Genomic DNA, 72,089 nt, shown 5'->3' with positions numbered 1-72,089 from the left:
CAAAACAAGCTGGGAGTAGGCTTTAAAAATATTTTACAAACATGTATTTTAGAAACATGCTCCTCATGCAACTAAAGAGATTGCAGTGCATGGCACATTTACAAACACAGCCCACCATCTTCACTGAAAAAAAAAAAAAAAAAAAATCTCAGGTGTTTGGATGCAAAGCATTATCCAAAAGACTTTTAATGGGGAAAGAAGAACATCAGCAACATTGTTAAAGATGAAAATAGACCACGCAAATGGATAAACAAATAAAGTACCTTGGGGTTTTTTTGTCATTTCTTTGTTTTTAGCTTATTTGGAATAACTGTGGAGTTTGATTTAGGTTTCAATTAATTATCATCTGCTCATAAAGAAATCTTTGATCTTAAAGGACTCTTTCTATTCCATGTTAAAGACGTGCACGATAGGAAAACAAAGTACATATAATCATGTTGTATCTTGTTAGTAACACATGAAAAGTGTAAAATCAACAAGTCGCTGCTTCTTTGTGTACCACATGACAGAGCCAAGATTAGACAGCTGGTAGGCCTAAGCACAGGGCTAAAATGAATCACGGTCACAATACTCACCAGAGACAGCCACAGTCCAGCTTTTGGACCACAGTTTTTAATCTCCTCATCTCATGCAAAGCTGAGCTGAATGCCAGCCTCGAGGCTGGAATGTAGGGCCCTGGTAACACATTATGCATTGTTATACATTAAATTCCTGTTGCTGTTTTGTTTTGAAGGCACCATCTAAACAGCACATTCCTTTATCTTTGATAATAATAGGATCAAACTAGCCGTGCACAGCTAAATGTGCAAAGAGTAGTTCCAGGTCAACTGTGTATGACCTGCTCCAGTCTTAAACAGGAGTTTATCTATAATCTAAATCCACGAAGTTGCAAATGTTCTTTTAATTGTCAGTATTTATCAGCTCTCTGGTCAAAAATTCACAAGGCAAAAACCTGCCTCCATTTCAGACTACCATCCCTTCCTTGCACGTATTTTTCTCTAAACTAGAAGAACAAATGACTGTGTGGGTTAAGAGATTAGCTCTCCAAGCAGTTACACTTCAGTGAAAAACAAAGACACAAAGCTAGAAAAATGTTAGGTCAAAGCAATATATTTAGTTCAGGCAATCACTTATAAACCATTTTACGTTTTAAAGTATTTTCTTTTGCTAAGAGACATCGTGTAAATGAAACAGCTTCAGCTCTAAGACTGGTTGTTATATTTCTGGTCTGAGATTTCCTGGGCACAGATATATGCAGAAGAGAGCACAGCTGCTGTGTACTGTGCAGTAAATCCAGTACTTTGGAGATGCATTGGATTTGCTGTATATGTACAAATTAACTGTAAGTCTCATGCTTTCCTGAACAGCCAGAACTGCTGTGGCTACGAGAGACAGTCTGCACAAGCGTGGCAGACACATCCAAGATTTCAAGGGCTGAACAGGCCACTTAGAGCTACTGCAGAGCAGCTATGAGAGATCAGATGGCACTTTGTCTAACACCCAGACAAACACAGAGTATCCTCAGAGTATCCATCTGAACAACAAGAATGATTCCTCCAGGCATTTCTGAACAACATTCAGAAGAAAAGAAAAGAATAAAACAAACAAACACACACACACACACCTTCTAAGGGTAGAACAAAACCAGGAACAGCAGTTACACAAATAATCCAGTTCAAGTGATGGATAGAAGCTGAATGCAAACCTAAGCTACAATAGCAAAGACGGATCAAATAAGAGCTGGAAGATTTCTTTTCAAAACAGGAAAGGTCATCTTTTGGTTTATTTCCCCTTACATTTACTTGGATGGCAACAGAGACAGGAAAAGATACCTACACTATCTTTAAAATTAGAAATAACAGTCAAAAAAGCCAGAAGGATTAATAGTTTGGCATCACTGCAGGATGGCAGCCCTTACTAATCTGATTCATCACAGCATTTTATATTGCAAGTGGAAAAAAATGTGCTAAGGGGAAGTTAAAATTGACAGTTCATATCACCAAAAAAATGCATTCATGGAATATTTCAAGAATTTTAATAAATAAATAAATATAGATCTCAAAAATCTCACCCATCAGAAAACTCTGATGCAAAATGAAACTCTGTTTTTAGCTGCCTTAACCATGTTCCTTCAAGGTCTTCAGGCCTCGGTCCTTTGTAGAACACATCACCTTGACTTCTTTGCTTGTAAAACCTAAGACAGTAGATCAAATAATGTGATTAGCACTGTTCCTTACTACACCCTTCTTTTTTCTTTCTCTAGAGATTTTCATATTCTGTACATGATAACTTGTCTACAGACTAGAATTTCACCCAGCTAACGCTAAATGGTGGTGTGATGCACTGCATTTTTTAATTGCAGACTGATTCATTATTTTGGGGAAAGCGACAAGTTTTCATTCCAATAGACTGCTGTTGGGACAGTTTATTTCAGGAAAACAAATAAAAAAACAAACAGCCATAACTCTGCATTCCCTAATTTCTTTAAATGCTAATTTGATTATATTCACTCTACCCTAAATTAGGGATGATAGCCTTAGGTAATTGACTTAGAATTGCAAGATGGAAAAGTACACACTTTTCCTTATGTCTCCCCATCCTGTAAAAGTCTTCCATACCGGAAGAATCACCACTGAGATTTCCAAAATTTGAAGGGAAAAAAAAGAAAAAGGTTAAAAAAGTTTTGTTTCAAGTTTTAATTTTTATGATGAAGACCTGACAATTATTAAGAAAGCATTTCTCTGAATAAACATGCCTCATGAAAATCCCCCATTTTTGAAAATTTAGATAGAAAACCTCGGGGATGGGCTTTAAGTTCCAAGATTTGCAGTCCTCTGAATCTTGGGGCTTTCTGAGATAGGAACAATCTATGCAAAGCTGCCACATCTCCCCACCATTCAGCTCTATGACAACACAGGTCTTGCAAAAGGTACACCTGGAGAAACTTAGTGCTGCCGTCAGAACTACACTCTAGGGGAGAAACAGAAGAGTGCAAAGGCACAAAGCACCACTGCCGTGGAAGGCTGATCTCTCAGCCTTCAAAGAAACTGCTACAGAGAACAACTACCTCAATACTCCCTCGTAGGTCTTCATACCGTCTACAGAAAGATCTCCTAGAAAGGAGCAGCATATAGCAAACCCGTGTTTCTTTCCCTACCCTTCCCAGATCATATATTCAAATCTGTTTGAAGTAGAAGAAAAACAAATCTGTCATTACTTTGCAATCGCTCACTTATCTGTCACTGGAAACGGAAGGAGTGAAGTCACTTCTTTAAATGGCAGTTTTAGTTACTCATGGTGATCGGTTCATGGAAATTTAAATAAAATGGTAAATATAATTGTAGTAAAAACTTTAATCTGAACTATCTTATTAACATTTTTCTCTTTCTAAAGTCTTAAATAGGGGAAAAAAAGTTTTCTTGTATTAGATTTTTAGAAGTTCATTTGCATGTGTTCTACTTTCTTCTTGAACAAGAAAAATCTTAAGTTTCCACAACTGTCGGGCCATTTTAATGAGGTGAAGCAAGTGTTTTCTTATAAATTATTCATTGCTTTCCTCTCTTATTTTTTAGTTCTTCTCTTCTTGCTATATTATATTAATAATCTATACCCTCTACAACAAAATCCTTACTTCAAATTTACGTTTGACTTTTCCACTAAAAAAGTATACTAAATTAAGTTCTTACAGAATGCTGCCTGCAATGTCATATGCATTGTATACAATTTCATCCTTTTTCATCTGTCTGCCTTTTTAATTTCTTTCTTTTTATCTGGTGGGAGGACAGAGTAAAAAGAAAGAGGGAGGGAGAAATCTGAGATTGATGAAGTAGCCCTGGGAGTGTGAAGGTTCAAGAAACGCCTAGTAGCTTCTACTTGTCTGCAGCACTGGCTAATATCACATGCTTCAAGTAGAATATCTAATAGTGTCAAAAAAACGTAAAGGATCTGGCTAGTATAGGAAGAAAAATCACTGAACCTATCTACTGATCTATTTATATCTTGACGCATGAGAACTAATAGTCTGGTAATTTTATCCCAGTGAAACTGCAGACTCTATTCTTATATTCATGATAAATGAATTTACCCCACCAGTGATTTAGAGTCTTACTGGGACAAACAGAGATGAAGTAGTCTTAGCCAACAATAAATGACTCCACTACTTTTGGTTAAGTAGCACAGACTCTCAAAAACGTGTTTTCTTTGTATACTAGTTATTACAGAGACAATTGCAGATAGTCAACCTTTAACACAAAATAAGCAGCTGAACAATTTCGGTAAATATTAATACTACCTATTAGTCCTCCAAAAACATTCACATCTATCAAATACATATTGTAAAGGTTATATTTTACAGAAGAGTGATCACATGACTCCCAGAAGGAAATGCCGAGCTGAATTACTCAGAAACATATCTTGGTTCATTGAAATTATCAGAAGGTGCCTAAAGCTAATAATTAGTACTTAGCTAAGATCCAAAAATGTCAAAAAGTCAGAGAGAAAAAAAAAAAAAAAACAGGGAATAAATCTTGGACAGGTTTCAGAAGTAAGGAAAAGAGATAATCAATAAAAGTGTCAAATCTTGTAAATCAGTTTATTATGATAGTGCTTGAGGCTCAAGGATGGGGCATGGGAAGGAAACATGGAGCTGAAGAGCCAAAGGGCGTACACACTATATATTAGACACATACAGGGCAGTGGAGTAATAAAACTTGTACAAAGAGTAAAAAAAGAAAAACAAAAGAACCCACCAGAACATCATGATAGCAAACGGCACATTAATCCAACACCCTAAAAGGAGTAGTTTCTTTTGGTGTTAGGCCACCACTGATACAGCCCCCACAGAGTACTAGTATCTGGAGCAAGGCACCATGTAAATTCCCTTAAAATAAAAAGTTCAGATTTATCACAGTATTACTACCTAGAGCAGCCTGAAGTAGTTAAAACACATGTCATACTCTCAGCTTACCACCCAGGAACACGGGAAACTGCAGAAAAGTTGTCTGTAGTTTTACAAACATGCCTTTATCGGGGTATCTGTGCGTCTAAGCCAAACGATTATAGAAGTGTTATTCTAATTCCATTTTCTTCAATAACAGTAGATCATTAAAGCTACGGAAAGGCTGGGAGAGAGCTTCTCTGAAGGTAGAGAGACATCTGTTCCCAAGAATGACTATGTCACATCATCTTCAGAAAATATTCCATTGCAAACTAATGTAAACCAGTAGACTCTATATCAATACATTTAGATTGTCCTATGCAGGTAAAAGCTCCACTTTTATGCCCAAACTGAGCTAGTAAATCTATTTCTAATATTAAACAGGTTACATTTCTTTTGATTGCTCACCAAACAGTGGGGTTTTTTACCCACTCCGTTCACCGAGCACTTTTTTCTCCCCAGAAGTGGACAAAGATTTTTCCTTAGATTTTGCACAGCATATACAATCCCTGGTTCTTAACATGTCATTTCCCAGTTTGCTAATAAGTGCCGAAATGCCTACTAGAGATGATCTCCTACAGTCAGACAATCAGAGCTGTTCCAGTTTCTTCTGAGCTTCTCAGAGCTTCTCTATTTAATTAACTTCAAGTGCTGTATTCTCCAAGGAAGCAGAGGGAGAGTTTATTAGGAGGTGTGGTATAAATTACATACTAATTTGAGCAGAGTGGAAATCCAAGACAGCTTGTGGGCAAGAAATCTTTCTTTAACACACCTACTGCTTGAGAGGCTAAAGGCCAGAACTTGGTTTCCAGCTCTTATTTAAGAGCACATGGCAGTGTGATACCTCAGCATCTCCAGCAATTTGATCCATTAGGTATCCACACAACGGCAGGCTCCCAAAGGCTTTGTACAGATTTTTAGAACTTAAATCAAAACTACCATCCGGAAAAACACGTTCTGACTCGTTGCCTAGGTGAGAAACTCACAAAATCTCCCCTTTTGCCTGAAAGCTTTTAAAGTTGCATCTGAAGGATCCAACCCTTAGGAGGTAGATAGATAAATCCTAAGTCTCTAATTAAGCAGAGGGCCTCTTCACACCCTTGAGACCCCAATCTATTAAGCATGTTCCAAGCACAGCTAATAGACAAGAGCAACTGTATTGGCTTTAAACGATTGCCAGAGTATCACTTCTACATTACTAGGTAATAGCTTAATAATTAGAACAGCCCTCCAGGGAAGTGAAAAATAGGTCAATACAGTCTCCTTCCAGTAAGGATTCAGGACCACATTGGTCACTGCTGATGGCGATACCCAAGTGAGCATCCTATAGGATAGGCGATGTAGAAGAACGAAGAGGAAGGCAAATCTTTTTGCAAAATCCTGTCAAATTAATGTGCCACAGGGAAAAAGCGTAAAATTCACAATGATGCTGTAAGCCTTGTGATTATGACACCCTGCCAGAAGGCAGAACCTCAGCTGTCCTCTCATTGTTTTACACATTTTATGCTGCACAAGCATTGCATTAAGTAGGAAATAACTCACATGTAGAATTCTTTTTGAAAATAAGGACTAAAACTACAACTTCTAACACACTCTCCACACACAGCTATGCCTTTACCACCAGACTACCAGCAATTCATTCCTTTAGAGATGTGAATTTATACTTAGGCTGAAGTATGTATTAATACTGGCTGTAAGGAGCAGGTTCAAGGCATCTCCTTCAACCAGACTTTAAAATAGTAAGCACTGTTCAACACTTCTTCAGGAAACTACGTAAGCGCATAGCCTAAGCAGAGAGAGCAAGTAATACACAAAGGGGAGCCAAGCAAAGTTTACATCTTGAATAGCTATGAAAAGCAACACCATCGAACCCAGATGTACTAAAAAATTATTCTTCTCTCAGCAATCAGTTAAGTAGAAATACAAAAAGTTTTGCAACATAAAAGGGCCACATTTTGGTGCAAGTGGACAACCTCCATGAATTCAATCAGCTTCAATTTTATTAACAAGACTCATTTTAACTGTCACAATGACAAAATGTAAATGTAAATGATCTGGGAAGCCTTTCTGAATTGCCATATAATTATAAAGGGGAAAAAATTATCTTGCATCACGTTCATTATCAGAAAGGATAAGTAAATAAATCTATAAAATAATTTATTCTTTTAGTTGCTGGGAAACCTCATTGTTGATATGACAACCATGGCACAGTAAACTAGATTACAGCTTGCTTCTGATGTGTGTGTATTCCACATTTTCATTAAGGGAAGTGTTTTCTATCTGCTATGCTATAGTGACACCTACAGAAAAAAAAATATTTAAAATGGGGGTCCTGGGAAGGAATTGGATTAGAAGTAATTTGGAACTGCTTCATAACCACACTTGTGTATGTATGCAATATGTATCACTTACAATCCAACAAGGAACTTTTGAATACCATATGTCAGTCTCTTAGGACCCAATTTATAAATGTTTTTATGATAAGTCATGTCAGAAAATCATGCTAATAGCAAGTTTTCCAAGCAAAGCTGGTTATTATAATTGCTGAATATATGTTGCTGACATTTCTTCAGAGGCAGTAATTTTTACAGTTTTCAAAGGATCAGCACTTTTTTTTTCCCTGTAGAGCTGCTGAATTTACAAAAAGGGGCATCTTCAAAATCTCCTATTGATTTTGTATTGTTGCATTGATGTTGTACAATGCGCTTTCTCTTGAAAATGTACTCAAGACTTTGCTTCTGCTTTTGCAAAAGGAAGGAATATTCATTTTCTAGGCCTCCTTTCCTTTAATAACTAAACAAAACGCTCTAGAAAGTTATGTCACATCTTTTGAGGTTGATCACGTGTTCAGTATCAGGAGCCATTTTCAGTGCTCTAATAATATAATATTTTTGAATACTCAGAGACTGACACTTTAAACACTATTTTCCTTTTCAACAAAAGTCTGGCAGTACTACCATCTCTTTCTTTTCTTTTCCCAGTGGGCCTTAACACTTTCAAATATAACAGTTAATGAAGAGTTAAATAGCAGTATGACATCAAAGACTTCTATGAAGAGGCTTCTTTCTTTGACGGATTTGATAGAAAATCTTGAATCAATTAAAAAAAAAGCCTTCATTACATTTCCCAATATAAAATTACAATTAGTGTATTTTAAAATTAGTATAATTTTCCTGGAAATTCAATACTGAGGGTAGTACTAAGCTTTCTGTGATAAAAATACAACATCCAGAATAATCCTGCCTTTTAAGAACTACAAGACACGCTTCCCTAAGTGGGTGAGATTTTAAGAAAGAGATGCACTGTGTTAAACAACACCCTTTTGGCACATCCATCAGACAAACAGATTCTACTAACTCAGAAATAAAAATACCTTTGTGATATGCAGCCTTAGCGGATAACTCGCAGATATTGCGACAGAAATCTTGCATGGGCTCAGAGATTCTCATGACAAGGGATTCCAGTGAATGACCACGCTCTGGAGTTATGACCGATAAAGGAATCTACTATTTCATTGATTTTTCCAGCATCCTCACTTACTAGAGGCATTTTGGCTGTAAGAAGGATAATTTGCTTTTTAGACAATAACAGTTGCAGAGCCAGAGGGGAGAGATTACATAAGGTTTCTTCTTCCCAGGGTTCAACATCTGGATATAATCAGAAGCAAAAACGTAAATACATGGACTTGGACCTAAACACAACAAAAAGCTCTTGCAGTTACCTTTATTCACTCCTATTCATTTAACCTATTCCTATTCCTTTAGGATAAAATGGGGTTTTCTGAGTTTTCTCAATTAACTTGACCTCAAATTGTGCCTGTCCTAGACATATGTATTTGCATCTGTACAGACAAATTTATTTGCACAAAGCAGCCCCTCTCATTAATCTGAGCAGATCATCAGGACTTTAAGCAATGCCTGATACCAGCCTTAGGACTCTGATCGTTCCAGACTGGCAGCAGAAGGCCTCTGTAGAGTTCTCCGTGAGTCTCTGAATAAATATAAATAGCCACAAAAAAAAGTTACCATCCATAAAACATTGTTTTATTACTCCCTGCAGTTCAGTGTTTATTCAAAGTCACAGATGGTCCTTTCTAAATCAAATGATAAATGAAAAGAAGCAATAAGGAAGAAATGATGTGGCTACCCCTGTAAGAGATAAGGATTACTTTCTACCTCACTCCCTACCCAAACTGAAAGGGGAGAAATTGGAATAATCAAGCACGATGCACAGACATTTCTGACAGAAACAGACACGCCCTGTGAAAGACAGGCAAGAATTTTTTGCTGCGTACAGCAAGAGTTAAAACCAACTCCATTATCTCCTTCCTTAGAAAGCTCCTCACATTCCCCCTACCTTAAATTGCTCCCTGACTTAAGTAATCATCTCTTTCAAGCCCTTAAGCAATAACAACTGACTGGAGCTAGGGTGAGTGAAAACCAAATAACATCAGTATCAGTGGAGGTAGCGCAGCAGAAGCAGAGGTATTTCTGATATCAGCAAGTGTATAAAACATTTGTAGCTTAGAAAGGAAGGAGTCCTTTTACATATTACAGACACACTGTAGCTAAAATATTAAAAACCTGAGTGCTGCCCTAGGCATCCCAAAGTTTGTTGTACGACATAATTCATTTTAACAATTCTCTCAGACATGGAAAGGAAAAATAAAATAAATAAAAAATATCAAGCCAGACAAACTTGTGTTTTTGTGGAATCTGAAACCACAATTCACCCAGAGCGATGGCTCTCATCTAGACCCCCGTTTTGATTATCTCTGCTTTTCCTCTGGCAGCAAAGGCAGCTTTTGGAGTCGGTGATGTGACATGGCAGGCGTCTGCCCGAGCGCAGGAAATGAAATGGCTCCTCCCTCTACAGCTATCTGCTGGGGCTGCCCGCTATCTCCCCCAGATTTGAAAGCCCTACACCATCCGTCTGGCTGTACGTCTCAGTGCAGCTGTATCACAGCATTCACCAAGAACTGTACGGCTGTAGTTAATGCAGTCAAGTGTCCGAGTGGATGCCTGTATAAAGGCATGGGTGTGGATGTGTTCAAGGTTTTAAAGCACTGACAGCACTGGATGTCCATCACGTATCAGACAGCATTGTCTCCACCAGTGGATCTTTCATTTAATTCAATATCTGAAGAGCTGTGACTGATTTTGGATCAAATAGCAGGGCTGCCTCGAGGCCCCTACTCTGTGGCTCAACTCCCATAGTTGCTGCTTTAGCTTCCATTGCTGTTTTAGCTTCCATTATCTTTGCTGACTGCTTTAATTTTGTTCCATGCATCTCGTGCTGGTGAAGGGTCAGTTATTAGGTTTCCTTCTCTCCTAATCCTTCCCTGTAGTCAGAAGAAAGAGATTGTGTAGTATTTTCAAGCAATATCCTGCAGCAATGGTAAAATAAAAAAGGGAAAATCTGTTCCCAGAACTTCCAGCTACCTCTTACATAGCACCCTTTAAACTGATCACATCTGAGTCTGTTTATGGCAGCTTACCGTGTTATGCAACGAGAAAGGAGAACTTACACAGCATCCCTCTCAGGCCTCTGTCTTTGCTATAAAATCAGTTTCACACTTATTTTGATATGCTTCCTTTTGCTCTTCATTTTAATGCTTTGGCCTGTGGATACCTGGAAAGGGCTGATCACACCTGCGGCAACCAAAACATTAGCACCTCTGGACATCAGCCTTATTTCGCCTTCTCTCAAAGCAAATCATCTTGGTGGATTTGTTCAGTAACAGGGCTTTCAGGTTTCACTTTCTGACTGTGGTGAATTTTTGTTTCAGAGCAGTATTTCAGCCAGTACCTGTTCTTTTCATCATTCAAGATAGGAATAGGCTTATTTAATTCAGCTCATGTTCCTTCCTTTATTTCATTTCCTTTTCACAAATCAGAGTCTCTCGTCCCATCTCAATATTCAAAATACACTACAAAAATATGCAGCACTGATCTAAAGAAAATACACATAAAATTCCCCCCTCTATATGAAATTAAGCACTCCTAAACAGTAATTTAATTCCAGGAAGGTCCAAGCATAGCTTTTAACCTCTGCTTTATCTGCTACCTGTACATAAACACAACATCAGCCACATCACAGACAGGACAACAGTGCATGGGGTAAGAGCGTGGAATTTAGACTTCTGCTATAATACCACCTTCAAAGTTTATCAATACTTCTGTTTGCTCAGATACCTCACTATCACTTATCATATCTGAATATGTGGATTGAGACACTCTCACAAAGTGTTAGACCAAGACAACTACTGAGCGGCATCTGTTTCACTTCTGAAAATCTCACTCTAAACGCCCTCCGAAATCCACCATTTATATTATACGTGGAAGCAGATGCACAGCCACACAGTGAGAAGAGAATTTGTGATGTATGATCATGTTAGACACATAGAACATATTGCACAGATTTTAATATTACATATCGGACATAAATCTTTTCAGCTTTCAGAAGGCAAATGTCACACACACCATATGCCTCGACGGGTCAGACTAGAAGCCTTAAAAGTCATCTACAGACAGATATGTTTGGTCCTGAAAGAAGTCTAAAAATGTACACGCAAATGAAGAATATTTTTGGCTACCAGTGCAACACGTAATTTCAGAAGGGTTCTGAGTCCAGTAAGGACCAGATAAAGCAAGATAATCAAGTGAATAATAATCCATCCTAGCAAGAGAGGAAGGAGAAATGTCTGTAGCATCTCAGATAACCTCCCTCTATCCACTGCCCTTAAACAGTTTCAGCCAACCTTAGCCAAGCACTGAGCAAGCAAAAGTAGCTGAATAGTTTGAATCTGATGAAAAAGCAAGACAGAGCAGCGCATCACAGGCATACTGATGGCATTATTACTCCAGGGACTTGGATAGTCACTGAACAAAGGAAAAAAAAAGAACTTGAACATTTGAGCTGAAGATCTGGGGACCTGTACCACATTACAGGATAGAACCACCTGACCTCCCAACCCTGCCAAAAGAAATTGAAACCAGTAACTCAAGAAAATAATATTAATACCCTTATCAGAAGTTAAAGACTCATTGGTTTTAGTGTCTAGAAGACTAGTCAGCCAGTTAGGTTACTTTACTTTTCACTTTACCCGCAGTGGGACATAACTTCACCTTCTCAGGAGATGACAGTAGCAAACACCACAGCATGAAAGCCAATTGCCTTCTAAATCAGAGTGCAGCAGTCATTCCACAAGCCTACTGAAACCCCTACCAAAAATCAAGATTCAGTAACTCCAAATGTCTGAATTAAGCACCCAGCTGTCGTGGCAGGCCCAAGATCCTGAGCCAGACGAAGGGAATCATCCTTCACAGACAAACGAGTGCTCTCAGGATTATACAAAAAAATTGTTCGCAGGTGGCCAGCAGTAAACTGGATATAAATCAGATTACAGAATTGTCAAATGCAAGATTAACTGTTCTCTATTCAGTGGATGAAGAAGGTTCTCTCTATTGTTATGTTTGTTTAGGAGATTACAGAAGCCACATCCCTGAAAAATACACAAATTCTTTATTATTTATTGAATAGCCTTAGATTTCCAACATAATACAGCCCTCAAAAAGCAATGCAATCTAAACCACTTCTTTAGCCTGGACATGGAGTGCTTCCAGTTACTGACCTACTGGTAAAAGAAATTATCTATTCTTGCATAAAGTTGAACACTAGATAATGAGAAAATTATTTAGCTTCCACTTAGTGACTTACAAAAATCATGGTCACATGTTCCAGAGACCATTTTTCTGTAGCTAGTTTTATTAATTTTAGATAAATTTGGGCTTTAGTGCTTGTCTTAAAACCCCATTATTTAAAGCATCTTATCTGAACGTTATATGTAAGCATCAAGGTTTATTGGAGGAACAAGAAACTAAGAAACTCTACAGCAAATTTCTCCCAAAATTTACCAACTCCTGTGGAGGAGAGCTTAATTTTTCCTTAAACTGTGCCATTATATATTCTTATCACTTGATGCTTTGCAGTGTAATTTTCCATAAGCACCTTTGATCAAAAGCATCCAAATGTTTTCCTCTAGCTCTGCCAAATGCCAGATTTCGCATCTATGTAATAAATAAGTATTTTTATGAGCATTATACAGTCAGCCTTCATGGAACCTCAAAAGTCATTCGCTTCATCATGTGGATGGCTGCATTAAACCTCTTCTAAAGCATTTAATTACATTACTAAACAATATATCTAGCATACCTTTTATGCCAAACACAGCTGTATTCATAAAAAGGTGAATTAGTCATATGCTGTTATGAGAAGCAAGGGGAATCTCCTGAAAAAGCGTGTTATCTTTGATCAGTTGAGCAAAGTACCCTTTTTGGGGGGTTTAATTGCGGCCTCTCATTAGATACAGTGAATTCAAAGTGCTAATGAAGAGAGAAGATCTATTTAAACTAAAAATGCTATTTAAAAATAAATACATTTCTGATCGACAAATAAATAAATCAAAAATTAATCTGAAAGTGAGATAAAGGTTCTAACTTGACTAAGAGCAGCGAGGTTCTGGAAGCACCTCTCAAACGCAGTATCAACAGCAAAAAACAACCAATCAAATTACGTGCTGCCTGCAAAATAAGAATCAGACTTGCTGATACAGGACTGCTTCTTCTAGGGCCTCTAAAGGAGAAATTTTTTCCTAGAGTAGGCAGGGAATTTGAATCCTCCTTCCAACATTACATCAACAGTGCCACTGTATACTGAACAATGTCGCATAACTAGCATCTACATAAAGAATTACATATGTGGCAGCTTGATTGCCATTCAGCTAACATTTTCAAGGAACTATAGACAATGATTATTTCCCAACTAGCAAATTCAAAACTCATCCATGACTTTGACTAAGGCTCCTTCCCACCCACAGACTGTAATTCATTTATCAATATTCAATTTCCTCTGTCATCCAATCATTTCTGTAAGCTTCCACAGTCAATTTAAATTAGAATATTCTGAGTCATTTTGTATCAACGGCAAATTATCACCTATTTACCTCTTTTTCCAGACCACATTTGTTACATAGTTCAGGCCTTGTAATTGTCCCCCACATGAAAACATACAATACTGTCCTCCAGCTTCTCTTTTTTTTTTAAAAAAAAAATAAATTACAAATGCATGAAAGGCTTCCTCTTTAATCCAATGCTTGTTCAAATTCCTAAAAGCTTTCTATAATTTTTAAGAGGCTTTTTGGAAAAATCTACACACAATATGTGAACTGTCACCCATATCAACACACTTGTTAACTTCTCCACAGAACTACGGTCTTCCACGTACTGTTTATCTTCATAAAAGTTACAGTGATAACTCTCTAAGGTGTGTTTATGCATTCCTCTGACTACCTTACTTTTTTCTTATGCTGTACTAATAAGTCAGACTTATTTGTCTTTGAATTCAGCTACACACCGAAACACTAAAAAAAATGGTGTAATAGTTACTCCTTGCTATTCCTTCTGCACCCAGGCAGATTTAAGTGGTATACCACAGCAGCAGTCTGGTAATTTCACATTTTAATTCCCTTTGAAGTATTGGGTGAAGACCATCTGGTCTTTGTGAAGTGTTACTGCTCAATTTATTGATTTGTTTCAAAACCTGAGGATTGCTAAAGAGAATAAAGCTGTGTTACAAAGGCCAATCCAGTTCAACAAACCCTACAGAAAACTCACATTTTGCAATATCATTTACCTAGAAAAACTCAACTACAGATGTGACACCTGTTTTTCTACAAGACATGGCTTGTTTGCCATCTTTCTGGCTGGGTTAAGTGAGGTAGGTATCATAAGGGAATCTGACCAAAGTCATAATACTAAAGTTCCAATATATTCCACAATCTTGCTACAAATCATTTGCCTTTATTAGGCCATTTACACCGTCTTTATACACACACACACTCTGAAAACATCCAAACATAAAGTTAAGCACCTATAAGTACACTGATGCTCTTGCAATATTTTAAATTTAGTTCCCATATGAAAAAATGAAAGTTTTTTAGTTGCACAGTCATATACATATAATATATGCATCCATACAATTAAACCTACTCTGTCTTTCTCATTCTTTTCCCTACTCCCCTCAACTTCTAAAAAATAACCTGGAACCCAAGCTGATGTTAACATGGCTTTGTCTACTGGATGTTACATTCCTAATGCTCCAAAATAAGTAGATCATTCTCATTTGATAGAAATGTACACACGTTCCGAAGCTAGAATTGGTAAAGAAGAATCGTGCTGTGTGCATCTTGTGGCAGTTTTTAGTTCCTGACTGTCATACACACAAAAGAACAGCGATTGATTATTTTAGTTTCCTGACCTGAGATGTACAGGAAGTGTTTGGTTCCAGCAACATCCCTGCTGAGGGCTGTTGCTCTCCCAAAGAGGAACACTGATGAACAAAACAAGGCTGAAGGCAGAGAGCCTGCTGAGGAGCAGAGGTAAAGGCACTGCCTAGCAGTAGGGAATCAAGAAGAAAAAAAAAAAAAAAAGAAAAAAAAAAAAAATCAAGAGAATCATCCCTTGGTGGCTGGAGATAGGGGTCGGATGGGGAAAGAAGCCTGGATTTGTCAGGCCTGGAGACCAGAAATTTCTGTAACAAGTGCCCGAAACAGCAAACTTACCATTAAAGACCAAACCCTGCTGTGCAATCAGCTGCATCTTTTTCTTGTCTCTTCTCCTCTCCCCTCCATTTGTTCATTACCAGCTACAATAGGAAGAAAAATGAGAGATTAAGGACAAGAAGCAAAGTTTGAGGAACAAGTAGTAGATGCCTCCTGTAACAGGAGATAAAGGAGAAGGAATTGCAAAAGTTTCCATGATAATGGTTTATTCTCTTTACCTTGCAATATATCGCATCTTTATTAGCACTACTGGAACAAAAGGGGGCAAGGACGGTTGGAGAACATGAAAAGAAAGCACAGAAGAACGTGGGAGGAAACTGGGCTAGATCTCTGATGGTGTTCAACACCCACAGTGCTTTGCACAGAAGATTTTGGAAACAGGGAGTTTATTCAGAAACCTAGATAAAAGTTTGGCTGTTTACTGTCAAAGAGCATTACTGAAAAAGTAATTTCTAATAAAAAAGTACTTTCACTAAACAAAACAAATAAAACCAGCTACAACATTCCTCAGTTATCTTTTATATAACATGAACCTAAGAATGGAACAGCTGCCACATTTGGCTGACAATTTGGTTGACATTTTGACATATAATTCACATTCAGAGCATTCTTCTTCTCTCTGAAGAAAACAGATTTTGCTTTAAATAGCCCATTTCATGCAGTGATACTTGCAGGCACAAATCCTTGGTTGTCATTCATGAAAAAAATGTTTAGCTGATTTGTAAATTATGAGTGACTTTTAAAAGCACAGAGAGATTTTCACATTATAAGACAACAGAACTGGAATCAAAAGGAAGAGTCAAATATAGAATAGATATCACCAAAAAAAATAAATAAAAAAAGGACATTATGCTCCTTTTTTAAATTCAGGAAAAATAGAAATAGCACACATATTTAGCACTTTTCAGCAGGCTTTTCTTCAAGCACCTGTTGAATTCCGGGAGGCAGTCACTGACACGTAGCACTCCACGAGTGGAGCGGGCACCAACCACACAACTCGTGCTCTGCAACATGAGCTACGGTGCTGTAGCAAGAGCCTGCAGAAAATGTGAAAACATGAAAGCTCTGTCAGGAGAGCATTCACTCACCTCTAATTTAGCCTCACCGTACAGAAAACAAATGCTGCCAGTAACATGTATACTGCTCTCCGTTCGGCTATTTCTTTCAGAAAAAATTCTAAGTGTTTCAGTTTATTCCATTTGGTTTCTTAAGTTCGTGCCTATATCAATATTTAACTTTCCATTTTCACTCAAATCTTGTTGTCCAGTGTGAAAATCTTGCTGTGCTCTGAAAAGCCTATCCAAATTAACAAATCAACCATCTTCACAGGGAACAAAGCTCATGCCTAGCCTCACTCCCTTCCTTTTCTTATTCAGATTCCTACAAAGGCATTTTAAGAGATTATAAAACACTTTAAAAAGGCGTTGTTAACTTAAGGCCTATTAACCTTTAAGGACAGAGTCACAGCTCAGAGTAGCATGGGCAACGATAGCAGTAATAGAACTGGGGGCTCCCAAGAGAAGAGCAACAAATCTGCTCATTCTTCTGGCCTTTCAGAGATCGTTAGGATATCTCTTTTTGAGGAAGAATGCAAAGGAGGTGCTATTCAGGCTCCAGAGGTTTGTCAGTGGAGCTCTTCCTCTTCCCAGTAGATTTTTTCCTGGACAAGACATCAGGCCCTAGTCATCTCCCTTCACTAGATGAACCATTATTAAACATTACTGTACGCACTTAGTTGTCTTCTTCCTTTCCAGAATACACAGCAGAAAGCAGTAACAGAGCTTAACGCCAAGCAGGAAGAACTCTATGACTCTGACAGTGATTTTCCTGTGACTTGGCAGAGTACTTAACACTGTTAATACCTTGCAGTGGCCCATAAGCTTTTGCTACGTGCTTTAACTTGATTAGTGTCCTAGGCTGCTTCGGCTTCTGAGACAAGTTCTGTTTTGACAACGTGCTGGGAGTACAGCTGTCTGGGCAAGTTATCTGCAACTAATAAAACGCCACAGTTATTTCTTTTTCTCATATTTGACTAAATGAAAGAAAGCTTTTCTTGAGCAGTAAGCTTTCTACTTTGTTTAAAAAATTGTCAGGAATGAAACTTCATCATTCTTCAGCCGCCTTGTTAAATGTAGTTGCCATACAAAGAAGACACGATAAACACTCTGCAGACAGCTCAAAGGCCTGTCGGTGAAAAACAAACCCCACTGTTGTGAAACAGTTTGTGCAGTGTGATTTTCTAAGCGTACACAACACTCCCTACATGCCGTGCCCTAAGCCATGGTCCCAGTACTGCTACACAATCCTCGTGTCTGTAGCTTTACACTGTAGGAACAATAGAAATGCAGGAGAAATTAATGCAGAAGTTGAGCATCCCAACTTTTAAAGTTTCACTATAAAATATTTCAGGGAAGTGGAAGAAAATGGTTTACTTCAAGATTATTGGTATCTTCAAGTGTCATACACATAAGTTATGTAAGCAAACTCATAAACTTTCCTGGAATTACATTGCCAAATATATTCAGGTAAAAAAATTAACATGCAAAATATTCTCTAGAAAGCTATTTTGCCTTTCAGAACAGAGTCATCTCATGCAGCATAAGAAATGTTACTTGGCGATGCTTATCTAAGAAAGTTAAGGAAGTTTTAATTTGTACTGCAGAATGGAATTGCATATAACCATAAAACACCGTCTTTTGAAGTGTTGTAAGTTATAAATGTCTGTTAAATTATGAAAAGATACTTCATGTTCCCAGTGCAGTACAGAAAAAAAATAAAGGGTAATCATCACATTTCTGTATTGGGTTTTGATGAAGTGAACAGCATTTTAAACTGTAAACTCCTCAGAACAGTAACCTCCTTATTCTTTCAGGCAGTTTGTAAAACACCAGGATGATTTCCAGTACCCTTTAAAACCAAATTATATTGTTACTTTCAAAAATTTTCTGTGAAAATAGGATCTTGCCAACAAGGCCTAAAAAGTTCCTAGTAAAATCAAAACTGACTCAGCAACAATAATATTAATAACTATGAATGTTATTTACCATTATTGCTAGTTCCTCTATCTTAACTTTGGCCTGGTTAATAATGTCACGGTTAAACCAGCTCTTAAACTTTCAGTCTACTCACAGATTTCATGATCTGACCAGTTCTTAAACAGACAGCAGAAAATGCCTGCAGTTGCTTCAATATCTCTGTTAAAAATGTAAACCAGCAAAAATATTCCACACAAAGCAGGTTATTGTCTCTGGACACACTGCATTTCCTACAAACAGAGCAAATTCTAATCTATTTAATTTAGCAATGTCTTTCTATATTGATTGTGAAGCTTTCCGGCTTGAAAAAATGAAAAATCTAATTAGCTTGCTTAATATCTACATTGAAATTGAAGTTCGGTGCTGTACTCCATCAAAAAGGAATTTTTTTTTTTTTTCTCCTCATTCCCATCTCAAACCCATACAAGGCACTGAAACTTCAAAGCATTCCGCAGCAAGCAGTTTGAAAAGGGAGAGAGAGCCATATGAACTGCTTGTGTCCAGTTTTATATTTCCTACTTTTGGTTACATCACAAGGAGTAAAGACTAATTTATAAGCAAGCTCTTATTAAATACTGCAGGTTCCTGCATGGGAAATATTAGTCTACCTACAAGCAAGCTGAATATTTTATTACCTTCCACATTAATCTTGCAAACACTGCAAATGAACATAAGAAATTTAGACAGCAGACTCTGAGAACTTTTGGACTGTCACTCTTAGCATCTATGACAATACCTTCCCACCGATGGAATTTTGCACGCCTGGGGAATCATTTTAGAAGTAGTATCATAGCTTTAAATAAAAACAGATGGACAGGGGGTTGTAAAACTGGGTAATCTAAAAAGGCTTTAATAGTTAGCTTAGAGCAGAAGTCAAGCCAAGCACCCGATCACACTGGGCACAGAATACATTCTCTGTACTAGAACATTTTTGGAAAATTATTTCCTTAGCTCTATATTTCTCAGGCAGTTTATTAGCCTGAACCCTGTCTCCTACACTTGAGAAAGTTCATAGCAGTCGAAAGACACTGGAAGTTATTTCCAGGAGCTCCTCTCTTAACAAAGAGTACATGGGGGTACTGCTCTTGACAATCCAAGCCCCTCTTTCTGAGCACTCCTGTCCATTAGGTTGCCTGCCCATGGTGAAAGCAGATGAAGTCCAGTATGTGGTAGCTAAGGCAGGCAGTGGAGTCCATTACAGTGATGCAGGGAGATACTGCATTATGTAGTACATTTTATAAAATGGATTCCAAAGTCATTTGAACAGTGAAAGCAAAAATGTGACTAAGAACATTATGTGCTTTTTCACTGGCAAGACTCCTGCAGACTTTATTAAGAACAGATAGGCTGTCCCTGGGTGTTCTTAAGATTTCATCATTCAAAATTAAGCCATTTGCATAATCTGTGCTGAAAGGGAGGCTAGGATACTTTCTTCTTTTTACCAGTAGTAGTAAAAAGTAATCAGAGTCCTTATCTCTGCTCCTGTTTTGACCTCCTCCAAAATACACACAACAAAACCAACTTATCTATTAAGTGGACACAAGCTCTCAAAGACACCTTTTAAAACACAAAAATCAGAAGGTAAGAAAAAACAGGCAGGAGCAGGGAGAGAAAAGTTTTTTTCCTGGAACTGTAGTTACTTCTATTCTACAAACTGGTTATAATTCTGTCCCCTCACTCCTTTCTAGCCTGCTTCTGAGGTCCAGCTTTGCTGAAGCACAGGCCATCTCACCTACAAAGAACACTGTGCAGCAGAATGAGGATTTAACCTTGATTAGCATGTTTTAGTGCTGTTCTCACAGAAATACTAACAAGAAAAAAGCCAACAACAGGTATAAAACCAGCTTAGCCAAGAGAGAAATAATCTGTGAAAGCTTAATGATTGGAATTAAAGAGGACAGATGATATGGTACCTCTTTGTCTCAAAAGTTTCTGGGATTTAAAAAAAACCCACTCTGTTCTTTCTTTTGCATAGCTGGTGTTCTAATTGTGATCATAAAAGCTATTTTTACAGCACTTTAACAGCTAAGTGCAAATAATGCCAAGAACAGTAGCTGTATTTTAAGCAACACATGATGACTCTAATTGATAATTTAATAGTAATTCTAATGTAATATAGTAAATAGGAAAATGAAATATAGAAGTTCTGAAAGTGTATATGTATTTGGCAAGCTACAGTAGCCAGACGGGAACGATGCAACTGAGCATTACATTTTCAGGACTATATATTCACAGTACGTTAAGAAAAGCGTGCACATTTTTCAAACAGAGCCACATTCAATTAACTTTTCTCCAGGTTTCCCTGTAGAAATGATTCAAACTTACAATAAAAAAAAAAAATTAAATCCTTTGTCAGGGCTCTGGGGAGGAAACTGCATTGGTAGACATAGTTTGTGTGCATCACATCATGGGCCACTACACTTATAAAAGGATCAGGCGCTGTCACAGATGAGCTGAGCCCAAACTGTGGATCTGTACCATCTCCAGGTCACAGTGACAGGGGCAGACAGGTTCAGGGACCGTTTCCTACCAGGCCCTGTGCTCTCGGCCTCCTCCACAATGGAAGGAGTCTCTCATGTCTCCGAGACACATCTGCCCAGACAAGTTCCCTTATAATTTCACCTTGCTGTGGGAAGTGTCAGCACAGGACACACAGGCACAAAGCAAAGAAATACAGTTTCTGCAGAGAAATACATCAGTATGTGGAACAGAGGTTTAGCCCCAAGAACCATTGAAGGGCTACAAATAACTTTCCCCCAACAGATACTTGGACTGATTTTGTTCAAAACCTCTAGCAAGGTTGTCCTACACTTTCTCCAGCTCCTATTTCTCATTCATGTGGGTTTCCAAACTAGATAGACACCCTCCTTTAAAATAGAGCTGTTGGTAGTCTTCTAGGCAGCTGAGAAATCAAAGCTGTCCCAGCAACACAACTGAAGAAATACTTTGCCCTCTTCTTTCTTCCCTCAAAACGGTTTTCTAGGAAGAAAAACAGAGCAAAGTTGAAAGCCATGCTGGCATATATTCCATGGTTCAGTGGAGGAATATAGTTTTTCATTCCTCTCAGTCATTTATCACATCAAGTTCCTCCTACAGAATGCATTCCTCTGTTTTTCTAAAATCAAAGATAAGCTTTTTTTAGAGGGTCTTTACATCCCCCAATATACAGAAAATTAATTTTGTTTTTTTGAGGCTTCCATTTCTTGTGCTTGTTAACTGCTCTGTAATATTAACATAGATTATCATGTTTTCCTCCCTTACAAAAATTTACTGCCATATATGGTTATAAACAGAATCCAAACGTAATTCCCAATTCACAAGGATCACCTCTACATTTGTATGCATCTGCCTATTTAAGAGTTCCAACATCCACTTCCATCATTTTATGGTACAGAAAACCTTACTACAGGACAAAATCATGGAAGGTCTCTCCAAGGGAGTAAGGAGTTCCTTTAGCCAGGAATTTTCAACCTCGTATAGACAAATCTATAGTAAATGAAACACGTGGAAGACTCACACCAAAGGAAAAGAAAATGATGGAGTTTTACTATTTCTTCATGCAAAATAATTTTTAGAAAAAAGGTAGAAGTACCGAACTGAAACACTGCCAAAAAAAAAAAAAAAGAACCAAATCAAACTCTAAAAATTATGTTTGCTTCCTTCAAAATATTAATACTAGGTAATTTGTGTTGTATTAGGTTCAGAGAAATGTTTTATGCAAACATTGAGCCAAATCCTGAAGGATTTAATGAGGGATTTTGTTGGGTTGTTTTTCTTTTTTCTAGACTTTTAACTTAAACTAGTATACAGAACTAACCTACCAAGAGTTCACACTTGCCACTGCAAACTTTGCCTTCCTAAGTACCTACTACTCAGAAGTGAACTTGAAACAACCTGTTGACACAGACTCCAAAACCTGACCTCTGCTTCTTGAAAAGCCTGTGCAAGAGCCATTTTTGACTGAAGTAGAACAAACCCACTGGAAAACCTATTCTGCTGAAGATTTGCTCCTTATCTCTGTTCTGACTCCATTGGAATTTAGTATTTGAAATCCCTCTGTTTTTCTTAAATCAAAGATAAGCTTTTTTTAGAGGGTCTTTACACCCCCCAATATACGGAAAATTAGTTTTGTTTTTTTGAGGCTTCCATTTCTTGTGCTTGTTAACTGCTCTGTAATATTAATATAAAGTAGATTATCATGTTTCCTTCCCTTAAAAAAAAGCATAAGCATATTCAACAACCTAATTAATCCTAATTAAATAAAAAGTCACGGAACACTTCTCCCAACCAAAATAATTTAGAAATGCCCTTGTGTTGATGGTTTGCAATTTGCAGAATTCATTTTTCAAATGAAAGACAGATGTATTTTTCCCTGAACTAAAGGGTCTGGATAAATTAAAACTAATTGATTTTATGTGCTTCTGATAATTGAATGAGATGCACATAAGCTATATTATGATGGAGGAAAGAACAACCCTTGATTTTTATAAATGAGATGCAGCAAATGACAGCATCTTAAAGTCTATTAAAGGTTAGAATCAAGCAGTAAAAGAGCTCTGCTCTGTTAGAGGAAGAGTCTTAGAGACCTTTACAGTACCAGCACAAGCAGAGTCACGAAGGGTGTTTTCAATGTAATTCATTCATTGGCAGAACTGGTTGAAGTGAAACATGGACAGGAAAACCTCAGTTCTCACTTTCCAATCTTAACAATGTCTTGTGCGTACAGCCAACTACATTATCAGACACAGATAGCACTTCACGTGGCTTCTGTAACGTTACTTGGATGTGTGCCCCTTCTATATAAAAAAATAAAATAAAATAACAAAGTTAGACATTATCAGGCAGGCAGCCAAATGGCAGCCAATTAAAATATTCCAAGGACTCCCAGGTAAGTATTTTAGAAATAAGCATTTAACAGAATTTAACAGTTGTTAAGTTTGTCTGTAGTTTGAGAACAAGGCACATTCATTTTACACTGCAAATCTGCTCATTAATGGTCACAGAAACATGGCTGTTACATATGAAGCAACTACGTGGACGCACATCAGCATCTGGGGCAGCAGCACAGCATCCTGGATGGATAAAGCCAGTCTGATGTTACTTCAACAGCAATTCTGTGACATTAACAGAAATGCACTAAAATACCTAAAGGAAGACAAGAGGAATAGAAGTCTTAGCATTATAGCACTTAGGAATAACACAAATTTCACATGATTCCTTTATCATTATGCTGGATATTTCTCTTCTGGCAAGCTGGAAGAAGAACTGATATTTAAAGTACCAAGATACAGAAACTGACTGAAAAATATTTGGCAAGTTGCTACCAGATAGATTTACCTGTAAAAGCCACCCCCTGGTGCCAGGCAATCTGGTAGGTACCCAGGGAAAGGTAATTTCAAGAGAAGAGTATGAGCTCCACTCGATGCTCCATCAGTTTGGGATATAAGAGAAGAAGAAATACTGGCTGGTAGAAAAGAGTTCTGAAATGAAACAGGGCTAGTAAAGCTCAAAATCTTAATACATGGGTCGAAATTCCCCATCAGAGATGAAAAGATCTCTGTGAAGCACCAGGGTTCCTCAGAGCATGCAGAAACATCTGGTTACTGCCATATGCTAGCCCTCATGGCTTAGATCAGCACCACTCTGACACGTAAAGTGAACAAGTACGTTGGTCTTGGTACAGGTCATAAAGCTTGACAACGGACAGAAGATACTTGCTAGGTTTTCATCCTCCCCAACTTATTCCATTCTCTGGTTCTAAATATGTTTGCAACATCTCCAAACAAGAAGAGTGGTGGAGTCAGATTTTTCCTGGATATAACATCAAGCTCTTAAAAAAAATAATCACGAGGGAAAAAAAGCTGAGAGTGTTGGAATATTAATATTTAAACATCACACACAAAAATCATGCTGCATGTATTTTCTTTAGTTGAAAGAAAAGAAAGGAAACATTTGCTCCCAAGATAACAAAGGAATCCTCAAAAATCTCTCCAGTAATCCAATCCTTGAGAGGTTCACCTATTCTTGTACTGTATCACCACCAAAAAGAGTAATGCACCACCTGCCCACCAAGCAGTCTTTTACACCAAGGTACGTAATACTGAGAGCTACTGGAAAGCAGAAAACAGCCACATTCAAAAAGGCAAGAGACAGAACTGTAGAGTCTGCCAGACTACTGAAAAGTAGGTGTGCCCACATGAATCCTAGAATACTTGACTATGTAATCAATGTGATATCCTCTTTCAAAATCCAGACTGATCGCCAAGTTAATTCACAGGATTTGTGTTTTGTAAAATCAGGTTACCAAAAGTGAACGTACACAAAAAGACATGCAGACCTACTCTAGAAGTGCAAAAAAATAAGCTGGTCCTTCACCTTTTCTTTAAAAGGACAGAAAATATTATTTTTCTGTGCAAATCCCTTGATACTTGGGTTTAGCTCTAGCCATCCCTACAACAGGCACAGGAAGAAGTGGAAAAAAAAGAAAAAAAAACCCCAACAAACAAAACCAAACGTAACCATTTGCACATTGTATTTTTATCAAGGCAGAAATGCAGAGAGGTACATTAAACCACATCCATAATCATAAGCAGCAAGCTTTCAACACTAGATTTGTTCTATATGCAACAGAAAAACAAGCAATAAATGTCACGGAACTGCATCAGTTCAGATGCTCTTTTTGGTCTTCTAGTCAGCATATATCAGTTCCAGCACTGTATCTTGATGAGTGAAAAAAAAAATTCAACACAAGACAGACATCTTAAAGTGCGTTAAACCTCGGAATACAAAACTGAGATGGATTTAAATCATCACTGACCAACCAGAGTTTACTAATACATTGAAGGAAGCTTATTTGGGGTCAAAAGTTTGTTAGAGGCATTATCAGAAGCATTTTTTTCTTTCAAGAAAAAGGGATGGGAAAGGAAAAATATTAAAACCTGATGATGAAAACAGGCAGTGACTTTTTAGTTCTCTCCACCAAGCAAACACAAAGCATTAACTGGACGGGTTGAGGGCTCTAGGCCCACGCTACAGCAGCACCTGCTTCATTGGTCTAGTTAAAAGGGCTGAGAACAGCATGGAAGCAGTCAGCCTATCTGTGCAAGGGAAAGGAGTGTAATAGGAATATCTGGAAAAGTAACTAAAAAAGAAAGAAAATGTTATATTCATGAGAGAAAAAGCACTGGCCTTAATCCACAAAGTAGAACACCTGCCTTCCGATTTTGTTCTTAGAATTTCTGGTAAAGAACTACTGTAATAAAACATCAATATATGGTAAACTTTATAAAGAAAACTGAAGTGGAAAATATGCCCTCACCTTAAAAGACAAGAAATGAGGCAGGAAATCAAATCAATGGTCTGTTCAGCCTGACGGCTCTAGTTTTTATGAATTAGGGTAACTGAAGTAGTTTTTCCTGTAAAAGAAATTGTTGAACAGATTACTGTCTAGCTTTTCTAATATTAGTGCATAATTGATGGGGGGGACAGACGACAAATGCATACTACATTAGTGTCCCATGGCGTGGGGAGAATACAAACAAGTACGTGCTTAATTGTCAGAACCTAAATAATATCTTGGAATGTTTCCACTGATACATTAGTGAAGGTCACTTGCCACCTCAGAACCCTGAATCACAAGGTTTAAGGCAAGCACTCAAAGAGGTCTTTATAAACATTTAAGGCTACAAACAAAATTAATTTCTTAAAGCTATCTACATTTCCTAAGTACTCAGTTCTGTGATGGAAGTCATGACCTTTAATAAAATGTATCTGACATGAAGTTTTGTAACTTACTGATCATTATTGCTGTGGTGAAAAATGACCAAAGTAGACACATAATTTCATTCAGTATAAACCCGTTAACAACATGGTCAAAAGTACCTACAGCGTTGCACTCTGAATTTCATCTTCTATAAACTCCTCATTTCAAGCAGTTATGAGAGAACTGTGAAGCATAGATGGAAGATGTAAAGCAGGATATAAAACTTCCCTTTCTATATGAATGTTCCTGTGAATTACAATTACCATTAATTTTAGAGTCCCGTCAGGTGATTTACCCATAAACAGGTAAGAACAACTGTCAGACAAAGGCTTTTAATTAATCACACATTCAAAATTTCCCAACACAATGAGACAGAAATCTTTGTGACTGCAATTTGATACACCTTTTGATCGAAACCTGGAGCGGGGAGGGAGCTTTTTGGGTGCTTTGAAAAACATCTTAAAAACCACCGTGGAGGGAACTAATAAAAGAAGGAAAAAAGTGTCCACCACATTCAAATAGAACATGATAAAGGAAAAAAAAAACTTTAAAAAAATGTTGAAGCATGTTGCTGTGTCTGAGAACCCTAATGATGTTACCAAAAGAAACCACTTAGATAATTTCAAAACTGTAACTTCCTGCCACCTCCACAGAAAACTACTCAACTACTGAGTACACTTAAGCATCTCTTCAAAGAGAGCAGACAGCCACCAAACCCTCTTTACATTAAAGTACCATGTCGACATGTAAGAGCTAAGTGACCTTTTACTGAAGTTACATTAATTACATTTAACCTCACATTAACTGGGAAGAGGAGAAAAGGAAGAAGAAACCTTTTTATACAACACGGATGCAGCAAGTTCAAAAGAACAGCTGAGGCCTCATCAGGATCAGATAAGAGAAATTACAATGGTTTGGTGAAATGAAACCCACCCAACATCATCTTTTAACTGTTTTTCCCTCTTTGTCCTCTTGATCTTAAAATGCCTGTAAGATAGCAACCTCCAGTACAGGTGAACTTGGTATGCTGAACATAGATCACTCCAAACTGGCATACTGGGAACAGTGAAAGTACTGCAGCACAGAAAGCAAACTGCCCTCCCAGCGATGCCGAGCGGAGGAGCCAACTTCACTGCTAGCATAGGCCACCTGCTGAAACTATGAAGAAAGGAGTGTAGCAGAAGTAAAATATACTGTGTAAAACTTAATTTCTACTCTGTCCCTTCGTGGTAAAATATATGATAAGAAATAAAGCACCCTAGACCTATAACACTTTCTACTGTGCATCTCACCATATAAACTTGGGCATATTGAGGCCCCCAATTTAAAAACAGCCCATTAAGACCTCTTGCACACTACCTCTCAGCTTGGCAGTGTGAAAGTGTATTTGGAGACAAAAATTCAAATCTGCAGGCAAGAAACCTTATCTTGAATAAAAATTAAATAAAAAATAAATTTAAAAAATAATAGCGCAAGACCAGTTTTCTTATGTTCTGTTACTTCTTACTAATAAAAAAGCCAAAATCAAGGGATTTTTAAGACTTTTTATTGACAGTTTTACAAAACAATCCTTAATAACTAATATCTTGAGCAGCACTCAAAACACCTCTGCATCTGCTTCTTGGTTTTGAACGATACACAAAGATAGAAATTGCGCTAAGTTCTTTGCGTGTTCATTGTAATGCAAGAACCTGTTGCTTATCCTCCAGAATTTCTTCTGCATCATCCATTTGGCTTTCATCCCAGCCCCTTAAAAGAAACATACCACAGTGATTTTCAACAGCTCAAATTCCTTAAGCTACTCTGCTTTAAGCCTTAGTGACATATGTTCACATATGTAGAAGTAAAAGGCATGAAAATAGCTTTTGCTGTATATTTTGCAAGTATATATACATTACAAGCTATGTTCATTTTTTTTTTTCCCCTCAGTTTGTCACATACATTTTCACCTCTTAAGCAAGTAGGAAGTAAATAATATTGTGATTATTGTGCCTTAATAGAGAGAGATCTCACACCCTAGAACAGGCAAATGAGGAAAATGGGTCTCATTTATATTATCCACATGATTCGTAAATATTGTTTTCTATTGACCTGCAACTTCAATATTATGTATATTAAAAAAAAAAAACCAAAACAACAACAACAAAAAAAACAAACAAACAAAAAAAAAACACCAAACAACCACAAATCTCTGAATCAGTTATATTCACACAGCACTTAGTTAACCTCAGTGTCTCACTGACCCCTACTAGTTACAAGATCATAGTAAGAACCCAGGGACAGACAGAACTTTGGGGAACTTCCCTGTTTTCCAGCCTTCTCCTCAGTCTCCAAGGCAATGTAACAGATTTATCATGGATCGTGGTGAGTTCAATGCTATTGGCTCACCTGCTCACAACTGCTCTTTTTACAGGTACTTTACAACCAAAGAACTTGGATGATTTGCAATAGACCTACTTTATAAATTTCAGTGCTGTATATTAACAAAAGCTAATGCATTAAAAAAAACATAACCCCAAAATTTATCGTTTGGAGTCTCAACACCAAATATATCACTTAATTCTTAATCTGAGCTGCCTGAGAGTACTGGCTTAGAACACCAAGGTACAAAATAGACCATGTTGACATCTGTAATCAGCATGTGAAGTACAATCAGAAAGTGTAGACTATTTTTATTTCAGTCCTGGCAAGATGTTTGGCATACTGAGCATTTTACACTATCATAAAAACATCCCCAACAAGTTTAACTTACCTGGGAGTATCAACTCTGCTGTGGTCTTTTAACTCCAGGTTCTTAAGTAGATCCGTAGTATTTATATTTATCTTCCTTGAGTGTCTGCTGGAGGAGGTTACATCTACAGAAGTTAAGCTGTAATGTTTTTCGACACCTGAAATATTTTAGGTCATTTCAGAAACAGATATGAACAAAAAAATGTAGTATCTACACTACCAATTTTAAAGAATTTCACAATATCAACAAAAACTTGCCATTAAAAGTCTCAAAACATCTCTAGCTGCTGAAGGATGTCACTACAAGCCCTCTAATAAATTATGACTTTTTATTAAAGAAGTAATGGAAGGGGTTTGTTTCTAAGATGTTTATGCCAGTACAATACGAAACCTTGTATATAGGGCCCACTAATACCTCTGTGACCTCAAAATACAGTACCAAATGGAGAACTCAGGTAGTTCGTATTTAAAACGGAGCATTCTTCTCTGAGCATATTTAGCACAGATGTTCATTCCTGAAGCATTAATAAGACAAACTCTTCCAAAAACACATGGATTCTGCTGAGTATGTATCAAAAAAGAAAGGACAGCTCTCCTGAAATGTGGTATTTGGAAGCCTCAGAAGAGATGTGTGAAAAAAATACAGCAAAACCTAAGGTAAAAACACTGTAAAACATAGAGCACTCTGGAATGCAGATTACTTTTGTTTATTGAAGATGCATCGTAGCCTGGACCTGCCAGGAGAAAAGCACCACAGCAGCTCAGAGGGGAGGGACTATGCTACAGCCTAAGAGACACAGTTATCAAGGCTGCTTATGGCACAAAGTGTCTTCTTGGGCACTTGACCCTCTCCTCACTGAGGTGGAACAGAAGCATCCCAATAATTTTTTTTTTTTTCCCTGTATTCAAAGAAAAAAAAAACCTAGAACTCACTCATTCTGTTCAACCATAACCAACTGACCTTGCCTGCCTGCCATCTCCCACACCCTCAGAAAACAAGGAGATGGGTTTAAAAAGACAGAGGAAAGGGGGTTGAGTCGAACCTAAACTGAGAGGCAATACCAATGTCTGTTGTGCCCTATTAGCCACAGTTGTCACCGGGAGAGATTTAGAACATTTCCTGTTCATCTCTTCCCCTGCTTGTTACCCTTACAACAAATCACATCCAGCTCCTAACAACACCGGGGGTGTTCATTATTCTATATCCACAGAAAGGAAACCTATTTGAAATAAATTTATGATGTGAAGTAAGACCTAGCAAATCCTGCAAATTTTTTGCAACAAAATGGAAAGGATAAAAAACTTGAGGAAGTTGCATGAAAGAGTTTGCTTCTACTAAATTAAGGGTAGGTTAAAGATCAAATGGATCAACTACAAGAGAGTCTTGCATCATCAAATATGATGCATTTTTGCATCAAAATCAGTGAGATCCAAGAAGGCAAATGAAATAACTACTTGTTTTCACTATGTTATTTGTAAACACAAGGGGAGGAAAAAATAAAAGCAGTATTGCCACTTACCTGTATAATTTTGTAATTCTTTTTCCAAAGTAAGTAGGGCTTCTTGCTCAGCCTCATATTCCCAGCAATACTCATCTTGTTTAGTTACAGAAAGGTACTTGCGTTTTGCTATCTCAGTATCAACTCTAAACGTACACACAGGTGAACTCTTTGGTCTTGGCTGAGTGTTTGTTGGAAAATTTCCAGTCAGTTTACAGTCCAGCATATTTGTTGACCAAGGTCTTCTAAAATCATTCCCTAAAATAACAGAAGAGGTGACAAGTTCTAATAATTAAAGATTTCACACATAAAGAGAATTTTATCTCAGCTTATTATTGACATTCATTGTAGTTAAAATTATGATTAGATCTGAACAGACGAATAATGTTGTTTAAGACTGTGAATTAATAAGAAGCTTACAATTATACTGGGAAATAGCACCTCATACTTCAGAAAAAAAAAATCTAGATATTATATTCAGTGGTAAAAATTTTTAGGTAGGGGAAAGACAGGATGTGTGCAGAAAGCTTACAACTTTGGTTCTGGGGTTTTTTGTGGGTTTTTTGTGGTTTTTTTGTTTTTTAATTTAAGGCATCATGAATAAGATACAGACACTTTCAAATATTTTTGTGGGATTCAAAACTGACAGTTTCAATTTTCTCACATCGCATTTTTAAAATTAAAATGCCAAGCTGGCTGCTTAAGATGAGAGAAATAATGTAAGCTACATTCCTTGAGATGAAGACAGTTGAAATATAGGAAAGTAACTAGAAACTGCAGACGCAGTTATGCGTTACTTGATTCCTTGTTTCCTATAGTTTGTGTAATAAGACTTATTTCAGTAGTATGAAGAAGTCTTCTAGTATCTCAAAACCATTTTGTACTAGATGCTGCAAAACACACAGTAATACTTAACCTCGTTGTAGACAGTTTATCATCTAAATATTCAAGCTAAGAGAAGAGCAGTGGGGTAGAGGCAGGAGTGGAAACTAAGCACAATAAAAAGAATTATTAGGGACAGATGCTAAGAGATCATTTTTAACCTTATGAAAACAATGCCATATATATAAGCCATTATACCCAAAATACAAATAAATAGAAGCAGATATAAAAACAACCTAAATTCAACAGAATCACCACAGACAACCTTTCTACTTTTCACATAAGAAAAGTTAACCTGTTAAAGGACTTCAAAGCTGTTGCTGTCCTACCTGAGTGCGACCGCCACGCTACCATCAGGGGAGAAATTCTATTTTGAGTCTCCAAACCACTTGAAGCTCTGTTCAATTGACTTTCTAAGACACCTTGAACTAGAGAGTCATCAGCGTATTCACTTAAGCTCCTTTCAGTAACCCACTTCCCAGCTCCTGAAATTAAAATGTACTAGAGGATATTACTTGCAGGTTTTGTGTTAACATGCATTTGCTGTTACTGTATTTGCTGCATTTAATATGTGATTTAAAGAAGTCATGCAACAAATTTTCTACACATTAAAAAAAAAAAATCAAATATAACACACTAAGAAGATTAAATTCAAATTATATACTGGACAGAATTAATATTCATGTTCACTAATTATTTCACACATTGTTTCATATACACCATTAAAAGCACTTTTTGGGGAAGCATATTATGCACAAAGAAAATCAGAAATTCCTACTGGAACCAAACTCTCAGGGAATACAAAGAAGCATATAAATCTATGGCATTATACTGACGTAATTTACGTCAAGGTAGTAAGTCTATTTTACCTTTCCACACCACCAGGTGTGTGTGTTGGCATGACTGTTACTCCAAAGTGACTTCTAAAAGTAAGCTAGATCCAAGTTCCATGAAGAGAAAGATGTGTAAACAGCAACAGTGACAAGTATGTGTGTTGTTTGAGGATTGCATTCGCACGCCATTACCTGAAAAGGAGATACTACTGTCCACAGGGTCAGAGCCAGCACACAGTGAAGAACGTGCTTCAAGCGTCACTTGTTCAGGGTTTGCACCTACAACAAAGAAACCTTCGAGTCCCCAATACCGTGTAGAAGCAGACTTCTGTCTTTTGGCTAAATCCTGTAACTTGAGTAAAACACAAAGATATTAGAAACAAGAAAAGAAACAGGAAACTTCGTAAGTTGTCCTTGCAAGTTTATAATAATAAAACACTCATTTCATAAAATTTTGAATGATTCTGACAGCCTCGTGTAATAAATATTCATAAGGCTGATGGTTTTGCAGGATTTATGCTTTAAAATCCTATAAACTTCAATTACTAATGTTCTCAGAGTTTAAGTCTATTCTTCCACTGTGGACACGAAAAGCTGTTTTCACTTATCTTTGTGTACACCAGGTAAAGTAATACTGTTTAACAATGACACCAAATCTAATGTCTCAACCTCCTCCATGATTTTTTTGCTTTCATTCTCCACAAAAGAACACTTGAATATCTGAAGGTTAGATAAGAGTATCTACAATTTTTGGCATACAATCAAGAGGTGAAATGACCTTGATACTAACATGGGAAGAGCTCTCTTCTCCCCCAACATGCCCTTTTTTTTGTCTGAGACTAGTCTGTTGGTTTGCTTTTTTTTGAACATCAACAGAAGACTGACAATACACAGTGGAAAGCACAGAGGCCTTCATTCCCTACATATGAACTATGGTAGGCAGAGACAATCCTCTGATTAAAACCGTACTCCTGATTGCTTTGGGGTGGGGTTTCTGGAGGAGAGTAGGGAAAAGTGGTATAGTATTTCATGGTAACCATACAGCTGTAACTCTCTCAACTCATTCAGAAACATGGTATGTTGCCCTATGCTAAACTGGGAAAGTAGATTAAGCAACATAGTTTATCTATATAGCAATCAAAGATAGACTATTTTACCACTGAAGACTTTGCAATGACAGGCAAAACCCAACTCTGACTACTGCAGACCCTGTCCAGTTCTTGTGAATCTTCGTTGGTTTTCTGCAGCTGTGTCTCGAGGAGATATCTGCTGCTCCTTAGTTCAGCAGGGTTACAGATCTTCTCAGGTAGTTGCCAGGACCTAAGTGATCTTCTCAATGCCTTTAGGTTAATACTCTCCTTTTGCACTGCATTTCTTCCAAGACTGCAGACAGCCATTTTTTCTACAAGAGTACAACAATATCAGGAAAATATTATTTTTGTTTTAATGGAAGCAAGTATGAATTATAACCTGCAAGTCTACTATATTTTCTTCATGAACTTAAAATATGAAACCTCCACTGCAGGTACCCCTAAGGCATAAAATTACAAGTACAGTTAACTTCCATTAGCTTCCTGCCAACATGGACTAGTCTTACCAGGTACCAGTTCTGTATCCAAAGCATATGTTCCTGTACATCTTTGTCTATGAAAACACTAGATCTTAGTAGTAATCTTAACACGTTTCCAAACACTACTTTATGCTAATGTAACTTTTTACATTTAGAATGCTATAATCTAACCAGAACCAGCGTAAGAACTGCAATAGTAGCAATTTCATAAAATTTCTTTTAAATTATAATGGTTTGAAATACATACTATCAGGCTGCGAATGATTCTGCAAGCTGTTTTTCTTTGTTTGCGGAAGACACAGCCATTTTATTTTTTTATCCTGTGCCCAAAGAAGCACATAAATCACATCTCATTACTCAGCTCTTGTTTGCTTTTTCACATTTGAAGACTTAAATAAGCAGTTTCTTGAACTAAACACAAAAAGAACAAGTGCTAGGTCCTGTAAGTGCTGGAGCAATTGTTCAGTACTTCTAAGAATAAGAAATGAATTGCCCTTATATTCTAACTTTTTTTTTTAACATTAAAAAAGTGACAATGTATTTTACATAGTCTCGTGACACAGAGTAGGATCTTCAGGACCCCTTAAGAGTTCCACAAAATAAAGCTGCCAAAACTTTCATGGTGATTTCCCTGACATGCAACAGGCACTGGAAGACTTATACACAAATTATGATCTTTTGTGCAGAACAGGTAATCATTTATAATTTCTCAACCTATCCATATAAAAGCATTTTTCTATATAAAAAGGACACATGCCATACGTTAAATCTAATACAGTACAGATAAGAGATTTGTCAGATCACTTCATCTGCTTTATAACGGGTTTGTTATATGCTTATTAAACAGGTTTGTTATACTCAAATATGAGCTCAGAGCTGTGAGATGACTATCACAGTGGATGCATATCACTTCAAAATAGCTTTCACAGCCCAAAAATATGTGGGCAAAGGACCTGAATAGTTCAGGGTATAGTACAATTTAACCATCTTTAATTTTTTTTTTTTTTTTTTTTTTGGATAACCATCACAGTTGACTACCATATCCTATGAGGGAACAATAAAATTATAGACACTTATTTATACCATACAAATAACTTTCAAAATTTACCTTGAGAAATTTCTTGCGAAGAAACAGGACTTCCATTAAGAGGTAAAGGTGAAAAATATTGTGTGTCAGCTGCAGAAGTTAAAAGAGAGGACGACTTTCTCATTACATCTCCAGTTTCTCTTGGCCAAAAGTCTGGTACTGTGTTGCTCTGTTCTACAACTGCTGAACCACTTTGAAACAGAGGAAGGAGAAAAAACCAGGAGAATATAATATAAAAAAACAGGTCACATCTAATCATAAATACATTTGGGTAGATCAGAAGAATTGCACATGTATCATTAATTATTAGGACTCTTAGTTTTGCCTGGAATTCCAAGATCAGTTGAGTGAGAGTATCTTAAAAGTACATAACAGTAACCAATTACAAACAAGACATTTTACCTGTAATTCACAACATACACATACAAAAAAAATGTATTTTACATGGTTTAACAGTGGAGTGATCAAGCAAACAAAACAAAGACATTTCAAAGTGATGCCTCTAGTTACAGGCAATTATTATACCTTGGTGGCTCACTGACAGAGACACAAACTTACTATTCACTAACTTTAACACTAAACATGTTGTATGCCTGTTAACTACCAAATTGTCCTTAGACTGTCTTGCACACTAGTCATGAAATCATTAGGCCATTCAAATTCAAACTTTCAAGGGCAAAAACCAGCAGTAGCAGACAGGATCCTGAAAGAAATGTGAAGGAAGGGAAAGCAGTAACTAAGTGTCATGATACTGGCACGGTCTGTCTTGCGCCAAGGATGAGAAAATGGATGTGTAGCTTAATCTTGCCTTAAAACAACTTACAATTCTCAATCAAGGATTCTCTCCTTTTATATGAAGTATGACTGTCTGCAAATAAAAACATCTGTTTCTTAGGAATGTAACTAAATCAGAAAATAGGGTTATTTCCTTTTCTCTCCCAGATAATCTCGTCTGGTACCTTCCACACTGCTTGAGTGGTTCAGTCTTTCCTTGCTTCTTCATTCCCATAGGCCCAGCTTCCATCACCAAGAAGTTAGATGGCCCTTCCAAGTCCTTGCCATAAGACTAATTGAAAAACAAAACAAAAAACCATATTCAGCAATAGATTAAAATGCAAAAAAAATTAAGTGATTAAAAGCCTACAGATTTTACTTTTGTATGATTTCTATATAGTAAAGGTCCCTGGACACAACAGGAAACACTTACAGGGAACCTTTGGAAAAATTTTTCACATTTGAAGGGGAAGATAAACAATGTGCCAACATTTTTGTTTTTTTAATTAGATACTATTTTACTGTTGCTACTTTAAATATTTAACAGATCAATATTTAAACAGATCACTTCAGATCAGTGTGAAGAGTCAATGAAGTTCTTTATTACGTACTTACATCATCAAGGAACTCAATTTTCAAAGTGGACTCCAAACTTTCAGAAATAGTGTCGGGTACTTCCTCTCTAAAAACAGATGTCCAATATCTCCTCACCTCTTCAACTATGAAATATAATTAATTTGATGCATTTCATTTGTTTCCTTATACATTAGAAATATATTTATTGTCTATTATAAATATAGAAAAATATAAAAATATATTTATAATATGAATAGCATAAAAAGGCAAACTTTTTCTTTATTATGAAGTACCATAAATTTCTCACTTTATTATTGTGACTTCAAGCAGAAACTGCTTAAGTATGCAACTGTTCAGTAATCATAACAAAAAAGAAACAATCCTTGATAAAGTATTTGTTAGATACGATCAACAGAAATCTGTTACACCTGTTAAGTCATCAACATCATCATCATCATCTCCCCCTTCTCCAAGCACAGCCTGATGTACACTCGGTGTTTGCACAGGTCTTAAATCTTTAATGCAACTACCAGAAATTTGATCAACAGGAGTTCTAAAAAGGGAAAAGAAATCGATGTTAAAAAGTCATCATTTTTTATCACATATAATATCACAGTCTTTAAAAAGAAAACCAAAACACACCACGCTACTTACTGCCACAGTACTAACTGCTGCTGAAAAGCAGCAACTCTTCCTAATTTCATTGAGATGACCTTGCACCTCAGGGACTAACAAAACAACACTCTCACGTTTATAAAAATATCCTGAAGATTGTATTATCTCTAGAAATCTCCTGTAGGAAGTGCCCCAAAATCAAGCAACCATGTATCATTACCAGTCTTCAAATCCTACAAGAAACTGATAACAAAGAGAATCCCTCCAAATATTACCTTTGCAGTTAATTCTGAAATATGAAGTCATCAAGTTTGGTTGTTAGTTATTTAACTAAAATAAAGCACCCTGTGTACAGCCACCTTAACTCTTGATAATATATCTAATATTTTTAAAGTTTCACTGGAATTTTGTTAACGCTATTAAGTATTTCTGTCTTCTTTCATTAGTACCAGCAACTTCAACAATACCTTCTGTATTTCTTAAGCAAGAGTTTCTCCATGTAGCTCAGGCCATCCTTCTTGAATTCAATGTGGATAGGTTCCTTCATAACAATGAGATTGGTCTGTACCTCAGAAATTCCCACCGATTCTATTAGAATTATTTAAAAAAGAAAAAGCAAACTTATACAGCTATTCAGATTTATAAGCTTGCTATTTAACTACATTATTTGAATGAATGTCCCATTAGTAGTCTATGCCTAGCTAAGTCTTTGCATAATTCTAAAGTTTAAATGGCCAGCAGTATTAGAAAAAATAAAAATAAAAAAAGGAAATCAGTATAATATTTTTTGTCCATAAATACACAAAGAACAAACACCAGCCATGGACTAGAGGAGACAGAGTAGCTTGCGCAAATGCAATCAGACAAGAGGGTTTTTTTCATATTTTTCCATGCATACTTCAACTGATTGCATCTTTTCACTGGGACAAAGAAATATTAAAAGCCTGTGGAAGGCAAGGAGAAAATGTACTTCGATACAACATGTGAAATCCTGAGCCATGCACATTCCTTGTCTCAGTTAAAAAGCTGTGACTTTATGCTTAAGCATTAGTTGATATTATGAATATGATGAAACAATACCATAGAGAAATACAGGGCCACAAGCTAAACAATCTGGCCAACACCACAGCTCATGACAAGAACTGGGATAAACATTAATCTGCACATTATTATAAAAACTTCAGAGGTTGTTAATTTATAAAGGAACACAGAGAGAAAACTTAGGAAGAAACATTTATTACTCTAGCAGCACATGTACCTTCATTAATCAAAAAAGCTGCTAACTCACCAAAATGGCTCCTAATGTTTTTAAAAACGTAATTAAAACAGAAAAAAAATCATACCTGTTAGGACCTCACTGGCATGCAGTTGTTCTCTGTGATCACAATTACCTTTTCTCCACTGAAGCAAAGCTTCCTGAAAAGACTTTGCAGATTCCTCCTCATTAAATACATCATTTAGTAATAATCCTTTGTCCTGGTTTTCAGGGCCTGTACAGGTTGATTCTGAGGATGGTTCCTAAATCAGTGCCACAACATAATTAATACAGCACTTCTGATGATAATCCTCTCCCCGGTTACATGCAATAGCAACAATGGTTTTAGTACCAGCTATGGAAATGTAGGACTCTCTTTTCCAGGCTTAATCTAGCTACACTGATAATCAAGATCAAACAGTTTTTAGGTGGTCTTGCTCACAACTAAATTGCAATGTTCTATCAAGAGCAAAAACCAAGTTTGTATAAGCACAGCAAGAGAACAGTGAACTTAAATGCTTTTAGCAGGCAGAAAGCAGTAGCCATGACTAGCCCACACCCCCTTGTGAACAGGGGTTAGTGGGCTGTGCAAGTCCAACAGCCTGACCCCTCACTTGGCAGGCTGCAGGAAAACCCCAGGCCACCCTACCTAAGGTCTCCTAAACAAAAAGAATTTCCTTTTTTCTCTAAACTGTACACTACCCCAGCACTGCCTACTGATGTTAGGACAGGTGAAAACTTGTCTGATGTGACCTGATGCTTGCTGTTTACTTCCTTCTGCTCATGATTCATTTTTGATTCCTTCAAATTTACCTCCTTGACGAAGTGATCAATGACTTCCAGTTTTCCAACACGTATATCAGCTTCTCTCTGTTAATGAAACATTACAAAACCATTATTTTGTTATAAACACACTCAAGCACTCCACAAACAGCACATGAAAAGCAAGTAGGTAACCATATATTGAAGAGACACGGTGACATAAGCACATAATAATTTCAATAATCAATAGCGTGCAAATGTGTGAGGCAAAAATTCAATGTTCCGAATATTTCATTAGGTACTACACGAGACAGAGTACATGAGGTGCTTTACGCAGCACGTATCATTTCAACAAATTTATGAGCTATGTACTTTATTCATGAGGTTCTGCTTCCAGCAGCTTTTCAGCAGACAGAAGCACATCTCTATAGAGGTCAACACGAAGAAAACGTTCATTTAAAGAACTAACTGGAATCCTCGTTCACACACAAAAATTAGTCGAGGAAAACCCAAACTATAAGGATGAGCTTGACTGAAAATAGCTAGAGAAGGAGAAAACCAGTCTTACTCACTTTAGGACTTTACTGACTTGCAACCTTAATCAGAACAAAGAAAAGTACTGCAGAAATGTGATACGAATGTTTTTGATTAGCAACTCTCAAATGATTATCAAGAAAAACAAAAAAATATTTTACGTTCATCATTTCCATACGCTGCCTCCCTACACACAGAGAAAGACCAGAAGGAAAGATCTTTTGTCTCTAAAATCCTCAGGTAAGGCACATATTCTTACCACGAAAGCACAAGAGCAGTCCAAGTACAGGCAGAAAGTGTAATCAGAAGGAGTCAAAGATGTCAAGCAGCCATTGCAAAACTATAAAGTACTCGCATCTCCTCCTTTCCACCTACTCTACGCTATAATCGACCCAGTGACTTTCCAGTTGCTGGTTGCACATTAAATAGTGGGAATGCAGGGAGACTTCAAACAGCAGTTACATTTTCCTTTTGCAGACTTCCTCTGATTCTTATGCTGCAATGCTGGATGAATAAGGTTCAAAGTTTACTCTATGAACATGTGTGCTTTGTCTTCTTCCTCAATCCTAATAGTCCATAACCATCCATAACTGACAGCAATTGTCTCCACAACACCACCAACAGGTTGCTAACACATATGGAGAACACAGAAACATATCCTTAAACTGGAAAATAAAGAGGGAATTTCTCCCTGTAACTGCCCTTCTCCTTGGCTCATTCTTTTTTCTATGGCACATACATTCAAAATACATACACAGCTAAAGACTGTGTTGATTTCTTTTTTGCCACATGAAGAAAATAATCTTAAAATTACAGCAGAAGTCACATTCCTCTGAAAGAGATAATTTTATTGATGTAGCTCGATACATCTACTCTCTTTAAGCAGGCACAGTTGTGTTACACATGGTTCTTTTTGTTACTCGGGCACACACTATATAATAGCAGATCAATATCTGAAAGGTTCACCCTGCTGTGTTATTTGTATAAACAGCATGAAGATCTTCACTGAGATTTTGCTCAATGGCTTCCAAATACTTAAGCAAGAATTGCAAAACTGATTTGAGAGAACACTTGCAAAGCTTATTTGTTCTGGCCTCACGGTGAACTTCCCAGCAGTTGAACTCAGACACTCATTTTCTCCTACTTCATCATTCGTCAGAAACATCTACTCCCAAAGCAGCAGTCAGGAAGGGGGCAAGGAAGAGTCCAAGGCAGGAGCAACGTGACCCATGAAAGAAGTTAGAAAGCACTTATCTGGATTGTCACAACTGGAGTGAGTGCCCTGAAATTTTCTATTGCATAATTTGTCTAAAACCAGCTTTTCCTCCTCACGCAGACAGCTAAAACTCTAGATCAAGAATCACATAGCCTCACTTGGACTGTAATATCCTTTCCTCCCTTTGAAAAAATGGAATTACAGCTATTTTCTATTCCAAATGCTGAAGACACTTCGATTCTTCTTCCTGCACCCTCTTGTTAGCTCCCTTTATTAACAGAGTCAGTTTCTAATTAGTAGCAGAGTAGGACTGGAGAAAAAAGGGGAGAAAATTGGGGGAGCAGGCAGGAAGAATCACAACAACTAAGGTGGAATTCAGCCGATGGAGCTGGAGGGATCACAGCACTCCATGATTCTCTGTTTAAATCCTTGTATTCTTCTACTGAACCACTCTATGACCTTTAATCCCTACAAATAAACTTCTAACATCTCAATCCAGTTTGTTTACCACCAAAAATGGAATAACTGGTTTATCCCTTTAAAAAAAGAAAAAAAAAAAGTCTAAAAGAGAATGCATTACAAATGTCAGGATTTATCACTGATATCTTACTACTGCTACCACCCAGGTTTCAGTTCTAAGTTTAAAAGATCTGCTACAGTCTTTCAAAAAAAACCAAAAAAAACCCCAACACACAAAAAAAAAGCCTGCATTTAGATGTGTGTGGTGAAATATTTTTATACCCATGCAAAAAAGCTCCTGGAAAAACTTTTATATCTACTGCATAATTCAGAATAGCACCTGATCCCAAAAAGATTATTTATCACTGGTTCTTTGTTACTCGCAGGATGGTGCATCCTTCTGTAACTGCTTTAAATTTTCACCTGAAGCTTTTTCATCAAATGTAATCTTTCTGCTAACATACTATAAGCAAGGATCATTTCAACAAGGATGTATTTATCAGACCAAAGGCTTTAACAATTTACTGCACTGCTAAAAGGATTGTATTTCTGGGAAGAAAGAATGAGATCATCAGATAAATTTTAGCTGGATAACTGAACGACATATCCATTGACATCATCGAAAAGTAAAATTTGCCTTTGTGAAAGTCTCATACGGTAGAATGGAAATAGTTAAATCAACTTACACTCAGTCAAGACCCTATCTACATTTTCTATGTTTATATTAGCTTGCATTGTCAGGGTAAAGTAACCTTTATTCTTTGTAATCTTAACAATGAAATATGAATCCAAACATTTTTTCATTCAAAGTTCCTGACATGGCTGCTCTTTGATCCATTAAGTCCAGCTCTACAACAGTCACCACTAACACAGGAATGAAAGAAAATTAAAGTAAGCATAATAATACGTATTCTTAAAGTTATTAAAAAAAAAAAAAGTGAACCATGGCATTTATCAAAACCAAATTTGGAATAATGTTAAGAGAACAAATATAGTGATTTTGTCCAAAAGATTAAAATCCAAAATGCATGTATAATTTGGTCCAAAAAGGAGTTGTCACAACCCAAATGCAAACAAATATTATGCATGAAATTGAAGTTTGTTACAATTAAGTGTTATACAATAATTCTAGAAGGAAACTTTACTACCAGAATTATAAAAATGTTATTGTTCCAGAACAGACACACAATGAAGTTGTACGCCGAATATTACTGTGCTGAATAATAAAGTTACACACAACTTAAGTCTCCACTGCACCGTATAACATTTTACTTTCATCACACTTTATTCCTTTGAGAGCAAAAACCAAGCACGAAAGAATCAGGAATGCTGACAGCAGCACCAGATAGAACAGACGTAAGTAGGAATTCTGAGTTTCAAGCTTCCTTATAGGTAAATTACAAGTAACACAGATTGTTAAGCACACTCACAAGGGTATGTAATAATCTTTGACTGATGAACAAACACTTCAGACCATTTTTAGTTGTTACAATTTTTTTTTTTTTCTAAACCGCTTGACATCCAGCAATTTGGAAAAGCGTCAAATACAGCAGTAACAGTATTTCAGAGAGGCTGTGTAAAACCCTCCTGACGCAGCACTTCGTTACCTATTTCCAACCACATAACACTACCCTCGGTTCCATTGAACTCCGTTTGTGCATAACTACAAAATCCATCCAGCCTCAAGAAAAGAGCAGGATTTTTTAATTTTTTTTTTGTTTTTTTCCCCAGTAAGTACTGCAATAGAACAGCTACGCTGTTTGCTTCTATGAAAACTTTTGAACTGAAAAACTTTCTCCCGCAGAAGCAAGGGCGATGTGCCGGTGTGGCATTAACCCCTTCGCGACCCCAGCAGTGGTCACACAGGGCGCTGTCGCGGCCCGCCAGCCTTCCTGCGAGGCACTCGGCAGCACCTGAGGTGCCGGGGGGAGGCGGGGGGGCACTAAGGGCAAAGCAAACCGCGGTCCATCCCATCCCACCCCACCCCAAACCGCCCACTTCCAGCATCGCCCGCGCCCGCGGCGTCCGGCGGGGGCGCAGCGCCCTCTGGCGGCACCGCCAGGCCGGTACCGGGGGGCTCCCGGCGCGGGAAGGGCCGCGGCCGGCGGAGGGGCCGCTCCTTCAAAACCCGTAAGGGAAAGGAAAAAAAAAAAAAAAAAAACCAACCCGCAGAGTTTGCACTGTTGGGGATGATCAGCTGGGGTACACAGGCAGGGCGTCGGTTTTGGGGTGAGCGTGAATGAAGCCGCGGGGGGAGGCCGAGAAAAGAGAATCGAAGCAGCAAAATCCTGGTGGTTCTGGTGCCAGAGAATTCTAACAGAAATTTAAAATCCACAGGTATTTTTTCCTAAGGAAAACTATTAAAAAGCCCCCCCCCAAAAAAAAAAAAACAAAAAAAAAAAAAAAGAAAATAAAAAAAAAACAACCAACCCTGTTCCCTCTGGTTTGAGTGTAAGCAGCCCCAGCTGCTCTAATTTGCCATAAAAGTAGCATAAATATGTCCTGGCATGTATTACAGGGAGATGATCCTTCTAAGAGATGCTATTTTTTTTAAGAATAAAAATGTTCTTTTTTTATTCAACAATGAAACTACTCTATTTGCACAAGTTACTTCAAAAAGTGTCAACAGCATGGGGCCGTATAGTATTTTGGAGGCTACGTTTCCTATTTACATTTGCTAAAAGGCAAAATCTCTCTATTAAATATAAATCACCTCATTCTCAATAACACTAATTCCCACTCTAACACAGCCAGCAAAGTGCCAGCTCCAAAAGCAGTCAGAATTAAAAATGTGCCCTGGTGCTTATCAAAGCATTTAAAATTACAAAATATTCACAGACCACTCAATTTTCTCCTATTTGCCTGAAACCATACATCTTATTTTAATCACATGGTAGTGTTCTTTACTTAGGTAAGAGATCAGTCTTCCTCAGCCACATTCGCATGCTGGGCAAATTAATAAAAATACAGTTTAAAGAAACTCCCTGTTAAAGAACTGATAACAGTTCTGATAACAGAATCATTTAATCCGTTTTCTTGCCATTCAGAGAGATCAGCCTATAAAACCTCTCTTTACCTTATGCGTACTAAGTAGCTACCACAGCAAGAAATACAAGAATTAAAGTGGATATCACCAGCATATTTTAGGAAACAGATGAGAAAAACTATTACTATAATTTTGATTCCAGCAAGATAAGGTATTTAAATAGAGTCAAATTAATCTAAAATATTTAATTTTTTCCTCTTTTTGAATTGCTGCATATCTGACAGTCGCTATGGCACCTCAAGCTGACCATCTTAGAGAAGTCTTATTTTTCCCAGCAGAACAAACTGCAAAAAACAAAGTATTAACAAATCTTCAATTCACCAGAAAAGCTACGGCTAAATGTTCAAATGAGCTCCTTGACTTTATCATTTCAAAATAGCAATACTGCCATCAAAATGATTCTTTTTTACAGAAGGGGCAGAGGCAGCTGGTACGACTTCCACAGACGACCGTAACACTACCATGTTGTACAGAAAAACCAACATTCAGAAACCTGACCTAATATTTAGACCTGCACATCACTATTTCCATATAGAGATCTCTTCACGAAGGAGCCTGGAAGTCAATTCCAGGCCAGACAGCTTGTCTATGCAGACCACACACAGCTTACAGCCTGCACAAACCCAAGGTGATTAATTTTACAACATGTATATCATAAATGTATATCTAGATACTGCCACAAAGCTGCTAGATATACACATTATATTCTGGTGCTATAGAGGGATTTTTAAACCATTTACTTACCAGCTGCACACTCTTCATTTCACATGGTCCACATGCTATCCCCTTCACTTCAGGCTTTTCATGAGCTACAGCATTTGCCATTTCATGTTTAAATGGTTCTTTTACTGGTTCTAAAAAAAAAAAAAAAAAGCCAAAACAAAACAGCCAAAAGCCAACAAACCCAGTAGTCCAGTCTGATTTCCCTATTGCTTAATTGCAGTAATCTCCAAGAACCAGATACTCTACCAGAAGTTTGGGAGCTTTTGTTCCGTGAACAATCATGTCTTTACCTTGAATCTGTTCTTTGAGTATTTGCAACTTCACTTTTCCTGAAGAAACCTATATGGAAGAATATTCACATATATATAAAGTGCTAATGAAAATGAATAAAGGCATAACTTCACAAAATCATTTAGGTTGGAAAAGCCCTTGAAGCTCCTCCAGTCCAACCATGACCCTCCCCCTGACCCTTCCCAACTCCCCCAGATCCCTCAGTGCTGGCTCAGCCCGACTCTTCAACCCCTCCAGGGATCCCGGGGACTCCCCCCTGCCCTGGGCAGCCCATTCCAACGCCCAACAGCCCCTTCTGCACAGAAATCCTTCCTCAGAGCCAGCCTGACCCTGCCCTGGGTAGCTTGAGGCCATTCCCTCCTGTCCTATCACTTGTTCCTTGGTTCAAGAGACTCATCCCCAGCTCTCTGCACCCTCCTGACAGGGAGTTGTAGAGGGCCAGGATGTGGGACAGCACTCCCATCTATATTCTACATTCTACTTCTATAGAATTCAAATGTTACCATTTCTAGGAAAATAACTAAGAACAGATTTAAAGAGAAGAGCCCATGTATTGCTCATGACAGCCGTTTCTCTCCAGACCCACGACGTGACACTGTCCCTGCCAGCCAGGTACGGGCACATGCTGCCCGCAGGCACAGACCCGCACAGCTTCCAGAACCACGCTGACTCCAGCTCCATGCAACCCCCGCTGACATCTACCTACCGTTTGTTGCAGGGGGTGGAAGGTGTTACTTTGCTTTCCTTCTGCTTCTCATTGCCCCTCCATGATCTAGCACCCCAGTAACTAATAATTTTCAACATTTTTGCTCTTCAGTTTTTCTCTGCAGAGCCCACGCTGCATCCTCACTTCCCCCCCAGTCTTACGCATCTGCGGGCATTTTAATTTTGCTCTTTGGAAAATTCTGCCCCATGCATCTTCCCCTTAGTCGTCACAGCTGAAATCTGAAGTCTTTGAAGTAGTAACAGCCCTGAGTTGCTTGTCTCAGAGAAGGGGAAGAGAAAGAGGTGGGTTAAAGTAAAGCTTTTTCACTCTGATCCTCTCTTCTCATCACAGACAAGTAGGCAATTTTATTGAAATTGAGTGTGCTGGTTGAGAAGACCTTCACACCAAACTGCTGCTGCTTCAAAAGACTTCAAATAGCAACTGCGACAGCTTAGTCCGATGTTGCCATTGTCTGGTTTTCTCTTCAGACTTATATAATCTTTATTTCAGCCAGTTTCAAATGGTCTCTCTTAATTAACAGCTCTCATTTCAACATAGCATACGTAGCATGGCTTCCAGAAAAAAAAAAAAAACACCACACTCATGAGAGAAAACTCTTTTTATGTCCCACTCAGTCCAATTTGCATGCCTCTCCAGACTCATCAACGTCTGCTAAAGGAAAGGGGAAGTATCTCTAAATTGAATTAGTTTGGATTTGGGGATCCCCTACAGATTTTTCATACTAATTCATGGAACAAGAACATAAGCTCTGTTATTGCAACTGGTATTTTAACAGCACTTGGGAACATTATTTGATGACAGATACACCTAATGCTTGCTTCCATGATGTATAGAGCCTCAAGGATGAGAGCCTAAGCTATTAAAATGATGAATTTATTTCACCAGAGAATGAAATATCAAGATTAGGTTATTACAGTTGGAAGCAATAACACTCCCACCAACATCCAGGCTTCAGCTACTTACAAATTTGATCAACTTTTACCATTCCCATACGTCTGCCTTATCCTTACTCTTTTTTGAGAGTTTGAACAAAATTGCTCTAGCCATTTCCAAAAGGAAATAAAGGGAAAACAGCGTGCTGTGTACATATTAAAAAGAAAACAATTTTTTCAATGATCTAGCAGGAAATTTCTACATTCCTCCTTTTAGGTCTGAGAAAGGGTATCATAATCAACAGCAAATTGATAAACCTAAATTCAATTCTAAAACACTCAGAAGCATTCCGTCCCAGTCCAAGAGAATGGACTGAGTCCAGTCTTTGTCCAAGGAAATTCTTAAAAAAAATACCCTGTTGAACCCACACCTGACCAACTACCATCACTCCTCAGGGGATGACTGTGAGCAAGTTGGGTTCTCAGTCTCCTTCTGAACTTACTTAAAGAAATCCAGAAACATCATAATAAAGATTATAGCACATGCAGAAGCGGGGTGGGGGAGAGAATGAACCACAAAGTCATATGGAAGTTCTCCCGTGATTGCAGATGTCATTACACAGCGACTGAGTTAAAAAAACTTTAACCATAGTGTATTTTAACGTTGTGTGCCTTTCTCATAGCTTTCATCTATGAAGACAGAGAACTTCAAAACTTCACACGAAGCTTTGTATTTCAGATTCATAATGCACATTAGACGTTTGAAAGACAGGCTCCTGATGACTTCTATCGCTACCAAATTAGACATTTACAATATTAAATCTGTACAAGCAAGAATTTGCTATATATTGCAATTAAAATAAAAACAACAGATCACCAAACAGAACTTGATGTTCCTCCAGCTCAAAGGAAACCATAAGCTTGGCATGGAAAAAGAAGCAATCTGGAATTTTGCTCAGAAGGTGCTTAACCTTTTATTTTTACAGTATTTAAAATTCTCATGTTCTGTAGCATAAATATAGTTCTAAAGCTTGTTTTGTTTTAAATAGTTTTACCTGCAAATATATTGACAGTTTACTACCTTACTATTTTCTTTGCTTTGTGAAAAAACTCGGGCTTGGATGGTCATTGGTCCTGCCTGTCCAGATTTCCAACGATAAGCACTTGATTTCCTATGAACCAAGAGCAAGAAAGAACTTACAGATTGTGTCTTCTGTAAGCAAGAAAAGCATAAAGGTTTTCCTACAGGTTTTTAAACAAGGACAGAGCATCATAAAAATGAAGTACTTGTCTACAGAATCATCACTTCCTCAAAACGCAAACACTTCCCTTCTACTGAAACCTGCTTCACACCTGCTTTAACAGTAGTAAATACACCACACGTGTAAGAAAATACTTACTTTTAAGCCATCAAATTGTTCTCAGTTTTTAAACATAAGAAAATCCCATCAATTCTCTAAAGTTGCTTTTAGTCAAATAAAAATGTAACAGAAGTAGATTTCAGATAAGTCTTCATTGTCCCAATTCACTCTAACGCATTCATCCAGCACAGCTAAAACACAGCAGATTTTAATAAACCAGGAACACGCAAGTACAATTAAGATTTCAGTGAATATCAGTTTCAATATTGACTACTATGACAAACCTGGAAGAATTTAAGCCTAAGGGAGATTAAACTGATTTTCAGCTTTAGCACACTGCATAATACACTACTGCATAATATTTAGCATTCAAATGACTGATCTACTTTGTTTTACAGAAAACCAAACATAAAGCAAAACTGAAGTACACAAAACAAGGGGTAAGGCAAAGATACAGGAGGCAAGAGGGATGATCTTCCCCCCAGTTGTGCAAATGCCAGTGATCCCTGTACTCACCGTAACAACACTGTCAGGGTTTGCAAGCACAAGGCCATGAGAACAATACAAGAACAATATGGGGAAAAAAGTGCCATGTGCTATCTAGAAAATATTGCCTCAACAGCTCAAGCAAAAGTTTCAAGAGCTGCAAACAGCAGGCCCTTCGGATTACCTAGACTCAGGCATCGAGGTATCCAAGGCACCTATACCTCTGGTGACAGAGTATGTCAGGCAGAAATACAAAGGCGTGGGAGGGGATGTTGCAGAGATTTGCTGACGTTCGGAGCAAGCCAGTAACAGAGCTGAGAGATTTAAACCTCCACCTAAAGCTTGCTTCGTTACATGACACTTGCTTCCCAAGCTATGTTTTCCATCATACAGAAAACCTGTTGTTTTTTTATTGCGGTGTACAGGGTACCACTGCCAATTTGCCAAATGTCTTTCTGAGGAGCTACACAGATGCATGTAACATGGGATCAAAGCATTAATCAAAGATGAAGAACAGTACCCTCTTTAGAAACTTCAGAAATAAGACTGAAATGGTGGAAGAGAAAGTTTCTGTCTCCTGCTTTAAAACAAACATGACAGAGGGAAAAGGGGGAAGAGGGAATAAATCAGGAAATGGGATCACTGCTGCTGAATATCCCTTCCAGGAATGATCTGTCAGTTTACTTCTTTAAAAAAAAAAAATAGTCAAAATGTCACACGGAAGTTTAAAAATAAGCAATTCCTAGGGTAGCATGTTTATCATTGGGAAGAAAGATTATGTGGAGGAGACTGAACACTTTTGTGAATTCCACAGACAACAAGAGTTCCCATCTGGGGCAAGGGGAGGTGTGGAGGGACCAGCTCACTGGATTCCTTTTTTGAAACAGAAATGTCACCTACTTTCTCTCTTCTTTTTCTCTGCTCATGGTTGCCTGTAGTTGCTGTAATTTCTCCTCCATCTCTCTGTTTTCTCTTTCCAACTGCACTTTCTCCAACTGCAATTCTCTGACAGTTCTGGAAGAATTAAAGTGGTAAAACATTCATTAGAAATAGCAAGGTACCTGAAGAAGTTTAAAGTGGCAAGAAAAAAAAAAGTTGAAAAATTTGTCATTAAAGGCACATCACTATTCAGTCTTCCAGCAAGACTGAAAACAGTTCTGGAAAATTTAGGGCAGGTCAGGTACAAACTCATGGACTGCTGACAGCGAGATGGCTATTGCAATATAAGCTTTGGCATGGCCAACATAAAACTGATCCAATTATGCCTGTATTCAGAAAGGTTTGTTGCATAATTGTATTAAAATAAACTCTCCCAGTGAATTCTTTAGTATTGTTTGTTTACAAAGTACGCATGTTAGATATGCGGAGTTGTGAGACCTATAACTTACTTAGAAAGTAGATTAAAGGCTAAGAAAAGGAAGACTTATTGAAAAAAGTGTAAGGAAAACACTAGAAAAGAAACACATGATGATTCTTCTGGCTCTTACACAAATAAGTTCTATTTAATGCTGTATTAAAACTTATTAAAAATGATGAAATAACATCTCTATCACAATCAGATAAAATGCACTTACTTTGCTTTTAATCTCACCGAGGTTCCAGTTTTTGAGCCTGGGAGTATCACAAAATCATTCATGTTCATGACACCCAGTTTAAACTCTTCTAAAGAAGAGAATTTCAATGATCTACAGTTAGCAACCTGTTGAAAGGGGAATTCAGTTGAAATTAAAACAGTAAAAACTTGTTACAAATCCAAAGTATTAGTGTATAGAGGGAGAGAAATTGAGCACAGAACTTGTTTATATGAAGTGCCAATAAAATCCTAGAGCAACTCTAAATTAAATCTAACTGAAAGAAAAACTTTTTATTACATTTATGATACCAGGGAAAAGATTCACTTGTCTGTTTCATTTGGGCAATTCCCTGAAGTTCAATGAAAGCAGTTTAATATAAAATAAAACACAGCTTTCTTGAACCAGATCCACAGAAAGCATAGAGAAGGAGAAAATTGTATCCATGGCTATGAAGTCAAACCATCTCAACTGATTTGGAAAGATAAATGTCTTGTGTCATATATAAATTGATACAACAGAACACAGTAACTCACAGAGCAGAGTTATTCCCTGCTGTCAAAGCTTCAAGACAGTGGTATTTTAAAGACTTTTTTTTTTTTTCCCCAGGATGTAAAATACTCTTCCAACAAGCAAGTTCGTACAGCACAGAGTCCAAACCGAAGCTTAACATCCACACCTGACCTTGCACTAGAATGTTTGCAGCGTAACTAGCACAGACTAAGCAGGCTGCTGGAAGAAACATGCCAACCCTCAATTTCAAGCACAGTGCCAAAGCTGAACGTTTACTTGTGCGTTATGGAAAAGGAAAAGAAAAAAAAAACAACTTTATAGTCCAGAGACTTCCAGCTGACAAGACATTTGGAAACTGTTTTTCAACTGTTGGCCATCACTTTCCAGCAGAAAGCAGGACTTAACTGAAACAATGTAGAGGAGCTTAGTATTTGAAATACACCAGGTGTGTAACTGAGCTAAAGAGCAGAAGCTCAGCTGCCTGTTTGCACATAAACTTGAAAATGGTCATTAATACAGTTAAAATGTGCCCAAATAATTCCTCCATCCGTGAGACAAAACGCCTGTCAGTGGCATATTACATTTTACATAAACAGTTAAAACATCTAGTGCCACAGAACTTAAAAGCAACAACATTTCAGCGCTGACAAAAATGTCAGATGTGTGCACAAAACATGTTCCTTACCGTGCTGGAAAAACCAAGCGCTCCATTCTTTCTTATCATTTCCAATTATTATCACATTTTAAGATAAAACAAGATTCTACTAATTTAGAATAGAAGTTCTTATATCAACGAGTATGTGCTAGCAGGACTAGTGCCTCTCGACAGGCAGGGATAACACACTGGTTTTGATGTAGCCCAAAGGCTACCTCATCATAAAAACAGGGGGGTTTTATGATTGAAGCCAGCTTACCGAGCTCGAGGAGGGAAAGTAGTTATATTTTTTTATATACACTTTAACATATCCCACTGGAAGCAAATATTTAAAGCGGTAACTTAAAAGTCGTGATAGCATCAGAGATAAAACCATCCGCAAAGTTTCAGGAAGGCAGTAATATTGGGTGGAAAAAAAAAAAAAAGCATCAAGTTACAGATAACAGGGGATATAGATAGACAGAAGGTGATCAAAAACCTGAATTGTTATGTGAAAACACATAAATTCATTTAACAGGTATTAGAACATAATCCCATGTTTGATAAGAAGAGCTGTTAAACACTGGGACTGTAACATTAACTCTTGGAAACAGACGTGTCATTTAAATACAGAGTTCCCTTTTTCTGTCTGCTTTTTTGTTTAATGAATCCTTTTTCTCTAATATGTACGACAATTTTCCAGTGAGGCAAAGAGTAAAGCAACTTATCAGCATAAATAAATCAAGCATTAATTATCCACATCCTTTCTGCCTGCTCTTCTGCAGTACTCAAATTTCATCATTCTAGCAGATTCCTCTGTGCTGCTAATGGATATACAGGGCAGCTGAACAAAACAGAAACTGCTAAATTAAATTCAAGTCATCTTAATTTTAAAGCCTGCATAGCTAAATGAACACAAATTCTGTATACCCTGTATCCCAGCTTAGCTCAAATTTCTTCCTAATCAATTTAAAGATAGCTTTATAACTTAAAGACAGTTGAAGATGGGTGCAGTTTATTTCAAACTACAAGAGTTTAACTAGAGCAGACTAAATTCCAACAACTCTCTCACATCAATAAACCCATAACATCCAAAGGGATACTGTCGTATATGTAATAGCTCACATCCAATTATCATAACCATGAACATGGATTTCATGCTAGACTGAGTCCCATCCACTTACCAATAATTTAAACCAAACTATTTCCTTTGAAGAAGAATTCTCAGAGTAACAAAGAATTTATCTAGCACTGCTCTCCACCCATTTGCTGTTAATCGTATCAGCTGAGACTTGGAGACCTCTGGTCCTGCCAAGCGTTTAACGTTTCACTAATTAGTAAAAACAAAACAAAACTTAAAAAAAAAAAAAAAAAAAACAAAAAAAACCCCCCACACACACACAAACTTTGATTGCCTTGCAAATCTGCTTCTAGCAGCTAATCTAAATCCAGCAGTCAGGTATGCTAATGTAGTCTCTCGGGATAAATTCATATTTTCCATGCTCCAATATCTGTGACATCAACCATTTCAAACTTCACTTCCTATTTTTAAAGAAGTTATCCATTTCTGTTTAATGCTGTACAACATGCATAAAGCAAGATCATGAAACCCCGATTAAAACAGCTAAATGATACCTTCCCTGTTATTTTCCCATACTCAGTATTTTTGTCACACATTGAAAAGATGTATTGTCTCAGTGACTCTGACAAGTCAACACCTATTTCTACCAGCTGTGCATCTTCCAGTTTAACCAAAATTCCACAGTTTAACCAAAACCTATGATTTCAACTACATTTTAAGTAACTTCAAACGTGAGAGACACTAACAGAATGGCTCTTTGACTCTCCATGCAGGCTACTAAAACCCAAAATAATTTTAAAAAATCACCTTATCAAGTAGGTTTCTTGAGAGAAATGCCTTATCATCCACATTATATAGCTACAGTAATTGCCCTGTGAACTGCAGAAGCAATGCCCAGAGCAAGTGAAGCAGCAGGTGGGGATTAGACCAGGTGAATAAATGGAGCAAAGTCAGTACTTGCCTTTAATGCTTCTATCAAACTCTAGTCTCAGCTAAGCGAGGCTCACAGATTTCAATCAGTCCAGACGACAGCTCTAGGAAAACACAGAACAATGCAGAAGGGCAGACAGAATAGGTACAGGGAAACCCTGCTGTCACAGCAGCGGGCTTTTTCTGTTTGTTTCGTTAACGATGGCTGTTTTTCAAGACTGATGAAAGCTAGGAAGGACGGGGAAGAAGGAAACTGCTTAGAACTGTAACCTAAAACCAGAAAGCTGTAAAGTGGGGATAAAGAGAGAAGTGTAGAGGACGAACACAAATTCCAACTGTACGGTACGTGGCGAGGGCGTTCCCAGACAGGACCGGGGGGCTCTTGCACCTTTTCCCACAAGTTCTCTCAGTCCTTCCGCACCGGGCGGCAGCTCCCGGGGCGGGATGAGCTTCCCGGGCGGGAGCCCTCGGCCCCGAGGGGGAGCCCGGCACGGCGGGAGGAGCCGCCCCCTCGGGCGCCGGCGGAGCTCGCCGGGCCGCGGCCGCGCCACCCCCGTCCCGACACAGGCTTGGGCCGTGGCCGCCGGGTCCCCCCAGACCCAGCGCCCCCCCCGGCTCACCCCTGCGGGGAATCCTATCGGGCCGCTCCCGGTCCCGCCTCCCCTCAGCGCTGCCGCCGCCCGCCCTGCCGCGCCGTTCCCATGGCAGCGGCGGCGGGAGGCGGCGGGAGGCGGCCGGGCCCGCGGGGCGGCGGAGAGTCCATGTGCCGCTGGGGTGGGGTGTGGGGCGAGACCACTCCGGGAGGGGGAGAGGCCCCGGCGGCGCCCTCAGGAGGCAGCCCCGCTGGACGCCGGCTCCTTGCAGGTGCCTGCGGGTCACGTTCGCGGCTAAATTCAAAGCCCGGCCCCCACCAGCCCCTGGGAGCTGCTTCTGGGTGTCGGAGGGCCGCAGGCTCCAGCCAGCAGGCTTTGCCAGCGGTGGCCCAAGAGCTCCACCCTGCCGAGGAGCAAAGCCAGGCCTGCCTCACTCCCGGCTCCCTCCCTATGGCCGGGCCTCAACTTTTCACTAACCGGTGCTGAGAGACCCCGCGAGTCCCTCTGCAGCACGCAGACCCGGTGTCAACAGCCATCGCCCGCAAGGCGAGAGCGAGGGGCTCCAGAAATCCTGAGACACCGTAACGCCGTTACAGCGCTTCTATCCCCTGACCTCCGAGCTTTCAGGATGGACTTTCTTCACGGTTTTCTCCCCACGTTAAGTGCAAAGGCTTTTCCTCAGTGAAAACAAAAATACGTGGCTGGTATTTTTGTTGAAACAAATAAATTGAGTCCACAGTAGTGTTTTTTTCACTGTTCAGCAGATATTCCTTATTAGCAGCACTGGCGTCGCCCTGGGGGTTCTCTAGCAGGAGGGCGCCCCCGAACTAGCAAGGGACATCAGTTTGCATACAGACAGATCATACGTATTCATTACATTTCCCAGAAAGGGCTGTCTTATGGTCATGAGTTGCCAGAATTCACTTACATAGTCCAAGTGTGCGTAGCGAAAATAGGGTGAGGGTCTTCTGTCGAGGGAAGAAGTGAGCAGTCTTCTTCACAGTGTTCACAAGCTGACCTTGCCAGAGCGTGCGCTGCGAAGTGAAGTCCAGGTGCCTCCTGCCTAAATCAGCAGAGTCCTCCTCCTTACAAACGGGTCTCTGTGTCTCTTTGTTCAAGCCCCCGCTTATCTTAGTTGGCTCATTCTAGGAGTTGCGCGAGTGCCCACTGAAGGCCTTGAGTCTGCTGCCAGTGATTTCCGTCGGGAGCCTGACGAGCGTTTCAGTCGTACCTGAACAGGCAAAGGGACCTCAGGAAAGAGCTGAAGAGTCAGGAGTCCTTGAGAAACGAAGCAAAACACAAGCAAAGCTTTGAAACAAACGAAGCCAAGCACAAGCAAAGCTTTCAAACATCACAGTTTAGTCTTAATAATTGTCAGAAATTTATTTGTTTGAGCCCTTTCATTCCCTTTCGGGGTAGTGCTTGGATGAACTGCACTCCTCCCAGCAGCGGGTAGGGGATGCCCTGAAAACCATGGCAGTGGGGGAATTGCCTCAAATTGTCCTGACTGTCTGCCCATACCAGCCAAGACAGAGCTGGCTTCCATCCGCCTTTTGGCAATAAACCCAACCGGTACACAGCTGTGCTGCAAAAAGGAAGCTCTGTCCTCTCCCCAGCACGCATACCGCTGCTGCAAGTCTTCCCACCTCATTTCATCCTTTATTCCCAAAGCCACTGCAAAACATGCCTCTGTTTATCTTCGTATCTGGGCTCTTCCCTGTTTTCATTCTAACTTATTATTTATTCAGACCTTCGTCTCAGGAGGAACCAATACACTCTACCTCTGATTTAGGGCTATGCTTTAAGCAGTTAAATCTAAATCAACTAAGCTGAGTGCAAGGAGGCTTTGAATAGCTTTTCATACAAGTTATCCTATTATCCAGTGCTAACACTAACCGTTAGTTAGTGCTCTGGACCCAGAGTGCTATAGGACGTTTAATTTTTCAGAGAAGCTCTATCTATGCCCACCCTGTAGATACGTGCAGTTGTAGATCTGTGCATCACTACTTGGCTATTCCAGATCAAGTATTTATCTGCCAATAAGCAGTAACTCCCATGCCATTCCCTCAAAGGATACCTAGAGTGCATGGCAAGATAATTTTTTAATCATATTTTTTCAGTTTATTTGCTTCAAGTCTAGCCCTTCCAATTTTGGTGGCTAGACCATTATTTATAATTAATGCTCCTTTAGGGGAAAAAACAGTCTTTCCAGAAAAGCTGGCATTTCAGGGAAAAGCTCTGTTTATGATCCAAGCGAAGCTTTAATAAGTGCAAACTATTATCTGTTTGAAATTTATGCACTCTAAGCTGTATTTCGTTGGGGAAATTTGCATTTGTCCCATATGTATTCAAAGCTAGGAGGCACAAAATAACTTACACAGTTTTTTCTTGACTATATAATCTGTCTGGCAGTAATTTTCCTTCATCATCCTGGTTACAGTACAGTTTTCAAGATTTTACCCTGACAGGCAATTTGTGTTGAGAGCCTGTGGAAACACATATGGATTTTTTGATCTTGAGAAGGAATGGTAGTTTGCATAATGTGTATCAATCTAAAAATATGTCCTAATGCTCTCTTCTTTGAAACAAATTTGGAGTTGTTTTCTGTTTGACCAAAAATGTTTCGTGAAAAAGTAGAAGTAAATTACTACCTTTTTAACAAAATAATTCCAAAGACTATGCAGACTGGAGCCAGCTTAAGCTCTCTTACCTGGCAGCGTGAGTACTTCAGAATAAAAAGTGCCATCGGCATCAGGAAAAAAATATTATTTTTAGAAGATGCTTACACAAACATCACCTTTAAAAACACCCAGTAGCTGAATACAGAGGAGGCTATATCACCCCAAACCCCAGTATCTGCACCCTGCTGTCCTGCCTTTGTTGTGATAGAGCAGAGCAGTGTCCAGTGTATCTGTGCCGTTAGCAATAGCCAGTGGGTATTCTGGACCTTATTTGGAGCATTTAAACATGTTCTTTCCTGTAGGAAAACCATGTTGTTAGTAGCCACATAAATACAGTTCTTCACATCACATATTTTATAATAATGCCTTACTGAAAGGGATTGTACGTGGGATCCTTACCTGTTATCTTTAAAGAATGTAAAAGTAATATATTATTCTAAATTGTGTCCCGGTGATTGTTACGATACTCAAGACTACTTTTAATTACAAAGTTTCCTCTAGGAAAAATGCAAGACTTTCCTTTTAGTTTATATGTAAGATAATTTTCTGCAGAAAAATTGGCATTCAACTTCCAAAACTTAAATGATTCATACTGACTTTGTGAGCTTTGGATCAAGTACTTCAGCTGGAAGAGTATCAAGAGCCTGTTTTGTATGAGGTTTGGACCATTAGATTTACATACATGGGAGATGAAGTAATGCAGAATTTGATGCTGGCATTCAATACGTCACCATATCTGTAATTAGATTATTTAAGTTTCAGCCATTTTATGTGTCTTCTCTGGAGTTCAGTTTTATTTTTGTTTCATCTACTTAGATCTGATTTTCATAATCAAACATAATTTTGTAGTTTTGCGGTTGACTTTCACAAATGCAGGGCACGCAGAATAAAGGAGCGCGTGCCTAATTTCTCCCAGAGTCACTTTTCCTGAAAGTAAATGTAAAGTTTATAAGGAAAAAAAACAACTGAAATTCAACTAAAATCCATCTGGTGGAGTTGTGCTCTCAGTTATAAACCTTCTGAGCTTCTTGAGGCTATTCCTGTTGCCATTATCTTCCTTTGTTCTCATACTGCTCTTGACAACAAGGGAAGCCAGATTTCTTAAATCTGTGGGGTTTGTCTATTCAGTCTATATTAAAATATTCTTAAACTGGTTTTGGAACTCTGTATTTAAAGCTGCAGTTAGAAAGAACACCTGAGCACAGAGGCAAAAACCTTACCAAGACTGACTTTTAGGGTTTTGTAGCAACCCACATTCCTACTTTGATTTGCAATCCCTTAAATTTGTTTCAAGCTTCAGTGTCAAACAAAATAAAAGGTTGCTTATAACTATAGTGGAATAATTGGAAGCAGCTTTTACTGCATCAGGACTGAGGGACTCTGAAACTCATAAGATGTTTGTGAATGGATTTCCTCTTTAGCTAAGGTACATAGGACTCGCCTCACTCACTGCAGAGCTGAGAGATGCCTAGGAAAGTGAGAAGGTCTGTAAGTTCAGTACTGAGCAGTTTACAGATCGATGAAAACCAGGCATTTGGGCATTCCCAGTGAACTCCCTGCATCGCGTTCCCTGACCACATTTCCATTCCGTAAGGCTCAGCCCTTGAGACAGATGACTGTGACACAGTTTGTGACCCTCGGGCTTGATTTGGCCAATTTTACTTCCATCCAGCCTCCTGCCACTCACAGAAGACATGGGTGCAGCTGCATGCCAGCCTGGAGAGGGGAAAGCTGCCAAAGGAGGAGAGAAGGCTCCTCTTCAGAAGAGTCACTCTCCGCATCCTTCCTGCATCCGTGGTGGGCTGCAGCACCAGAGTGCCTCCAGCAGAGGCCCCACCTCCTGTGAAGGGGAGGTCCCAGACCCAAGATATCAAAGTTTCTGAGGTTGGGGAGCTATGAATTACCTTAATACTGAAAATGAAGAAGGAACAGAAAATAAAAGTCTGGTTTTTCTCAGGCTTCCTTTTCTCACTTTCCATAAACAATCCTGCAGTTCAACTTCCACTTTCATGACCATTTACCAAAAGCCAGTTTTAAAATCTCATAAACCAGGATTTGCAGGAAATGAACTTCAAATTTACTCTGGAACAGCTTGCTCTTATGACCAGGCAAGAAATGGAAATAACATCATTTTACTTACCTGACCGTGAACTACTAATACACTCTCAATAAAAGCAGGGTGGTTTTAGTCTTCAGGAGGAGACCGCATCAGTTATTAGTTGTGAATTATTTGCTCCATTTTTGTCATACAGCAAGAACCTTGTTTTTCCTCTTCCTCCACCATTTTTGGCTGCAGATACGTACATGGAATGAAAGCTATCAATCGATCAGCTGTGAAGCATGTTATACTTTCCGTCACATCAGATGCTGTTTAAGGAGGTCTGGAGTATTAAAGCTATTTAAATGCAGGCCAGGTCCTGAACAGCAGAATCTCCTTTGCTTGATAGGAGAGAGCTGGGAAGCCAAACCCAAGCAGGGGCACGTTCGAGGAAGACAGTGGTGGAAACACACCAGCTACTGAAGGAGCTTACTCGACCCTTGTGGTCAGTGAGCTGAAGCTCATGCTCCACATCATAAACCACTCCAGCTTTTCAGCCTGTCATTCAATAAAAACCCTGAGATCAAGGTCTCTATTACATGTTTGGTTTACTCTCAACACTCTCCTTCACACTTCCCAGAACTCCAGGGCTATATTGTCCTGTTCAGTAATTTTTTAGCATTCTTCATAAATAGGGATTTCCTTGCTCAGGCAGAGCTCCTTGTTTGATTAAAAACCTTGGGCTCAACCTTGGGCTCAGCTAAACACATGCAGAAGTGAACTCAAAACTGCACAGAAAAATGCACGTGAAAGCATCGGCATTTACCAGCACAACCTGACAAAAAGAGATATTGTTCACCTTGAGGAGTGATGTGAAGACTAGGGAATTAATCTGTGCTTACAAACGCCTTGAAGAGAAAACACTAGTGCCTTTATTGGCCCTGCTTCACCCAGAATTCAAGCCAGAGTATCAAAACATGGAGCCAAGTTTCAAGTTTTTTATGAAACCAGGTGAGTTTCAGGTTTCATGACCAAGTTTCAGGCAGCTCCGTAATCTGCAGCCTCCACATCTAAAGGTAAAGCAGGCTGATACCTACAAAGAAAAGCACTTTGCAGCAATAAATGGAAGGGATTATCTTCAGTGCTTCCAGTGAATACAGCTGCTGGATAGTGTTTTATTTGTTCACTTTGTAAGGATAAAAAAAATGAACTTGTCTTAAACCATTCAGGTTTAAGACAGGCTTTATCTCCCTGGTTGGAGGGAAAGATTAGCACTTATTAGAGCCTAATCTTAATCATATCCATTTATAAATAGGTCTTCGAATTGTCTAAAATATTTAAACATGATGAAATGGAAAGACTTAAGACAGCTGAAGTTTTAAGAGAAAAAAACAAAACAAAACAAAACAAACCCAAAACAAAAACCTGAAGATTTATCTCCAAAGATTAAAGTAGCTTTCATGGCAAAGCCCTAAGAAAAGAGAAGAAAATAAAAGCTCAGAAGATGGGAAAACAGCAGCCTTTGCTAGTGTCTGTACAAGGCAAATTAAGTTACAGATGTACTAAAATCGCTTAAGAAATTATAAAGACTTAACTGTTTAGTTGCTGTTTCATAGCCAAAGACAACACAACTGTTTTCCTTTGTCTAATTATTGGTTTGTCTGGGTGTTTCACTTTTCATGTAAGAGTGTTAAAGCATTCAGGTGTATCAAGTATTAAAAATAGAGATGGCACTTTTAACAAAACTCGAGGAAAGAGAAAACATAACGTCTTGTGGGTAGGCAGGTATTATAGTGAAGAAGAAAGAGAGTTACTCACTGATTACAGGGTGAGGCCAGGGGGCAAGCATTGCCTTGAAAATATTCCACATTTTAGCCCCCTGAAATTTCCAGCTCTGCCCAGGATCACCCCTCCCTTTTGTTCAAAAGCTTTACTATCATAAGAGAAAATGGTCTCTTATGCCCAAGTCTCTGAAGAAGCTTGGATATGAAAGGCCTTTTCTTGAAGGCTTTTCAGTAGAGAATCAGCGTGAAGAGCAGGATGCCAAGATAACCACAGCGATATCCATTGCTGAGAGGGGTTTGCTATCACATTTAGAACCAACAATGACTGAAGATCACTGTGTCAGTACTGTATTCAAACAGACAGACAGCAAGTTTTCTCTGGGTAGGCAGGGAATTGGCAGTTGGGTTATTACAGAAGGATGGGCTGAATTTGGTTTGCACCTTCTCCTCCCCAGTTACTGATCCAGGGTAACATGGTTTTAAATGCCCAGGGTTATACAGATATGAGCCTAAACTCCCCTTGCATCCATTCTTCTCTTCCTCAGACTCACAGCACTACTTTTCTTATCTGATATCCCAAGTCTCTCAATGCTTTTCATACAACCATTTGTGCACTGTTGCTGCCTTTCCATGACTTGCTGTTAATACAGGTCTCATATAGGTCTTGGCTGGTTTAGGGCAGCATTTACCTAAACTGAACTGAGCAATTCAGATGTTTTAATAACCTTTTCCTTCAAATTTCACAACTGCAGCATCTCAGTTTCTCTCCATTCTGGAATGAGAAAAAACAGGGAGCAGGAGATAATATGTCCAAGATTATTTGTGTTTACAATAACATGCACGACCTTCCTAGAAAGATTGAAACTAAGAAATCCTCAACTGAACTTTACATATTGACACTCGCTTGACATGGTTAGTGAGCGCACATCAGTTTTGCAATTTATTTCTGTAATAGCTCTGTAGAGCTTCTTCAAAGCCTTGCCAGGCTATTTCTATGTCATCATCAATATTTTCTTCAAAAATTGGATATGAGGGACAGCAAATGGGCAGTTTATATGTGAGCAATGATTAGCTTTAACAGCAATACCAAATTATTTCCCATAGCTCTAACAGAAATAGTTCAACTATTTCAGATATATAAAAAAAATGGAAGAATAAGACACAAAAAGGAACGCCCATCACAGTCAAGTTCTACAGCCTGAATGCCAACATATCAACTTTTAAAGAACTTTCACTGGAATTGCATACAAATATGAGGAAATATTGCTTATTTAGCACATCTGTAGGGGAAAAGAGAGAGATGCTTCTCTAGAGAAGAAGGTTTTCAATATAACCAATAAAATAATTCCATCTAGCAAAAGTTTGCACTTTTGCTTTTACTAGGCTTTGCAAGACTGCAGCCTTGCCAACTTTTGCTAGACTTTTACTGTTCATTTGTTCCAGCTTCTATATATTCTGTAGACTATGTGCAAAATGTGATAAGGATGATTTGGTCTGCTTGTATTAAAATCCTTTCGTTGCTAAACCACTGCAATGGCATAGTGAAATAAGAAAAATCAAAAGCTCAGATCCTGTTTTTCTGGGCTCTTAGAAAGCAGATGTAATATTGCTAGCATTTCTAACTTCCTGAATAACTTTTAACAAGCTGTACAGAAAGCACTGTGATCAACAGACAAACGTTACTGGAGTCACTGACATTGAAATTGGTGCTAGCTGGGTCAGAAAAGGTGATGGAGCAAAACATTTCTGCATCGTCAAAGACGTTGTTATGTTAAAAAAAATAAAAAAGAAAAAAGAACTTGCCTGATTTCTGTGCTCAAGTTGCTGGAAAACTTTCCATTATAAAAGACCTTTGCAGCTTTTCCAGCTCTGTAATTAATTCTTGAATTGTTTGCAGCAGGCCTTTGGAATTCAGAAAGTCTAGAGAAATGACTTTTATTAGTTCTGTACAAGTTTGTGAGATGTAAACTTTGAAAAGATTTCTCTCCTCCAACAATTTAATCACAGATATGGTTAGCTGCCTTCAGGCACATAGCTCCTAGAGCAGTATCTGCATCCCTGGATAAGCTATCTAAATGCACAATGGATGGGAGGGAGAGGAAAGCATCTCAGGAAGCTGATCTAAAGCAATGATTGTGCAAATTCTTTCATTCTATGTGAGACTTCCTTTCTTGTTCTCATTTTAAGAACTACAAGTGTCCACCTCTACAATACTTCACTCCATATCCCTCCAAAAAAAGCGGAAAACTTTGTCCCTTGATCTTCTCAATCAAAGAGGTCTCCAATGGACATTTTTGACCTCCCAGCAGACCCTCCTTTCCATAATTAGCAATTGAGATAGAAACATCCTTGGCTTTCCTATTAGCAGTGGGTTTTCCCTGGTCTCCTTCAGGCTCTGTTTCTGTGCTTTGTTCCGAGCTGTCATTGTTGGCCTCTTTTTAAGTGAATACCTTTATTTTTTTTCTAATTGTGCCTGCTTTGATAATGAATAAGAGATTAAGCCTATGAACTTCAAAAAGAGATGGTTTTTGGATCCCGGTTATGTTAGGCAATTGTGAACAGCAAGCTCATCAGACTGGGACACCTCTGAGCAGAAACTGAACTGTGATGCTTAGGGAGCTTTAGTATCAATATCCACGATCTATTTTCTGTGGTTTTACATGATGATTTTGGACTTAGGTATCTCCGTTCTGCCTGAATACTGCTAGAGATGCCAGAGGTCTTTACTAGGTAGATTTCTTGCTGTGCTTTTCACAGGAAACTGTTTGCAAAATGCCATAAATGAATGTAATCATTGTAAACACCTACAGATGGACAAAGGTACCCTACAAATGAGCCCTCTCTCCAGGTGAAATCCTAGTAGAGCCCACGAAAAAGTGCTTATTATCTCATAACTACATAAAGGTGTGGCTGCTAGCTACCTCTGTGTTAAAATTACAACCTTGGCCATGGCTCCACCAGAATTTTAGAGGAAGGGATTAGCATATGTTAGCTATTTGGCTATAAACAAAAATGTCTTTGTAGTGTAAACTTTGTAGTCTAGTTATTGGATCATTACTGAGAAAAGACAAGATGGAATATCTATCAGGATATTGCTGATAATACCACAAAATTGGAAGAAAAAGAATCAAGTTCTGCCTAAAAAATTCAATAAGTAAACAAGCAAGCACAAAACACCTGTTGTATTAAGAACAAAAGAGCTAAAAAAGGGGGGGAAAGCTTCACTGTAGAAGAGCTTCACTCGAGTCCTTTTTGTCCCAAAAAGGAATAGAAATTAATAATCTCTGCTGGCATGACAGAGCTACAGACTTAAACATTAGTCCTGCAAGTAAATACAAGTGAGGATCTTCCTGTTAGAAAATTGATGTAAAAATCATTCCAGCAGAGGAATAAGATCAGACGTTTTCTTCGAACGCCAGCAAGCTGACAAAAGAATTAGATATCAAGTCACAGTGTGCATGAATTAATCAATATGGATTTCAAATACATCTCCGTGATAGTTGTATTAAGATGAAGAAACAATTATTGCATGGGTGAAGGATAAGGTGCTAGGATAACAGAATTTTTATATTGAAATTCAAGTTTTCTCATCTTTTTATCACTTAATGAATAAAAAACAGTATTTAACTATTAATAATGAGATTCTAATTTCAGAAAATTACATTTTATTATCTTTATATGATTATTCCGTACCTCTTCCACTTTGTGATCTTTTTCAGCGTTCCTGAAAAAGCATGAAGCCTACATAGTCAAAGGAAAGGAAAATTTACTTAATGCTAATCATTACTGTGAACTTTGGTTTTTCATCAGTTACTAAATGTCCTTGGCATTAGAAAATACCACAGTGAAATGTAATGTCACAGAACATTAACAATTCAATCTTCCTCACCAATTAAGCTGACCTTACCTGCACTTATTATTTATTTGAACAAGAAAAATCTAAACACATAATGTTTCTTATAATCAAGCTACTATTGCACACCTCTGAAGCTGATGTAAATTTGACTGCTTTGGTGCTACACGTTGGGGTTTATTCAGCGTTTGTTCAGTGGAGAACTAATAGTTAAGGTGCAGTTACTGATATTACATTCTTCCTATAGTTCCTTGCTTTCAGAGACCTTACATAATTGTCTAAATGCCTATCATAATCCAAGACTGTCCATAATTCATTTCTGAAGACACTCCAATAAAAATAACAATTGTGTAATTAAAACCAGGAATTTCTTTTCTTTTTATGGCATCCATTTGCACCTCCTGCAAATGAGCTGCCATTGGTTCAAACTCATAATTTAAGAAGTATCTTAGTTTTTACATCATAAAACAGTAGATTATTTTTTTTTTAATTATTAAAGGCATATTGTTAAAAATATTAGTGTGGAAGGGAGTGGGGAATTTCCTGTCTCCTCTTCAGCACCCATTTGCTGATTGCCATCATATGGTGCTGTAATAAAGTCCTAAAAATGCTACCTAATAACAGTGAAATAAAGAAATGAAATGTGATTACTGTTCCCCAGTTCATCAGTGCCAAACACTACTACAGTAGCTGTAAGGGACTTGAACTGTCTCTGGATGAAGAACAAGGAAAGCTGGGATAAGGAATTAGGATTCTTTCTGAAAAATATTCCAGTATAAATACTTGTTTGTTTTAATGCCTAATTTGATTCAGAGACAGTGAAAAATCTAAGCAGAAGGACAGTGAACAATCTCAGCAGAAGGACTGCTGTGAGAAGGAAGAGCAGCTGAGTATCAGTTAAATGTGACATAATAATGAAAATAACCTCATAGACTTCTGCTGTATTCTAATACAGAAGTATTAGAATATCGCAGTATTTGTTATTTTAGAAGTCCCTTCTCCACCAAATGAAAAAATAACTTTTATTTTTGCCTTTTTAAAACCAACTACCCAAGATCTATCTTTGGGTCATGAAGAGCAGGCTGCATTTCTCCCTTGCAAGTTGGAAGCATGGTCAAGAGTCAGAACCTACCGCCACAGGCCACTGTCCCATGGCTTTTGCTTTGTAGTTCATTGTGCAGCAAAGAATAGTGACACATCTTAGTAAAATAATTTGTTAAATCACAAGTTAAAGACAACCAAAAATTAGAAGGAGAAAATCTGTCTCAGTCTTTCTATGGATGCTGTGTAATATGCATTCTCGTTAAGGACCTACCACAAATAATCACTGATAGTAACTGGCTTGAAATAGCGGGTGGGTTTAATTTCTTCCACTCACTACATGGCATTTCATTTTATAACTTAGACACAGGGCATATTGTAACTATTTTCTGGTTTAACTGTAGTTATTACTTCTCCTGCAGGCATTTGGCAAATGGAAGGCTAAAATGGTCCATTTAAGTGATGATGAATATGCTCAAGAACAGTGGTTTACAACTGAAAATGTGCTGGTTACGAATTAAAATTTGATACTGGCAAACTCCATCATAAAAATAGTCAGGTTATGTCCAATTCCCTCTTAGCATCCTTGCTAGATGTAGTAAATCACTTTTTCTGCATTAAAACAAGTTGACAAGCAGCTTAAGGACCAGAAAACTAGAGAAGAAATTAACTTAATGGCAAAATTAACATCCCCGAGGTGTAACACAGAAGTGGTGCCAACCATCAGGGCGCAGCAGCCCAGGGTCTGGGGTGCAGTGAAGTTCTCCTCCAGTTCCTTGCTCCCAGACTGCAATATTCTCAAGTTGAGCAGTCCTGGTATGTGCAGACCAGGGGTTCGTGTCTTCAGGGGGAGGGTGGCAGTGAGTCCAGGAGGAGCCAGAGCTTCTGCTTACCAAAACCAGCGGAAAAAAAAATCCCATGAAAATATAAGAAATAGGATGAGAACTTGATAGCATGAACATCGTCATAATTTCTTTATGCTAAACCTTCAATTTTTATACTGCGAAAAACAACAGATAATGGAAAGAAGTACAGTATGAAAAATGTAACCGAAGACTTATTTCTGCCTTTTCCTCCTAAATTTCAGGAAGTCAGTCTCAAATCAACTGTGTAAAATTTTTTCTACCACTTCTACAGCCGTAGTTCATGAAGAAGTGGTAAGACTAAGCTGGATGCCTCCTCTTCTGTAGCTGTTGCAAAATCTGATCGTTCTCATGATTGTCAGAAACAAAAGCAAAAAGTTATGTCTAGTAAGTGATGATTAAGGCGATAACTAATACTTGATATATGTGGAGAACCCCATTTATATGAAAATAACCAGTTTTCATTCTCAGAAAAATGCCACATTGATGCTTCAGGGATGGAGAACTCCTCCTTACCAAAGTCTGTGCTGACACTGTTTCACTCTCCTGGGCAGTGGAACTCACTAGAACAAGCCTAACCAGATCAAAGTTTGCATTCAGAATCTTTTTGTTACTATTCTTATTTGCCCAGATGGAGAGTTGTAACAAAATTTGCAATCGTTTCCTATGAAAAAATCGCAATGGTGTCAGCCATTATCTTTTAAATAAAATTAAAATCTAAAAGCAGGTACCACATGGAGTCTGTCTACAGGTCTGTCACTCCTATCAGAAGAAAAATTTCTTTTGCTTGTGTGAAGAGAAGTGTTGATACGTGTGAAGATAATATGTGTTCATGGCAAGAATTTGTGATATATGGCAGTATGTATCCTTTTGCAGAAGTAGATTATTATTCTAGTGTTAGTAGCGGACCATCCTTCAGAGTTTAAAACCCTTCATGGTCAAAGAAAACTTCCCTGCTGAGTCAAATTTCAGGTTGCAGTAACGGCCAGGTGCATCGTTGGAAGTCATTTATGAGACAGACCTTTTCCTTGGTGAGTTCCCAAAATCACAACTCTTTAAGCTTTAGAGAATATCATTCTGTATAACAGTATTAAGAAATGCTTCCGACGGCTGAGAATCTAAGGAAGATCACTGATGTTTTCAGAGCAGCTTAGCAACTTTCCTGTCCTTTACAGATTAACCGTTCATGTGAACACGCTCTGGTGGTGCTGACTTCCAGTTCCACTGAGCAGAGTCTTGAATCTGTCACGGATCACAAATTCATTGTAAAACAAACATTTAGGACATAGGGGAAAGTGGAGAATAACTGGCAAAAAATGATTCTGCAAAAGCTGTAGAGAATTTACCATCTGTTTTGTTTTCTATCCAGGTACTTCTGGGCTCTGAACAAGCTTTTGTGTCTTGGAAATTCACCAGTTTTATAGCCGTCTGAAAAAATTCCTCGTTGCTATGGCAATACCATTCTTTCACGATGAATCCTTCTTGAAGGTAGAGGACATTGGCAAGATTAAATGTAAATTTTTTTTTTTTTTTTTTTTTTTTGATGCTGTGACAGACAAAAGTGGCTGGAGTGGGGAGAATTCCTCACCCCCAAAACAAACGTTACTAGTACCATCTCCATTTGAACAACATAAAGCATGTGTGTAATAGCATTGTTAGCCATCCACAAAATGCATCCATAATCCACTGAAACTCATGGTACGGTGCCAGCGATGCTGCTTTGTGAATGAGTTGCCATGTTCTCAATGTTGCCCTTATGCCTGGAGGTCTGTTTTAATGAAACAGAAAGTTGAGAGAGATCAGTGATGATCTCCCCTTCCAAACAGCCCGTTAGTGCAATCTTTGTAAAAGTGATAGGGAAAGAAATTAGCTGTCTGTGAAGACTGGCAACATCCTTGTCAGGTTCAGACAAAAGAGGATGCCTTGTCATTTCATGGCAAACCACAGCAGGTGGAAGCTACCTGCAGACACAGGCACAGTAATGAAGGCTGAAGAGTGTGTGAAAAGAATGTGATAGCAAAGCTCCCTCTTTTTTCCTCCTCCTTTATTTTTCTCCCCCTTTTTTTTTTTTTCCCCATGCACTCTCTGCCTGCATACCAACACACCCCCAGCTAAAAGTACCCCAGATCTGAGCCTCAAGATGAGCAGCACAGCAGAAAGACAGACGTGGTAACACTTCAGATCCTGCTCCCCACTCAGAGCCCTCCTATAAATACAATCTGATGGCTACTGATGCTGCTATCGACCCTGATTGTACAGAGTAGAAAATAAAATGAAGCCACCCCTTCAGCATTAAGACCTAATCTATCCTTCTGCAACTCAGACATGTGCAGTGATTTACAACCAAATTCATTCCGCCCCTAAAATGCACTTAACATCACAAACAGGCTCAGGGACTACTCCAAAAAATTAAAACACAGCTCAGCAGAAGCCTGGGAAACCTGTCCATTAACCTTCGGAGTTTCTTCAAAGGGTAATACTGAATAAAATTAATTTCAAACCCAAAACATAAAAAAAAAAAAAAAGCGATTTAAAGATTGCGTACCAATGAGATCTTTTGGTCTCTAATAAATTGATGCCAGGAGCTGAAAATACAAAGTGTTTGACTTACTGCTTCTTAGCGTGGGTAGTATGTCAGAGATATGGGTGATTTTTTAAGTCACTTTTGTGCTTTGGCTGTTGTTAGTGAGAGTACTCATATTGTGAAATCCTCAACTTATCGACTACATATTTTATTCTCATTTCTATTTTTTGAAGCCTGAATCAACTGCAGTTCCAAAGCATCTCTACTGATGTCACTAGCATTACAGCTAAACTGCTTTATGCCCATCAATCAGTAGTTCAGTTTATTACAGCTTATTTTCTCTTTTCTTTACTTCCATACTCATCTTCCTCTCTTCTTCCGATGTTGTCCTTTTTACAACCTTTGCAGGATAGGAAATTCCTTTAGTGTTGCGACCACCTACTCTCAGTGCTCTGCTCATACCATGTTGTATCAGCAGGCAGCCTGAGGAGAGGCCGTTTGGCCAGTGACTGACTGCAGGACACTCGGCAGCACTCAGAGAGGGGGTGGTTAATGCAACTGGACTGTTTAAGTGTTTCTAATGGGGGGGGGGAACAAATTGCAATAGCTAGTAATCTCCTGCCTCAATGAACAGACTCACCTCATAGACCTTTGGTCTAAGAATACATGATAAAAGCCAGGTTATCCCTTGGTAAATTCATTTTTTTTGGGACCCTTAAAAGGGGCTCTGGTAGGAAACAGTGGTTCAAAGCAGCATTAAACATGCTGCAAACTTATTCTAAGGGCAAATCAGTGACTGTACTTGTTAAGATTGCATTAGAACGATAAAAAGGAATTAAAATAGACTTACTGCCTTTCTAAGTTTTGAGATGCAAATACTCCTGCTTTTAGAAACACAAATTCACCTTTTCCATACAGGTTGCATGCATTTTAAAAGTATTATCAAAAAAAAGTAGAATTGCCTTTTGAAGCATTTTTTTTAATCTTTCACTGTCTGTCTTATGAAACAAGACAGTTGAATACACTCATCAGGGAAGGCTGAGAAGAGAATGGAGGTTCTGATACAGGGCTAGACCTTGACACCAGAAATCTCTTGTGATAGTAACAAACGTTTTTATTCCTCCAGTGATTTTAGTGAGGAGCTCATGGGTGAAGCCTGGACACACGGTAACCCTGCGTGTCAGATCGTCACTGAACATGTGGCCATAACCCCTTCACAGAGACCACAAGTCCTTGGTTTGAGATGCTGGGAGTAGCTACAGCATCCCTGTGCCAGCTGGAACGGAACAAATGCAGACTGGGGTCTCCAGGCACCTCCTGCCTGGTCCCACCTCAGCACGGCTGCAGCGGGAGGGCGCCTGCAGAGCGCCACCCCCCCCCGTACTCTGCGTCAGGACATCCTTGTCTAAGGGTTTGATTTTGCCTGTATCGAAACCAATGATAAACCTGGCTTCCAGGATGTAGGATCAAGCTCTAGACAATGTCTATTTAATTCCAGATGCTTTGGGATTTGTTCCTTTAACAGTGTATTCAACAGAAGTGTCTACAGAATCAGTCTGAAGGTCAAAGGTGATCGTTTTGACAGGCACCTTTAACATACTTGTAAATGAATCCACTTCTGTTAGAGTCGTTTGCTACATTGATTTGTGGTTGTTGTTACTGTCTGACAAACACTTCAAAAAAATAATTTCTCCAAATTATGCCCAGTAGCAGGGAATCCCTTGTTACACGGTATAGACAACAGGGGATCGGGAGATACTCGCCATCATCTCAAAGCTTGTTTTAAGTGCTTGTCCCTCTAACCCCCACTGCCCCATTTCAAGAACCAGAGCAGCACCAAAAAGGGTGCAGAGCCTGATGGGGATCCCCGCCCACCACGGGGACGGAGCTGCCCTCCGAGCCAGGCAACGCGGTGACAGTGAGAGCAGAGCTTTCCTCTTAGGCACTTGCCATTAGAGCACGGTTTATCATGCTTTTCCCCCTCCGAATGATTGAAACCAATTAAATTATTGAAACCAGGAAAGTGACTTATCTTCAAAGTACTACACTTTTCTGAGAAAAATAGATAAAACTGTACTGACTTTTCTGAAGTTTTATTGCTCAGTGTCTTTAGTTCATATTTAAGGAACTCATCTACATCTTTCTCTGACCTGTAACAGGACTTTGTGTCTATCAGCCTTCTAAAGTAAACTTCCCTATCTGAAAAGATGTCTGATCTAATCACACAAAAATCCATGTAAGTGAAAGTTAAAATTCATATTTATGGCTTTCTTACAAGTATCCGTTGGCTTAATGTAACATATTCCTTTAAATGCCCCACTCACGGAAACAATAAAAATTCTTTCACAACTAGGAGAGAGTTTCTTCCCTTTTGAGAAACAAGTTCAGTGATTGACTTGTTTCCCTGATTTAAGCAGCAAATGCTGTATGCACAAATGGTGTATCACTCTTAACCACAACACCAAGCCCGTAATTATTTTAATTATTGGGAGATTCTCTGCTGCAAGTAGAGTGTGGCTCTCATAGCAAATATGAACCTGATTTTTCATTTGTATAGTGCCTCCATCCAAAATTTTTAACTCAAGGTGACTAAAGGTACTGGTATAAATCTGACCTTAAGTGACATTTAAAGAATAAGAATTTTTTCACTGAAGCTTGGAAGCCCAAATCAAACTTTCCTTTAGAAATGCGAGTTTCAGATATTGACTTAGAAATACACTTCAAAAGGATCACCAACACCCACACACCCTTTTTCCTCCATTCAAAGAACTGCCACAGCATATTTATTTTCTTTTATGGGAATCTTATTTATCACTGGACAAGCACTGCACAAAGAAATAGGATATCTCTAATGTGTTAACCTAGAGTATAAACTTCAATCACATTAGGGAGCTGAAGGCAGGGATTTTAAAAGCATCTCACTTCGGCTCTTTTGAGAATCCTGCACCAAACCCATAATTCTGTTTATCACCTGCACTGTCCTAAAGGCATCATCTGAAAAGGAATAAAACCAATGGGACTCTTCCCATTTACTATAATGGGCTTTGGATTAGTGCCCAAACATGTTAAGTTTCAGAGATAAATATATATTTAATTCAGTCAAGTTTTCCAAAACAGCTTCTGTTGAGATCAATAGAGAATTTACTGGTCTTCTGGGAAAAGAGATGAGGCCCACGCTCACTGCTCTGCCGTACTGCTAAAAGCTTAAGCAAAAGTAACCAGGATTTAGGCAGCAGTAATACCAAACATGGTTTAAAATATCTAACTTTCTTCTGTTAATAGCTGTCACTACCATTGCAACGCTGCCTCATGTGAACAACCATCACTAACA

General features: G+C 38.4%; 1 protein-coding gene across 1 annotated transcript; it reads right to left on the bottom strand.

The window, feature by feature from the left end:
• Positions 1–27,971: 27,971 nt before the first annotated feature.
• ZBBX (zinc finger B-box domain containing) lies at positions 27,972–53,734 on the bottom strand. The gene is made up of 20 exons (XM_074912277.1): positions 53,706–53,734; positions 50,227–50,351; positions 49,553–49,666; positions 47,884–47,977; positions 45,206–45,254; positions 44,937–45,046; positions 38,878–39,045; positions 38,264–38,438; positions 37,388–37,508; positions 36,734–36,858; positions 36,345–36,448; positions 35,915–36,021; positions 35,072–35,074; positions 34,977–35,005; positions 33,456–33,700; positions 32,485–32,650; positions 31,795–31,950; positions 30,605–30,841; positions 29,107–29,242; positions 27,972–28,103 (listed from the first exon to the last, which is right to left on the bottom strand). Exons 2-20 carry the CDS (start codon positions 50,292–50,294, stop codon positions 28,028–28,030), a joined length of 2,283 nt encoding a protein of 760 aa, XP_074768378.1. The 5' UTR covers positions 50,295–50,351; positions 53,706–53,734; the 3' UTR covers positions 27,972–28,027.
• Positions 53,735–72,089: the final 18,355 nt, after the last annotated feature.

Source organism: Athene noctua, chromosome 8 (assembly GCF_965140245.1).
Source record: "Athene noctua chromosome 8, bAthNoc1.hap1.1, whole genome shotgun sequence".
NCBI lineage: Eukaryota > Metazoa > Chordata > Aves > Strigiformes > Strigidae > Athene > Athene noctua.
The sequence above is the reverse complement of the archived record's forward strand: the minus strand, read 5'-3'. Positions and strand labels throughout refer to the sequence as shown.

What these genes read in the sequence shown, in the direction of transcription:
- ZBBX (XM_074912277.1), bottom strand. Translation starts at nt 50,294, where the DNA reads ATGAACATGAATGATTTTGTGATACTCCCAGGCTCAAAAACTGGAACC. An exon ending in TGCCAGTGAGGTCCTAACAG is followed by an intron (nt 37,509 to 38,263) that starts GTATGATTTTTT and finishes TAATTCTAATAG; the next exon opens with AATCGGTGGGAATTTCTGAG. An exon ending in TTCGCAAGAAATTTCTCAAG is followed by an intron (nt 33,701 to 34,976) that starts GTAAATTTTGAA and finishes GTACTCTTGTAG; the next exon opens with AAAAAATGGCTGTCTGCAGT.